The sequence below is a fragment of the Triturus cristatus genome, chromosome 5_1 (assembly GCF_964204655.1).
Source record: "Triturus cristatus chromosome 5_1, aTriCri1.1, whole genome shotgun sequence".
Taxonomy (NCBI): domain Eukaryota; kingdom Metazoa; phylum Chordata; class Amphibia; order Caudata; family Salamandridae; genus Triturus; species Triturus cristatus.
In genome coordinates, this window is record NC_140587.1 from 959,652,162 (window position 1) to 959,724,250 (window position 72,089).

The 72,089-nt window shown below is 43.0% G+C and overlaps 1 pseudogene; it reads left to right on the forward strand.

Annotated features, from left to right (window-relative positions):
- Nucleotides 1–27,257: 27,257 nt before the first annotated feature.
- On the forward strand, nt 27,258–35,406 carry LOC146832727 (uncharacterized; annotated as a pseudogene).
- Nucleotides 35,407–72,089: the final 36,683 nt, after the last annotated feature.

A 72,089-nucleotide genomic window follows, 5' to 3' on the forward strand; every position in this document is an offset into this window, starting at 1 on the left:
GGAAATCCGCAACATTCTATTTTGAATAACTTTGGCGCCGGTCGACGAATCCTCGCGAAATTTTCAAAATAGGTGGGGCGTTGAGCTCCGCTCCTACCCTGAAAGTCTCGGGGGGATTCGTGAAGCGGGGGCTGAGATAAAAGGGGGGTCCCAAAACGCGTCTTTCCCATGCATTTTTCCATAGGACCTTTAGACAGAGCTACAGCCCGAACGGCTGAACAGAATTTAATGAAATTTGGCAGAGAGGTAGTCCTCAGGTCAAGGAAGTGCCTTTTGTAGGTTTGGTGTAAATCTGTTCAGTAGATTCTGAGAAAATATATATATTTTATTTACAGAATACAAGTCAATACTATGGTACAAAAATAGTTTTGAATATCCAAAGAGAAGTCAGTTAACCATTGCCGGGTCAAATGCCAAATCCAAAGAATCACAAAAGTGCAATGCATCAATACAAAAGTGCTTTTTTCCTCCTCCCCAAACTGATGACCACCAAGACATATATGTATGTATGTATATAGATATATCTTCCGCCAATATGAGTCATGCAGAATCATGCATAGCATAAACAAGGTCGCCCTCCCAAGCCACGCGTAGCTAGCACTGTACGGGTCTAGTCCTTCTGCTGTGGTAAGGCTCTGTAGAACCATCTAGTGAGCTTTCCCCATGTACCCATAGTATGGAGGAGTCAAAAAACTTTGTGTGTGGATGGCAGCACATGCTGTATGTAAATCAACAGATCAATATATCGCTCAATGCATTCATATGTTAGAAATTGCCCAGGTGGGAAGTCATACTCGGTCACTAAGGTGGAAAAGGTCATCAGTTTCCCATTGTGGAAGTGCTCTCCCACTGTAGAAATGCCACCCACATGCCAAGCATGCAACTGCCCCTGTTGTAACCACCTGTTGTGGTTGGGAGACCCACTAGGAGAATAGTCTGGTTGTATTCTGTTATTTTCCTGCTCTAGCCAAACACGCCATGGCTACACGGAATAAGACCTTAGATGGGAAAGAAGCACGTGTGGAAGGCTATAGAGCATAATGTAACAGCCCATTTCAGAGGTCACTCTTGATCAGCTCCGTTTCATGAAGAGAGTAGCCGCTAGGCGGTGGGCCACCCATTCTAAAGCTGCCATTTAGTAATAATGTTCAAAATCATGGAGACCCAGCCCCCTATCTCTACAGGGAGTTTCAATGAGGCAAGCACAACTCGGCGGTGACTAGTAACCCAGAGCAGATTCACCAGATACGTATCAAGTTTTCAAAAAAAGGAGCACAATATAAAAAAGGGAGATTGACAAAGTAGTAAAGGAGGTGAGGGAGGACCTCTATCTTTGCCAAGGCCACCCTCCCAATCACCGATAGAGTTAGGGACTCCCAGAAAGCCATCTGGGACCGGAGTGTTGGAGTCACTTTGCCCAAATTATCAACAAGCAGCAAGTTATATATTTGGATCGTGAGGTATCAAAATGTTTCAAATGACAAGTGGGGGCAAGTGGTGGCAATAAAGGTAGCTGACAAGATTGCTGCAGCGGGAGCATGCAGGACTTAGCCCAGTTGAGCTGTAGGAAAGGAAGAGGTAGACTCCCCCTTAATATGCCACAAGCGAGGGAGATTATGTGAGGTATTATGACCTGGAATAAAGCCTGCCTGGTTGCAATGTATGAGGCGAGGTAGTTGCGGAAGCATCCAACAGCAAGTTTCTCGGTAAGTATCTTATAATCATTGTTAAAGATGGAGAGTGGCGATAGGAGCACAGATCCGTTGGATCCTTATGATCTTTTAACAACATGGTGATGAGCGCATTGTTGAGGGAAGAAGGAGACAGCCAGAATTATAACTGGCTTGAAACAAAAATTGTAACTTGGGTGCTAGAGTTTTGGTAACTTGAATAGATAATTTGGTGGGCGAGCCATAGACCCCTGCACCTATACATGTGGTAAGTCCTTCAGGCAGGAGCCAATCTCCTGGCTTGTGATTGGCACATCCAAAGCCAGCTGAGCTTTGGCAAAGACGGAGAAGAGGAATCTCAGATAATAAGTCCGTAAGAGTGATGGGAGACCAATGAAGGGGGTGCACAGAGCAATCTGTTGTAGTCATGGGAAGCTGTATTGTTGAGTATGGGCAATTTCCCCAGGCCGTAGATGGATAATTAAATGGAGTTGGATCACTTTAGCGAGGTGAAAACAGCTGCACTGGTAAGCAACTGGATTTTTCGCTTTCATTATGGGTTCTCGCAATTTATGCGGCATTGTCATGTCAGCGCAGCAGGTTGAGTTTATCTTAGAGATCAAGGTGCACCGCCTAAAAGTATCCATTGTCCACGGTTTTGCAACCACTGCCCATTAAGCCCCTGCTAAGGTAATCTTTGCTCCTGAACATCCCTTGCAGAACCCTGGGCACCATAACCATGGTCTTGATACAAATCCCTCTGGTAGACACTTTAAATGCTTCCCTGAGAACGAAGTCCCTGTATGACCTCGGAAAAAGGAATCAATTTGTTGAGTTGTGTCTGACGGAAGACTGCGTCCTCCAGCATCGTAACCAAGAGCAGTCATGTAGGGATTGGAGGGGGGCACCCCTAGACAACTTCATAACTAAAGAATTATGGTCAGAGAGCAGTTGGGGATGGTAAATTATAGAGGGTACTGCCACGTGTATAGATGCTGAACAAACAAAGCAATCTAGGTGAGAATGCAATTTATGAACCGGAGAGTAAAAAGAAAATTTACGGCATGTCGGATGTTTAATTTGCCAAGTGTCAGCCAGGGACCAATGAGTTAGCGAGCTGTGAAAATAATCAGCATTCAACAACACAGGAGATTGATGGAGTGATGTCGGCGATCGATCTAAAGATACATTGTACTAGAGTCCCCCACAATGAACCAAGGCACATCCGGCCAGTCAGCCAATGCAGTGGTAACCCAGGATCAAAAGAATAAATTATCTAAGTGTGGGACATAAACCACTAAGGTTTAGTGGACGCCCATTAAGGGCCCCTCCCACGAGCAGGAACTGGCCGTCGGTGTCCACATATGCTCTGTGTACCCTAAATGACATCCCGGCCCTAATCCTGACCGCCACTCCCTGGGAGTAGGCCAAGTTACCCTCCATTTGGACTGCATTTAGCCACCCCGACACCCACCAAGTGCGCCTCCTTGAGAAGAGCGACATGCACCCCCCAGCGGAGCAAGGGAGCATGGAATTTAAAACACTTACACACAAAGTTTATTCCCAATATACTCCAAGTGATGAAACTATAGGTGTTAACAGGCATGATGTGAGAAGGAATAGAGAGATGTTGGTGCCTTCCAGAAGACAGGCACTACTTAAAACATGAGCGTTCCCAGGTAGAGGAAAAACCTGACAGGCAGAAAGGTGAATGATTTAATCGTAACCATCTAAAGCCCAAGTCAATGTGAAAAGCATCAATAGGACTGTTAACTTTTCATCCGTCCATCAACATATCAAATAAAAGAAAGAAAAGCAGAAGGGCACCAACAGGGGCATTGGAGGGAAAGAGCACAAAACTATCATAACTCCCCAGCTAGCATGCTAACAGATCAGGTAGAGGGATGCAGCAGTAGTACCAGGGTACCCCCGGCCCCACAAACGAGGCCATAGGATAAGTCATAGTGAGACTGAAGATCCCACCAATGATCAATAGTTCAGAGAAGGCATAACACTGAATACAATGTAAACTCAACAGTACAGATGGCAATGGACTGAGGAATAAAGTCTTGGTGATCAGACACAGGTGAGGCCATGCAGAGTGCAAGTCTAAGCTAGATCCTCAATAGATTGAGCTGTGAAAACTGGGGGGGGGGGAGATGGGTAGGGGCATTGGCGCTTGAGCTTTCAGATGGCTAGTCATCTTTAAAGACAGTTGAGTCAGATGTAAGCAGCCGTGGCATTAACAAAAGCCTTTGAAGGGATGCTGCAACAGCCTTATGCTGCGACCGCCTGCATTGTCCCCCTATTTGGAGCGTTTGCAGTACACACGGCATACAGTGTACGTTATGTGAGTCATCCTTGGCATTGATGAGGGAGGTTGTGGGGGGCAGCTATGGGAGCGCTTGGCTTCACCAAGACCCAGGCCTCCTCCGGTTGCAAAACAAAAAAAGTGAAGGCGCTGGCCATCAGAAATTCACAGCCTAGCAGGGAAGTGAAGAGCACATTGGAGACCTGCCTTATGCAGCCGCGTTTGACCTGAAGGAAGGAAGCCCGCTGGTGCTGGACAGCCGGAGTATAATCGAGAAATAGTATAACCTCACCACTTTCGTACTAGACATTACCTTTATCTCTAGCTCCGATCAGAACAGATTCACGGTCATGGTCATTCAAAAGCCTAACCACCATTGGCCGTGGTGGCGCCCCAGGAGGGGTATGCCGGGCAGGTTGTGTGCACGCTTCATCACAAAATAGGGTGAGAGCATAGTGGGGGTAATGTTCTGCTTTATTCAATGTTCCAGAAATATCACTTGGTAGCACCCTCCGCAGTCTCAAGCAGGCCAATCATACGAATGGTGTTGTGGTATGAGCAGCCCTCAGCATCATCAAGTTTATGTTCAGCACTAATACTTGTATTGGTGACATGGATCAGTTCACTAAGGGTGACTATGAACACTTCACCAAAAGCAGGTCTGCCAGGGATAGACATACTGCGGGGGGGGGGGCGAGGGGAGGTTTTGGTTAGGTGGGGCTAGTATCTCTGTGGTTCTAAACGCAAGGATAGATGTTGTGCTGAGGTGCTGGGACAGGTGGGGCCAGCCAGTACCGCAGCGGTACCAAACCCATCTATTCAGAAACCGATTGTTAGTCTTGCTTAAGGTAAAGGTTTTTCTAACTACATTGTAACTGACCCTAGGCAACCAAATGAAGCTGTATCTAAAACTACTACCCTCCCGACCTTAGACCTGCCACCCGATTCTGTCCCCTATGTTGTCACATTGATAGGAGTTTCATGGCAGCCGATGACAAGGTTGAATCATAGTGGGAACTCAAGAATAAATTAATCCAATGTTTCACACATGTAAATACACTGTACAGGAACATTATCATGATCCGACGGTTGGGTTGGGTGGGAAGAGAGGCGAAGACTATTGAGGGTGACTGTGTCGTTGTTAATTTTCATAACCCTTACTTTGCGGACAGGATCTTGCAGGCCTGTGCTAATAGAGAAATTGCACCTAATTCAATTACAGCAGTTCCTCTTTGTTACTTCCATAGGCCCACTGGGGCTGTAGTTCCCCCTCTGAACACCTGGAGGCAGATCAATGGCTAGAAGGGATGACGGGCAAGAAGATTCACTTCCTGTAGCCAGTTAGATTTCCCTGTTAGGACACCGACTGATTGGAGGGATGGAAACCAATTTGGGTCTTTTTCTAAACTTGACGGCCAGGATTGACTGGGGATAGGAAGAGGGAAGCCAGCAACTAAGATAGAGCAGCTTACCTGTAACTATTTAGTGGCCCCAATGCATGTGGAACCGTTGTTGTCTATAGAAAAGCCCGTAGAGACTCCAGGGAGTGCGCCAAAGGATAGTAGTAAGATGGGTTGTGACAACTGTAATACACAGTGGGTGAGGCTTCTCTCATGGAACATTGCAAGCTTTAAGAAGAAGATAGACCTACCCGACTGGCATAAGATGATCTCCTGTTTCCAGCTTATTTGTTTACAGGAAACATGGGAGAGGGCGGTATTGGCCATATATGGCTATATGGTATTCCATTCCCCTGCTCAACCATTTTCTGCTGGTAGGGCAAAGGGGAGGTTTATCCACCTAGATATTGAATTAATTCCTCAGGAGAGTAGTGGAATTCATCAGTGATTCTTCTTTTTCCCATTTTTTGGTTTGTGAGGTGGGTGGGACATGGAACCTACTCATAATTACATTTTATAACAACCGCTTTGACAGTCAGAGATTACAAGTGGTTACTGACCTGGACCTAGCCACCTAGACTGCTATTTCTGCTCACTTCATCCTCTTGAGAATTAATTTGGTATAGGAGATTTTAATGTGCACTACTGCCCTTTTAATGCTAAACCAAACTGCAGGATATTGGATTCTCGGGCGGAACACCTAGCCCACTTTATTCTCTACGATTAAGGCTGGACCTTGAATAACCTAATGATTAAGTTTAGCCTTCAGATATAGAAAGAGCATGGGGATGACGAGGGGGGCTTAACACCCACGTTCATGAGAAATGCCTACACCTCAACTAATGATTATATTTTGTTCTCAAAAGTTTTATTTACCTCCATGAAGGACTTCAATACTTATTTCTCGGGGTACAGGGATCATGCAGCCCTAATGGGTAGGGTGCGCTTAGAGGGTAAGGCTAAAACCCTGCATAAAACAGGTTTTAAGCAACTTCTGGCCACAAAAACTCCATTAAATTGGAGAAGGTGAACCATGCGACTTTTCTCCCTTCTGTCCTTCGTCAGACTGTGGCAGAGGTGAAAGTCTGCTTAAACCCTTTGGAAGAAGTGCCGCAGATTATTACGGCTTATTCTGTTATCGTCACTCATCTTAAGCAGTCTTTGATTTGTACCATGTAGTCTTTGATTTGTAACAACCCGGCATCCAGTATTTATACAAGGGGCTGGTTTGGATCCAATTGCACTAAAGTTAGGGTTCAGTTGCGCAAAGCTTTGAAGAAGAGGCCCAGAGAGACCAGACTAATTAAGATTGCAGATGCTGAGTTTAAACAGGTCCTCGCAGACAGAGAGAAAGCCATTAAAGAGGCGGCTTGGGAGGCACTGGTTCAGTCTAGTGCTCTAAAAGACTGTAGGTCATTCTGGAGTGTGATCAATTACCCTTATTTTCGAGAATGCGCTGACTTCTCGACGGAAGTATACATAGCTGAAGAATGATGGATTGATTATTTCTCTGCTATATATGCAAACCAGACTATGTTCTGTGCACAGACTGGCCCTGGGGGTCGTAACTTCCAGAATAACCCTCTATAATTCAAACTAGGCAAAGTGGAAAGGGCACTGGTAGAAAGTTGTAAAGGAGAGGCTCTAGGCCCAGATAGGGTCCCTGTTGATCTGTTCTGCGATCGGCGAGAACTATGGGCCCGCTACTCACTAATGTTTGTAATGCAATTGCTAGGAGCCGTCGTGGAAGAGTTCAGTTATAATTCCAATTTTTAAAAAAGGTGACAAAGCTCTACCAAAAACTGTGGGCCCATCTCACTTTTAGACTCAACCATAAAGTATATGGGGTGCATATTACTGCAAAAACTGACAAATGCAAATGATAAACTGCCAGATACCCAATATGGTTTAAATATGGCACAGTCGATTGTTGGAATTTGAGTTTACTAATTGGAAAATACTCAGTGGCAAAAAAGGGTGTAATGTTGTTCTTATTTATGGACCTCTCTGCATTGTTCGATTGCATTTCACACTCTAAACTTTAGTCAACATGGAGGAGTTAGGTATGGAGGATGGTAATATTGCCTCTATTATACAGTTTTATAGTGACTCCAATGCCTGTGTCCAATTTGGCAGGTAAATGCACAGATAGTTTTAAGATTTAAACGGGGGTTAGGCAGGGGTGTGTTTTAGCCCCATTTTATTTTCTTCGTACACTAATTGTGTGAAACATTTTTAAAGATGCGAATGAGAGATAAGACATTCATGGGTCTTGAGCTAGTCATACCAATAATGTGATCAAGCTATTCAGCTCAGTGAACAATAAACCGGGTACTAAGTGCATCCCCCTGTAAAGACAGCAAGGCAATATGACCATCTTGATCATTGCCACTTGGCCCACTAAGGACAATGGCAACATGTTCCAACCAATTATAAATCTTTGTATACCTTCAATACCTCTATCACTGTGCCAATGTTACAGTAATATTACAGTAATGTTGTCATAATGCTTGTGTCTGATATGGGGACACGCATTTTGGGCAATTTGAGGTCCGTAACGTTCATCTGCTGCCTGCCCTGTGGTTTGTTTCTGCATCCCTGCTGAGGTGGGACTCTGTCCCCCAGCATCCATCCCAGTCAAAGAAGGAGGGGCCAGGTGCTGATGACACTTAAGCGCCAAGGGGCTCCTGCAGCGTGGTAAACGTATATTGGGCGGTTTGAGGCCCACAGTGCTCATCTGCGGCCTGCCAGGTCCTCCTGTGGCCCTGCTGGAGTGGGACTTGGTCCCCCAGCATCCAGCCCGGTAAAAGAAGGAGGGGCCAGGTGCTGATGCTACTTAAGGGCCAAGGGGCTCCTGCAGCACGGGATGCACGCGGGCTAGCCCGGGCAAAGCACGGGCCAAAGGCAAGCCCATCTGCGCCCATCAGCAGCCGGAGGCTGGGCCACCCCTTTTGGACTGTAAGATAACAGAGACCAGCATTTAGTGCACAAGCATACACACGGATTCCAACGGTTCCAATGGGTAAAAGGAAGCTAAGTACAGGCAGCCCTGGTGGAGGCACAATTACCACCATTGACACCTTTCTGGTGAAGGCGGCGAGTGTTATGACAAAGGAAATGTAATTGACTGAAAGTACAGTTTCCGTGGAAACATTTAGAAGCGACCATGGTCTGACCCTCCCAAGATGACATTGTGGTGGAGGATAGCCAGTTGCCTGGGTTATCATTGCCTTCTGATACACATTTAGTGGTCATCAAGGACCGCCCTGATGTAGATAATAAACTCCCAGTAGAACCTCCGGTTAAAAAGAAGAGGGGTGTGGGGGTAAGAGAGCGAAGTCAAGCTCAAAGGGGATGGCTGCTACTTTGGATACGGGTGATGATCCTAAAGTTAAACTGGCCTTAGACATGATGTTACCTAATCTTGAGGCTTTATTAAAAGGTTTGTTGGCACCTCTATGATTGTATCTTGAGGGGATTGAGGCTAAGTTATTTAAGCATTTCTACCCGAGTTCTGTTGCTGTTAAGGGGTCACCCATGATATGGATCTATCTGATGTATCTAAGGGGCCGGATGGTTCTGCTGATCGTTTGTGCTGATGGTGCTGTTTTTCTGGGCGTAACGGGCCCTCTGCCCGCAGGTTCGTGGAAGCGACAGAATGGCCCAGCCATATTGTGCCTGGGACGCAACATGCTCTGCTATCACTGCAAGGGATTGGGATGGAGCCCACTGTGCAGCCCATGTTAAAAGAGTAAATGGGAAGGAGGTTACCCAGCAGTGCAGGGGTAAAGAAAATAACATATCTGTTCTTAATAGGTCACCTATATCACGGGTGGCCGATGCCACTCTATTACGAATATGTGACGTTACAACGCGATCAAAGTGATCGCGGAACGTTACATCGCAGTTTTTACAATGCAAGTCGTTACAACGACTTGCGTTGGAGGGCGCTGGACTTAGGAATAGTCTGATTTACTATTCCAACACCAGTCTACGTACAGTAGGGAAGGTGTTGGAATAGTAAATCATATTATTCCTATGGTTAGAGCGCCATCCAGCGCAAGTCGTTGTAACGACTTGCGTTGTATTACCAGCGATGTAAAGGCATTACGATGCAATGCCCACGTGGTAATGGATGTTTCCCCTCTATTACATCTCCTCCCCAAACCTACACCATTAGTTGGCGCCTTAACCGGGAGTTCCTCCCATTAAACAAGGTGTGAGGGAAACAACAGCAGACCTCATGTGCAAGGTAAACAAGAATTTGCAATGCAATAGGTCTCGCATTTACGCGAGTTTAAGCTATCGGCATTGTAAATTACAATGTGTTTTATTTATGTTTCAAAAACCAAAACATAAATAAAAAGTATTTTCATTTACAATGCCAATAGCTCATACTCACGTAAATGCGAGACCTATTGCATTGCAAATGCTTTTTTTTAATTTGTCATTGGTCATCCGTGGATGTTTATTTCTTCAGATTCCACTAATTCTAAACCAATAATGCTTTCTATTTGCCCCAATAAAAACATATTTTCCTATGATGTGCAATAAAACTAAAAAGGGTTTCTACATCTGTTATGAGTACATTTGTTTGCCAGGAAGCACCCATTCAGTTATATTAAAATGATAAACAACTGTACATTTTTGTAATTAAATGTTTTATTGCAAACCCATGCCCACCATTTTACGTGTATGCCAATAACCTGATGCCATCCTGTCCCGGTGGTGCTATTAGATTTGAAAAGGTGTGTGCCGTTATGCTCCATTTCTTTTCCAGGCCTTCGGTGCCGTTTTGAGACGGGAATCCCTCACAGCTCCCTGTAAAGGGTGACGATATATAATACCCTGGTCGAGAAGTGGGCGTTAATCTCTCTGCTGTACGCCACTCCTTGGGGAGCGCCATCCTGTTCCTTCCACGGAGAACGCAATAAACATTTGTTTCAGCCCTGCTTTCAGTGGGTGTAAATTGTTTTAATACCTTTGATAAAAGCTGTCTCTCTTGTGCAACTAAAAATACAAACAGAAGCATCAGTTTGTGACCAACAGACAGAATTGTTCTAATTCAAAAACAAAACAGGCGGAGGAGGAGCCTAGCCCTTGACCAAGATGGCCGCGTGAGCTTTGAGCTCCCGGGACCCACGCGCCCTCCGTCGATTATCCTGTCTTAAATCCTGTTTTATATGCACGGCATCTTGCAGATGACTCATTGCTGAGGCGATTGATGCTGCCCGGGTTCGGATCGCCCACCGGGAACCGGTGTTGTGCACGGCGGAAGATTGAGGCCTATCTCCGAGGGATGCCAGGGGCTGGCGTTGGCAGGATGCCCGGCCTCTAATTGAACAACAGCGGCCTGGCGAGGTGTGAACTGGCGGACGGAGAACGCCGTACTTTCACTTTCACTTTCTCGCCCTTTGTTTGCCTTGGCCCGGGAGTGCCTTCTGATACTTTACTATCCTCTGGACGCCTTGCGCCCTACTCTGACTGGTTATTGCAGATCTGGCTTCTCCTGTTCCCTCTGACTGAGAGAGGGTCGTCTTTTTGCACCGGATTGCTCGGTGCCAGACATGTCGGGTAAAGCAGAGGTGGATAGGCTGAAACCCAAAGCTACCAGGCGGGGAGCCTATATTCAATCCAATAATATGGATCGCTATGCCCAGCAGAAGGGATCGCCTGGTGGATCGGGCCAGTCGCTGGACGTACAGAAGACTGCCTCATCCCCGACCTCGGAGCTCTCGTTGCAGGATGTCATGGGTGCGCTCGAGGGGATGCAGGCCTCGATTGGGAGACAGTTCGATGCCCTGGCGCACAAAGTGGATACCATCTTGGTGGATGTCAACCTGATCCGCGCGGATTTGGGCAAAACTAACGAGCGGGTTAAAAGCCTTGATCTCAAGACCACAGGCCTCGCTGATGATGTCTCGGAACTTCAGACCGAAGTTCGTAAGCTGCGGGCCGAGAACGACCTCTCCGCCCGTAGGCTTGAGGACTTTGAGGGCCGGGCCAGGCGCAACAACGTGCGCATCATTGGGATCCCGGAATCCTCGGACGAGATCTCCGCAGATCTGCTCGTGGAGGACTTGGTGCTTAACCATCTGAAGCCTAAGGGCCTTAGGAAGTTTTTTGCAGTCGAGCGGGCTCACAGAGTTCCTGGCGGGAGGCCCAGGGCGGGAGCCCCTCCGAGACCGATTGTCGCCCGGCTTTTTCACTTCCGAGATCGGGACGCTATCCTGCAAGCATCGCGGGTGACGGGCCCGGTCCCTTTTCAGAACGCATCAGTGAGTTTCTATCCTGACTTCACCCAGCTGGTGCAAAAGCAAAGGCAGAGTTTCCTGGGGGTGAAGAGACGTCTGCGGGAGAGGGACCTGAAATATGCCATGCTTTTCCCTGCCAGATTACGTGTGGTGTATGAGGACCGAACTTTCTTCTTTGAGTCGCCTGCTATGGCCGGAGAACGGCTGGACGCTTTGCCCCGACGACGGACTGGCGAGGATGCTGCCACAGACGTGGAGGGTGGCCGGGATGGGCAGGGTTGATGCCTTTGGAGCCGGACTGACTTGCTTTGGTTCCAGACAATGACTTGAGCTGATTGCAGTAAATACGGAGGGTTGCGGGAGGAAGATGGGAGCTCTTTCCTCCTTCAGGGTACTTTTTGTAGTTTTGGGTTCTGGTAGGGCGACAGGCACACTGCAAGTTGGGGGGGCTTTGTAAGCTGCAGCAGGGGTGCAGGGTGGGGGGGAGAGTTGGGATTTTGGGGTTGTTGTTGGGGGGTTTGTTTTTGCAAGGCGTAGTAATGGTTGTCAGGGTTGTTCAATGGTGGCTCTTCGGGTGTGGGGTGGGCCTCTTTGTGTGTGGGGATGGGGGGTAGGGGCTTAAATGTTATTAGCTGGAATGTTAATGGCTTGGGAGATCGTATTAAGCGGGGGATAGTCTTGCAGTTCTTGAAACGGTCTTTGCCGGATGTGGCCCTACTGCAGGAGACACACCTTATAGGTAATACTTGTTATGCTCTCAATAGAAAAGGTTACAAATTCATAGCTCACTCGGGATTCTCCTCCGGCTCCAGGGGTGTGGGCATCCTTGTTAGAGCTTCACTACCTTTCGAGGTGGACTCCACCATTGTTGATGATAGGGGGAGGTTTGTGGCGGTGGCGGGGAGGTGGGAGGGAAGGACGTTGGTTTTGGTTTCGGTTTATGTCCCTCCTGCCCTGCAGGCCTCCACGTTTGCAGATCTGGGTAGGGCCTTGTTGGACCTCCCGGAGGGTATGCTAGTGGTGGGGGGAGACTTTAATGCTGTCGGCTCTGGGTTGCTGGATAGGTACCCGCCCAGGGACACCGGGGGGGCTCAGAAGTGGCTTCCAGACTTTATAGACACACTCGGCTTGGTAGACTGCTGGAGGCTCCGGCACCCCACACAGAGCCAATATACCTTCCACTCCGGGGCGCATGGTAGTCTCTCTCGGATTGATTACCTGCTCACTCTGGCTGCGCACGCCTCATTGGTATCTGAGGCTAGGCATATGGCGCGGGGCATATCTGATCATTCGCCAGTGTGGGTCCGGCTGGATGTCGGCCGCGAGGGAGGGGGCAGGGTTGCTCCTATTAACCCCTGGTACTTTCGTGATCCCAAGATGCGCAGTGCGCTGTTGAAGACAGTTGATCATTATTTTAAGGACAATCAGGGTTCCGTTGACTCGGCCGTGTCGTTGTGGGAAGCATTTAAGACCGTGTTGAGAGGAGAGGCCCTCTCCTTGGTGGTGGCCGCCAAGCGACGGAGAGATGGCGAGGTTATGCAGGTTGAGGATGAGATCGCGGCTTTAGAGGTGGCCCTGGAGGGGGAGGTTACAGCGGCCTCACTGCATGATCTGAGCTTGAAGCAAGCGGAATATAAGGACCTGGTGACGAATGCCGCCAAGACCCTCAGTAGGGAACAGCAGGGTCGCTTGTACGATGTTGGCGATAAGGCCGGGAAACTCCTAGCTTGGCTGGACAAAAAAGAACGTGTTAATAGAGTGGTGCCGGAGCTGACGAGAGAGGGGGGAGAGGTGGTTGTTGATCCCGAGGGTATAGTACAGTGTTTTTTCGGATTATTTCCGTATGGTTTACGCCTCAGTTTCGGATAGGCCGACTGAGGATTCGCGTGACCTGCTGCGTGACATCGCTCTGCCCTGCCTTTCTGACGTAGATAGAGATGACCTCGATGGAGATATAACGGTTGATGAGGTGGCGGGTGCTATCCGCGCGCTGAACTCGGGCAAGGCCTCAGGCCCTAATGGTTTGCCGATTGACTTGTATAAGCTGTTCCCGGATAGGGTTGCCACTCACCTGCGCGCCATGTTCGTGGAGGCGCGGGGGAGTGGGTCCCTCCCGTTGGACCAGCGACTGGCGACGATTGTTGTGATACATAAGGATGGTAAACCCCGGGACAAGTGTGCCTCCTATCGGCCAATATCACTCCTAAATGCTGAGCCGAAAATTCTGGCTAAAATTCTGGCTAAAATTCTGGCGGGCCGCTTGGTCAGGGTGCTTGGAGACTTGATTCACCCGGATCAATCGGGTTTTATCCCGCACCGTAACACTGCGTTAAACCTTAGGCGTCTTCATGGAGTGATTGCCAGGGCGAGCACGCTGCGAGAACCAGCTATTGTGGCGTCTCTTGATGCCACGATGGCTTTTGATACGGTGGAATGGGCATATCTGTGGGCTGTGCTTGCCAAGTTCGGCTTTGGCCCTGGTTTTGTGAGCTGGGTGAGGTTGCTTTATGAGGCTCCCCTTGCGAGTGTTGTGGTAAACGGGCGGGTGTCGACTCCGTTCCAGCTTGGGAGGGGCACCCGGCAGGGTTGCCCCCTGTCGCCTTTGTTGTTCGCCCTCGAGCCGCTGGCGGCGTGGATACGCTGGCACCCGGATATACGTGGACTTAGATGGTCGCCCGAGCACGAGGACCGTATTTCGCTCTATGCCGATGACATCCTGTTATATCTCGCCTCGCCTAAGAACTCGCTTATAGTGGTTTGTGACGTTCTCACATCTTTTGGTAGGAACTCGGGTCTCGTCATCAATTGGAGTAAATCATATCTGTATGTTCTGAGCGGCGATGTTCCGCCTGTCCCGTGAACTTCTTCGATCCAGATCGCCCAGCAGGGCTTCGTGTACCTGGGGATTTTTATCTCCACTGATTCCACTTTGCGGTATGAGCGGAACCTGCTCCCCCCCCTGGCGCGTTTGCGGCGGGATGTTGCGGGCTGGCGGAGGATGCCGCTCTCCCTCGTCGGGCGCGCCGCCTTGTTCAAAATGATGTCTCTTCCCCGGTTCCTCTACGCCTTGCAGAATACTCTTGATTGGGTACCGGCCAGTTACTTTCGGGAGGTCGAAAGCCTCCAACGATCGTTGCTGTGGGATGGGCGGCCGTGCATAGCGATTGCTAAGTTGACGCTTCCGTGGTACGACGGGGGTATTGCGCTTCCGGACATTCGACGCTATTACTGGGCCACCCAGTTGAGCGCGATTAATCATGGTTTCTATGGTCCGGGTCTAAGCCCCGGCTACGCCATGGACCGATGGTTGTTGCGCGGCGGTAATTATCACAGAGCGTTGTACTCGCGGTCGCTGGACTCGTCCCTCACAGGGCCCACTGGGGTGGCGGTGCGGGTGTGGAAGTTGGCGACTGACTCGCTGGGCTGGAAGGATAGGCTCACCCTTGCTACCCCGTTGTTTGAATCTGAAAAATTGGGGAAGCTTTGGCATACGAAAGGTTTTGAGAAATGGGACTTGATCGGTATCTCCAGGGTTGGAGATTTGCTGATTCAGGGGAGGGTGAAGTCCTTTGAAGAGCTGCAGAAGGAGTATGAGTTGGGGAAATCCGAGTTCTTCCGCTATGTTCAGGTGCGTCATGCCCTGCGGTCAGTCCTCGTAGAAGGTGAGAAGGTGCCTGAGTCCTCTCCATTGGAGGACCGGATCCTCGATGGCCATATGCCAGAGAGTACGATCTCTCTCATCTATAAGAAATTGATTAATGTTCGGGCGGACCTGCTATTGGGGCTGCGGGACCAGTGGACTAGGGACGGACTTGAGCTGGATGACGAGGACTGGCAGTCTGCGGTTTCCTCTCCTAAGGAGGTCGCGATCCCATCGCGTCTGAGGCTGGTGCAGCTCAAAATACTCCACAGAGTCTATGTTACGGGGCCAAGGCTGGTTCATATGGGATTTTCTGAGGAGGGCTTATGTAGGAGGGGCTGTGGTATGGTGGGTACCTTCATGCATATCATTTGGGAATGTGGCGTCATCATGGAATTTTGGAGGAGAGTCCATGCGGTAATGGGGGAGGTGACGGGCATTGCTATGCAGCCGGAGGCGCGGTGTTGTCTCCTGAATGTTTGGGGGCCTACTGATCACGATGAGGCACAGACCCTGTGGGTGACTCTGGGCAACATGGTGGCTAAGCGAGACATCGCGCGCCTGTGGGGATCTGCGGGACCCCCCACATTGACTGCGTGGAAGGAAAACATGGACTGGAGTATGCTCAGGGAAAAGACGGTATACTGCGCTAGAGGGCGCCCTCGGAAGTGGCATGCCATTTGGGGGCGGTGGAACCAATATAGGGGGGGCATATGTCTTGCCCCTGATCTGGATCCCCCCGAGGAACAGCTCTCTCCTTAGCATTCTTTCCAGCTCTGTATATATATCTGATTGTTAATTGACTTCTTGGGCCTCTGCTTTTCCCCCTTTTTTCCTCTTATCACAGCACTGTGACTGATAGACGAGGGGGGTCCGGTCTCCCCTGAGGGGCAATCACCAGTGGTATTCAGTGTTTTTCGCCTTGCTTGGGTTTGGTGTGTGTTTGTGTTTATTTAAAATAGAACCTTTTTGCTTCTCCTTTTATGCACTGTGGACGCTTCTTTGTTCTGCTCTCCTGAAGCTGCCGAACCTCCGGGTTGTCGGCTGAATAGCTGTGTCCCTGTTTTTAAAGAATAAAGGTTTTAAAAAAAAAAAAAAAAAAAAAAAACAGGCTTCTGAGTAGGGCCTCAATGACCAAATGTTGGCACACACAAGCGGGTGAGTTGGCATACTGGTCAGGGCACGGCTTGAATTGTCCAATTCCTGACCCCTTTGTGACAAACCTGTGTGCCATGGTAAAGTACAGCACTATTTTGTGAAATTCCTTTTTTGGCCTTGTGCTTATTCTGAGGTGAAAGGTCCCCAATGAATGTCTTGGTGCATTTGTTGCATAATTATTCACCGTAGTTACTGCTTCGGATAATCAAGAATTGTTATTTTTCCCCTGAAAAAGAGTAAAAGTTCTAGAAACACAAATTGGGACCCCACTCTTGTCACTCTCTTTTTCCTGTTCGCTTTCTACTATTATGGGTCCACCCTTAAAAGCACATGGTAGTTATACCCTACGCTCGACTCTCAATGCCTGGTCCAACATTTTACAGATACTAGCTTATTGAATTGAGAGGTCGTCTAAGTGACATTTAATACTTTGACCAATCTACAAGAAACACATAAAACCCAAGAAAAGGAAATCGGGTAAGCTTGTGTAAAGAAGAGACGAAGAAAAAACAAGCAATGACTAGAATGGGGAGGAGTGGTGGACACGGGGACGAAACGAGATGCGGGAGCTGCTGGTGTGCGCGCGCGGTTGCCACCCCAAGACATGTGTTTTCAATTATCGTGCACGCAGCAGTGCACGATAATTGAAACCACATGGCGGCTGTGCGGGTAACTGACACCAATAGGCCATGGGCGGAGCAATGCACCCGCCTTTGGCTAATTGCGTGCTATCTTTGTTAAAAAGACGCACGCAAAAGTCAATAGCGTGGGCCAAAACAAAAAGCACACGCACGAGCGTGTGCGATTCTTAGGTTAGTTTTGAAAGCCCCTACATGAAGTCTTCGCCAGAACAGCGCATGCGTGCTGTTACAGTCTCGACCTAAAAAGGGAAAAGGGTTTTCCAAATATTCTAAAAAAGACAGGAGGTATATAAAAAGGCCGCTTATGAACAAAGGAGGAACACATCCCCTTTTCTGTGATTATTATAAACGATCACATTGTGTTTTTTACAGAATGTGACAAGAGGGAGACATTCCCATTCCTATCCCGGTTTTCGACAAAAATATGAAACTCAAGTAAGCTGAGTGTATGTTGAGGAGAGATCATAAAGTATAGGATGCGCAAGAAGCTTGTGCATGTACACTAAGAGGAGATCATGCCACAGTGGGTCATGGCATGAGAAGAGTGCTGAAAATCAAATGATTTGTTGACGAGAATGAGAGATCATGGATGAGGGAGCAGCTCCTTGTTTAAGAAAATGCTTTCAAAAGAAATTGTTTTCTTTCAGGTTGTTCCTGAGGAGAGTAGCAAGACTAGTAAGTAGGCAACTGTGTAATTGCATACCCTCACACCCACCTGAGGATACAAGGTCTTTGTGGTAGGGGGTGCAAATTTTGCACATATTCCTGGGATCCCAGTTCTGATAAAGGCCACTGACCCCACGGGGCACTTTGGAGGCCGAAACATGTGATACAAAATACACAAGAGACAGGGGTTCACGGATACTAAAGATCCAAGAAAACCCTGATTAGACATTTTTTAATCCTGCCAGGTGAGGTCCGAAATAAAGATTTGGTGGACACTCCCCGAGGTGGAGTTAGAATATTTTTTGTGTTGTGAGTATTCTATATCCAGATGGGGCAGAAGAAATACTGTTGGCCCCTCCAACATTTCAACAATCCCCCCAAAATGATGAAGCATGACACAATTGTGTGTGTGAGGGCAGTATTAGAAAACTAAAGGAAATCTTACACGGGGAGAACTGAGCAGCTCTTATAGAAGCACTATGACTAAATTTCGCCTTCCTTTCCATTGTGTGGATAAGTGTTGGCATTAGGGAGGACGAAGGGAACTAAAGTATGTCTCCCCCCCACTTTGGGTGTGTGTGTATGCATTATAAATTTCCTCAAATTTGTTACATTTTGCTAACATGTGTACATATTTACATTCTGGACCCACTTTCTGTAATGCAAGCTAAGCTCACTGCATTTCAGCAGAGTGCTCATCCTAATAGAAAAGGCTTTGCATTAATCATGCATACAACTTTGAACAACCAGTACTTAAAGATACGAAACCTACCTTAGTGGACGACATTATCTCTGAGATCCATACTGTGGTACTGTAAACTGGCAGTGATAGGGTTTGTCCTGCAGGATTTAAGCCTAACTGTCCAAAGCACAAAATAAACATGAACATTTGCAGTCCTTGACCCCAGACAAGATATGGGCAATGGGCTGTAGGTAATTCACACTCCTCGGTTTTCAAACTGGAATGTGACTCACTGGTTCTCTCTCCTTTATTGTTCTACATTTTCCTAATGTTGGTTCTGGCCTTTAATATGCTGTCCGGAAATCAGCATAATATAAACAAGCATTGGCAAACATTAAGTGTCACCCTAGCTGGCAGACTTGGCTTTGTCGAGGCTTCTTTTGAGATGATATTTTTCAAACTTTAATTTTAGAAAAATTGTCAGGTCCTCACCAAGCTAAAAGAAAGTGTCTAAAAGCAAGATATTTTTGGGTTTCAAAAAGCACACACTGAAATAGTAGTCCCTGGCACTGAAGGGAATGACTTCCAGTGGGGATGCGCTCCATGTTAGTCAGTGGCTGATGCGGGCTGACATGGTCTTATGCTGTAGTGTGAGGAAGAAAAATGTGAATGACTATAAAAGACCAATGGGTGAAGAGGGCTATTCCGTATCAGTATATTATAAATATAATTTTAGCAAAATCACAAAGGTTTGAACTAATGCCAGACCTAACAACAATAGAGAAGACCTAAATTTCAAGCTCCAGTTAATAAAAACAATAACTCACAAAATATGTGTTCAACATTGGACTTGTGGATAGGTTTCACATGAGTTTTGCAAGAGCAAACAAACTAGGCAGAGTCTTGATATCACTTTAAACAAATATTCAAGGTTAGACCAAAAACAAGACAGTAGCATGTGACTTTGAAGACACACAGTGATATATCTGGTACTAAGTACCATTACTGTGTGAAACTAATGTTGAAGGTGTGATGGGGGGAAGGCCGCCAATGCCACCTTCTGCATGCTCCTCACAACAGGTGTTCACGTTTTCGAAGGCCAGACCCCAGGGTTGCTTTTCTTAACTTTAATTCCAATATTTATTTTTAATCGAGGCAACCTAAAGTGAAGGGTAGCTGAAGCAAGAGAAATGACACAAATGGGTGGTTAAAGGAAAGGAAAGAAAGTGAGAGAAGAGAAGAGAACGGGGAAGGAGAGCGCAAATGGAATAAGGATGTGGTATCAGAACGCAAAGTGGGCAGGGCACGCGGATAAGGAACTGGCAAGATCGAATTTAAGGATAATAAGACACGAAAAGAAACGAAACTAGCAGATCCAACATGTTCAAAATGCAGCCATTACAATACCAGCAAAGCAGACTCGGGCACCAACCAAGCTCTCTGCTATCAAGGCTGTTTGGCAGCCCGGTCACAAGAAAGACCAGCAAACTTAACCAACCAAGTGTTACTATAGTACCGCCGGTACGAGGAGGGTCTTCGCACACAGGCCACCTTCGCTGCGCTCAACTAACGTGTGTGAAACGTGAACGCTGCTCAACATCAAGTGATGTCTACCGCTTCTGAAAATTATATTTCTCGCTCTCCCCGGGTGCAAAGTGTCTCCACCTCTGTGGTAAGAGAATTTAGACAAGAAAGGATCGTCTGTCTGCTGTCGCTCGCATTTAAAGCAGGAGGAACAAGGAAGTTAACCGCGGGGCGCAGGCCACAGCTTGCAGTGCATGTGCGCGCGCAGTAGTAATCACGCCATATGGCGCCTCTGCTCAAGCGCGCGCAGTTGCACTGCAAGCTGTGGCCGGCGGTAGCATTTTTTGAAGCCCTAAAATTGCTATTATAAGACCTTAGTGAATGGCCACCTCTTCTCTCCTCACACTATCATGGTGAGAAGCGCTAGCTAAGTAGAACGTAAGGGAAATAACATTGAGGGGGATTGCATTATTTATAATGAATCTAAGGCATCCCTGATTTGCAAAAGACCTTGTTCAGAGAAGCTTTACTATGCAGGACAAGGCCACAGGGATCAGGGTATTTCCCCTGCAGTATTCTTATCCTCCCCTCCATTCCCACGCAGTTGGTAAAGGCCGGCCCGCTCCAATATCTCAAGTCATGGCACGGGGAGAGGCTCCAAGAATGGAAATACCACTCAAAAATAGGTTTGTGCCTTTGTGTGGACTGTATGATACTGATTGACTGAGTCCGCAACAAGTTGGACCCTCTAGCCCCAAGTCCCAGGGTATGCTGGGTGAATATACTGCCCTTATCAAGCCCATGTGTAAACAGATTTCCCCATTAAAAGTTATGACCTGGAATAATACTGGGCTATAATCCAAAAGGGATGATGCAAGGTGGCTGCAAATGTTTTGCCGAAATCACATTGTGGTTATGCAGGAAACATGGGACACTGAAAATTCCTTTTATATAGATGGCTTTTCCTCCTACATTGAAGCTGCGTACCCCTCGCCCGTGGGGCTTGTAAAGGATGGCCTTCTTGTCTTACGCTCCCTCAAGATTCCCTGTACTCCTGCATTGTTGGTAACACATTTTCCTAATCTGCTGGCAGTAGAGTTGGTATTCAAGAGCAATCCATCCTCGTTGATGATGAATTTGTATAATTCTTTTGACAGGGGTGTATCATTAGAACGCATCTCTGCTTTAAAGTGTTTTCTGGAAAGTTATGGGGAGAAAAGGCCCTAGTACTATCAGGTAATAATTCTTGGTGAGGTTGTGGCTTATCAAAAGGGCCGTTTGATGTAAGCCCCTTGGTAATACACTTTGAACACTCAGAGCAAGGTCACATTTTTGGAGGATATTTTGGCAGGCAGTAACCTGTACTGTATGGGGCAGACAGGGGAAGGCAAAGTCATTCCCTCATTCACTGGAAGGGCTTGTCAGTCCCCTATTGATTTGATTTTTATATCTGCACCCCTGGTTTCCTAGTCAGGTCTCCAAGGGCATCCTGGAATAATTTCAGTGATCATAATGGCATAGTGTTGGAACTGGACTGAGTATTAGACGTGGATGGTAATGCAAGAACTGGTCTCCTTAATAGTGACATTAGCACCAAAGATGAGGCATGGAGATTGAAGTGGGGCAAGGTGAGCCCTGAGGAATTCCTAGAAAACCTTTATACAGTGAATGTGGTGGACATTGCCCTTTAGAAAGTGGCATGCAGGATGAGGTGCTCCTTAATGCCTTTAATGGATTATGTGAGTAGATCTTGAATTTTCTGTCCCAAGGTAGGCATAGTAACAAGGGCTGGGTGGTAAACTCCACTCTACCGGCGGAGTTCAGAGTTTTTAGTTCAACAAAAACTCAGCGCTCTACCACGTGGCGGAGTTTAACGGCGCTCAGCTCACCTGCTTTAGAAATTAGGAGCTGGACTCCGAGTCCCTAACTTCACAGGCATGCAACGGACCAATTACAACCATATCAGGCCGCATCTCGGGCCAATCACAAGTGACCTTGTTTCAGAGTTAGAAGATGGCGGCAATGGGGTTGCTCTTCCTTTTGTTTGGAGGTGGCAGACATTGTCCCGGAACTCCCCAGAGGAGAACGGGCTCAGAAGGATGAGGGTGGGCAGCAGTGAAGTCATCCAAGAGCCACGGAAAGTTGTTGGGGTGCTAGCATGACACCAATACAAGCAGCCTCTGTATGGCGTCAGCATGGCTAAGTCAGGGGCGTTAGTTTAGTTTCACGCCAAAGGTTTAGTCAGAGCAGCCTTTCTGTCACGTATACAAAATGGATGATACTTTCTGGTGAATAGTTAATAAAACCTACTCTGGTGCATGGGCGCATGCCCTGGCTGGTAGCTCGAGTGCACATGTAGTGTACCCGCTTAGAGCCCGAGAGGAGCGCAAACTATCAGAGAGCCGGAGCAGCACTTACAGCAGAGGCAGCACTGCAGCAGCAGTAAGAGGCAGCTTGCGGGAAACTCTTCAGCAGCACCGCTGATGGCATCCAAGGGGAGCCATTCTAGTCCTACTGACAGCAGGAGAACCACATTCTCCTTCCCCACAGCCCAGGCTCCGCACAGCCCCGGAGCCTTCAGCCACAGTTTGGCCAGACCATGCTCACCCAAAGTGGCCAGGGAAGATGCCACTTGTGATAGCTTCTTCCACTGCCCCAGCAGTCAGCATCGAGGATGCGAGCAGAGATTCCCAGGTGAGTTATTCTACTAATTTATCTTCTGTGCACAGGCCCCCAGTGTTTGCTTGGTAGTGTAGTCAAACATGCTGTCAAGCACTATGTTCACTGCAAGAGTAGTGAGCAGCTGCACTACTGCTGTTTGGGGAAGGTGGACAGCCTGACACTCACGCTACTGCACTGTCGATTAGTGGTCGTTGGCGGAGTTGCGCGTGGATACCAGTAACATAAAAGCAGTGGATGCGACAAGTTAGTATCCACGCTCATTAGTAGGCCTTGTACAGATGCTGCTTGTAATTTTAGCCACAAAAATAACAAACTGAGCTCATATTCTTAGCTGATTATTGTTCTGCCTCTTTTTCATTGGACCTCTAATCTTGTAAACTGTGGATCACGATGGGGTGAGCCGAAGTGCGTTAAATCGTCTGGAGCTAAGCCAGGGCTGGAAGGGGATGTCTCTGGGACACCCCGTTAGGCAGATTACGTTTATTCCTGGAGCTCTCAGTGGCGCGACCATCCACTTTCTGTGCCCCTGCATGGAAAATGCCTAACAGGACCTCACAAGCATTATACTTGGACTGGAGCCGGTAACTTCGCCTTCTCACGGACTTCCATGGAATTTGGTGTACTGTTCGGTAACTCTGTGAAATTCTGCATAGTGAAACCCTCCGAGCTCCGCCCAGGTCTAATAGTAACAGAAAGGATGACAAGCGGTTTGACTAACTATTCCAGGACACACTGAAATCTGATGGTTGCCCTGAAGCAAAGGCGCAAGGACAAGGATAAGATTAGGGCCTGTAGGAAAGCATATAAATTGGTAACTTACTTGCAGAAAAAAGAAATCAAGGAGCAAGCCTGTCAGACATTATTGCAGCTCAGTATTTTAGCTAATAGTGCCAAATTCTGGTATATTGCAAACAGACAATTTTTCTTGGGCTCTGAAAACTCAAGGGTGGACTTCAACATTGCTCCTGATAGGTGTGTAATTCATTTCGAGGGAATGAATAGCAGGGAAGGTGAGAAGGATTGTGATACCCCATGGAAGCCAGTGGGTGACATCTTACCCCTGACGTTTGGTGTAGAAGAAGCGTATAATACTATCTCTGCCACGGCTGGGGGCAAAGTGCCCGGCCTTTATAAAGCTGATCCCCAAACGTGGACAAAGTTACTGATTCACGTTTTTAATCCGTCTTGTAAATCTGGCTTCCCTCTCCTTGTCCAAATCAATTATCTTACCCATCTTTAAAAAAGGGGCAAGGGATGATCCGTAATGTTATCGCCCCATCTCCCTCTTAGATTTGGCCGCAAAAATCATGGGGAGGGTTGTCCTGGAGCGACTAATCTCTTTGTTTGATAACATTGGTGCATATCTGAGTTACAATATGACTTGAAGCGGGGAGAGGGGTGCTGGACCAGTGCATTAACCTGCAGCTGATTGTGGTTAAATACACAATAGCTATGGGGGGCTACCTACATATGGCTTTTATGGATCTTACCTCGGCCTTCGACCAGGTAAACAGATCCAGGCTTTGGCCCCTTCTCATGAATCTGAGCGCAGATGCCGAGTTAGTAGCCTTCCTATATAGTCTGCATTCCAACCTCTATGCCACGGTGAAGTATGATGATGGCGGTAGCTTGTCTGTCTCCTGGGAGGTATTGTATTTTTTACATATATTTATTAGCAAATTTGGTTTTAATGACTTGTCGACTTTATATGGTTTTGAATTAACAAATAAAGAATTATTGACTGACTGACTGGCTTTTCTCTGCTGTAGCTTACCTAACTTTAGGAGTGTCATGTCGTCCACTTAAGACAAGAACTTCAAAAGGAACAAACATGCGGACCTGTTTCCCAACTCATCCAGTTTCACCAGTAATCTCAGAGTAGACAGAGGCAGCTCTGCCAGACAGCCCAATGTGTCACTGACATACCAGGACACCTAATCGGTGATGTCACCCAATTTGATACCCAACTTAAGCATTTTGTTCCTCACTGTACTCAACCAGGGCTTATGAACAGCGCAAACAGAAGTGGCAACAAGGGACTGTTGTGTGCCTTGGAAGAGACTCCAGCTCTCTTAGAGACTGCCCCTGTTTTTCACCCTTCCTGAAATGTGCGTAGAGCAGTTTAACCCATTCAGTGAAGTGAGGGCTGAAGTTATATTGTTCCCCCACTTCAACCAGGAAATCACATCTGATTGAACCACACACTTTCTCTAAGTCGACAGATGCTACTATATAGTCCAATTCACTCACCTTGAGGAAATGTTGCACGAGCCAGCATACGTAGGAAACTCAAAAGGTTCTACCTGGCACGATCTCTGATAGGTTACTGTGGAACAATTGTGCCATGACCATTGCTAGCCTTCTCACTATCGCCTTGCAGATAATCTTTAGATCTGAATTGATTATGAACAGAAGCCTGTAGGAGTTGCGATCCCTGCTTCTGTGCCAAGTCTCAACACCAATACTATAAGTTGCTCATGCATGGTGGGTGGGAGTGTCCTCTTTGCACAGGCTGTGCCCAGGCTTCCAGCTGTTTGTTGAACCATATGTCAGAGGTGGACCTGTAAAACTCAGTTGGTAGTCTATCCAAGCTCTGTGTCTTACCACTTTTCGTGCATTCCAATGTACTGTTCAGATTATCTTTCATCACTGGTGCCTCAAGCTCATCCCTTGCCTCAGCTTTCAAACCTAGACAATCTAGCCATGCGTACATAACCCACTATCTGGGTATGTTGTTTCTTACGTTCCTGTCCTTAGAGTGTGTTTAAATAATCTTGGAAAACCCCATTAATGCATCCCTGTGTAGGCATTGCATGAAGTTTACATAGGGGTATCTAATACTTATCTGTTCTGTTATTTCATGTACCTAGATCACATTTAGTATCAGCAATGTCTGGGATTGAGTGACTCTTTGGATCCCAATTTGTTTGTCTGGATTATCTCATTTTCCAATACATCTGTTCCTGCCTTCAGTTATGCACTCACTCCTAACACTTTAATCAAAAACACTTTTCTTATCACCATTTTATGCGAACTTTGTTGAGGATTTGCTATTTTCTTAGAAGAATAGTTGTTTATTTATGTGCCCAGGCCAGGTTTCTGAGTTTTCTATCTCTCATTCCCTCCTTCCATTTCTCCCTGTTGCTTTCTGTGTTTTTCTGTCTCCCTTGCTCCTCAACGTCATTCTGCATCATAAAAATTTTGGGATTCCTTTCTCTTTGGGATTCAATGATGTGCCACCTTGTCATTGGGCTAAGCATGAGGCCGTTTTGAGGGCTCCACTTATAATACGCATTATTTATTGCACACATCTAATTCCCCTTCCTGGAGTATCTGTTTTTTACAGATGCAATATAGAGGCCATAGAATATTCAATGGTTGTTAAACAGTGCTACCTGGGACTGGCTTCTGACAATCCTGGGTGGGCTCTACATTGTGCATCCTGGCTTTCAACAGTGCTTTTAAGGACTGTTCTTATGTTGTTCTAGTTTGCTTTAATACTGACCATACAACATGTTTTACTGTGTAACAGTAAGTATAATCTCCTCACCACAGCCTCATGTCCTTGTAGTCACTAGATGACCATTAGTCAAACGAGCAGGTTTACCATCAATCCACTTTGCCTTCATTGCTTTGGTATGGTAGAAGAGAAAGAAGACTGTGATGAAGGGAGAAAAGGGTTGGGGGTAGGTAAAGGAGATTAAGTTTGTAAAGCATGTTCCAGTACCCAACTCAGCAGCGAGGACATCCTGTGAGTCCAGAGAAATGGAGCTCTAGACAATCTCGCATCAGCGACTTGATGTATTGCTTGTACTGATACGTATTGGCCAAAACTAAAAAGCCTTACAAAGCTGCACTGTGGGAGCCTTGTGTTGTTTATAATGGTAGGATTATGTGATAAAGAACATCCAGTTGAAAGGAAAGTCCACCTTGTTGTGTGCATTATACAGCCCTGTATCTTTCAACTATTTCATGACCTGGTTAAATGCCTTTTACTATCATAGATTACTTGCATCTATACTAACTTCTTTTGCATTGTTCCCCCACATGAAAGATGCTAATGCTGGAGAACCAGAGTTACAGGTAAGTAATTATTTTCCTTCCTTAGTATCTCCTGTTTTGCTACTCAGTCACAGACACCTAGCACTGAAAGTGTGGTTTTATTGCCTGCAAATAACTGTGTCTTGTTCTACAATTTTTTCCACCAGCCATATATCGAAGAAAGCAACATTATAAGTAATAAATATGTCACTTGGGTGGCATTCGATGTGATCGATGTTTTATATCCAGCAGCTGCAATGAATGAAAAACAGATAATAAAAAAGGATGATGCATTATGCAATCCACAGCTGCTGATATTCAGAAGTGATATCTCAAAGCGGAGTACCAACTTCACAGCAAAGTCAATTCAAAATGCTGATTCTGTAAGCCCGCAAGACCATGATGATGTTTCCCACAGAAATCTTGCCATAAGAACAGAAAATCTAATTTGAACGTCCAGCTCCCAACCAGACCCAACAGTGCTGCAGAAATTATATTCTCACCTAAAAAAGGGCCAGCAATATGCAAACTGCTAGGTATAGCTAATGAATTTGGTAATGAATACTATAGCCGCCATTCACTTGAATAATAGAAGATGTTTTATTTAAACGTATTCAGAGAATAATTACAGATTTGGGACGTTTGCTTTGTTCAATGCCCTATTTGTTGCAGGTTACAAGCACCATTTCCCTCATGCTCCCAGTTCTGAGCTTAACGTTATGGCATGCATTCAAACACTAAAATATGAATCAAAATCAGAAATTGGACACATAGCAGAAATAACTGTTAACAATATACTTCAAAAAGTACACTCTATCATGATACCAGAAATACAAGAGAAGGAGTCTTCTGTAGGAAGTCATTGCAGTGATAGTAAAAGACATCACAGTGAAACATGCTCCTCACAAATTTCCAGTATTTTTGACTTTTATGAAAATTATTTTCAGTTATGTTCAGTGGTCAGCCCCGATTCCAAGAAAGTGAACCTAAATGACAAGACAAGAACTTCCACCACAATGACAGGCCATCCTTTCCAGAACACAAATGTGCGTTCAATTTCAGCAGCAGATGAGCTTATTTAACTGGTTCGTGGTAAATTCAAGCTGTCTGTTTCCTCTAGACTAGAACTAATGGCAGCACCAAGGTCAAGCACCGTGCACAAATGTGAATCATCTGCTAGCTGTAACAGAAGAGCTGAAGTATTGTGCACAGGAGACCTATTATCATTTGGCCAAAACCAATTTGGTACCATGCCAGCAGTAAAATAGAAAATTCTATCTAAAATAAACTTCACTAACCCATTGCTAGTTTTCCCTATTTTTTGTTTTGTAGAAAATAATTTAGGAAAATTGTGGAACGTTTTCATGTTTGCACATCCGTTCCGGAGCTGTATTCAAAATCTGCATTAAATGCCATCTTGAATGTCACTGAGAAGGAGCTCCAAAAAGAGGATGTTGTAGATGTTCCAGGAGCAGATGCTGCATTTGAAATAATTAGTTACCTCATAGAATGTTTGCATTATGAAAATAAAGGAGGTTTCTGTTCTAATAAAGAATTCAAACCAATGGACCTCTTCAATCTTTTACCAAGATGTCATTCTTACCTTGGATCATTGAGTTCCGCAATGGCTAACATGACGGCAGCCACTGAGTTACACCCATCACATAAAAAGATAGATGACCTGGGGAATTCTCCTTTAGTCACAGATCAGCTAAGCTTTTGTGCCATAAATGCAAACAATAAAATGCAGTCACACACCTATGACAATTTGGCCCAGTTAAAGTACTACAAGAACACATTTTCCCCTCAGCAAACAACATTATGAATGCTTGTACTGTCAAAAACGAGTGCATTAGAGGAAGAATGAACAACCTTTTTGAAAGCAAAAAAGATTAACCTCAAGTTACAAATAACAAGGCATTTGATGATAGAAAAGTACCTGCTGATAACATTGTGAATTCTAATAGAGAAGGTGTCTCCCATGCTAACACCATCAATGGAATGGGGAATATAAATGAGAGAGTAGTAAAAGCAATTATGCAGATGCCTTATGAAGCAGGTACAGATTTGAGACCTGGATGCAAATCAAATGCTTTAAATAGAAGTGCAGGGGAGAAATCAACACCTGAACAAATTCTTGCTTTTCCCCAACAAAACAATGTATAAAATGATTCTAAAAAAAAATAAGTGGTAGAATTTGATCACATGAAAAAGAGCAAAAGTGGGCTGACCATTGTCAGTGACAATAATAGCAATGCAATTCCATCTGAATTTGGAGACAGCAGAGCAACAGATTCTATAGACAAATCTTTTGGACTTCAAGCTCAGGGTGTAAGGGCAGAGCATAGCACAAGAGAGAACACTGCCATGGCTAACTTTGACAGTAATTTAGGTCAAGCGCATTGGTGAACTTTGCACACCACAAGCCATTAGCTACCATATCAAATGGGATTTTGTATGTGTCTAAGAAGAGACCATCAGATCTCCCAGAGGAAAATCATTTGTTAGGCTTACACATGATTGTTACAAGAAAAAATGAAGGCAAACTCCTTAAATTCATGGTCTCTAATCAATTCTGAACATCTTGTTGAGCTGAAATTAGCAACAAAGCAATATTCTATGAACAACGGAAGCACCAAACCTGCCAGAGACTTCGATTCAAGCCAGTCAACAAATGCTATTTTGGCTGCAGAAGAACCCTTTTTCGGCAATAACAAATGTACAATTTCTTATCATTCACCAGCAAATGACATGGATGTTTTAAATGAAAACATTGAAAATGATTTGTTTGAACAAACATTTCACATTATTTCAGAATGTGCTGAAGAATCACAAGGTGATGCAATGTATTCAATTCGATCCAAACAATTGCCCAACACCTGTCACCCCAATTAATCTCAGTTCATACATGAACAAGCAGAAACTCTACCATGCAATGCTTTAGGAAATAAGCTGGGAAAAGCTAGAACCTCCAAATATCTTTCAGATACAGTTTCTGCAAAATTAACAACAAAACTTTTAGAAAGATGTTTATCAACAATGAAGGTTGAATCAAATGTGTCTTCTGTTGGTGAAGAAATTTCTGAGAGCCTTATCAAGTCATTGAATGATGTGTTTCAGTATGTAAAAGAGACAAAACGTACTCCTCCTACGCCTGCTAGTAATTCAGTTTCTACTTTATCCGAGCAATCTGCATCACAATGGTGTACAGCTCCTAATTCCTCCAATTAAAGAAATACAGAAGGCACATTGAAATCAAAACCACTTGTAGACATGGCGAAGACATGGCAAAGGCAACACAGATGGTACTACAAGACAGAAGCAACCATGCAGAAAAAGAAAAATCAAATCAGATCAAGCAGAAAAATAAATGCTATTCTGGTATTCCTTTGCAGAGAGAGGTTTATGGCACTGGAAATGATATAGTCATGTGGGATCAAATGAAACAAAACCTTTTGCCAGAGGCAGTTATAAAACTGGCACTTGTTGAGGTAAACAAAATAATATATATTTGACAAGTATAAAGATAAAGAAAACATTTTTGAAAAGAACTTTGAGATTCCCAACTCCTTTTTTAGGGTCAATATTTGAAGATGCTGTAAAATGTGTGTTTCACGATGCTAGCAATCATATGAATAATGAAAAATCCAAAACGTGCACAAATAAGAAAAATAAGGAACATCAAATGAAAGGAGATTTTTATAACAACACTTCAGGACCCCTGTCAATTAATATGAATAATATAACTCCTGGTTCACTATTACTGTCCATGAATAAAAATAAATTCATGACATTCATCTCTCTGTGATGAAGCTTCTGTCAGAGAAAGCAGTTGACATCCTAAAAGACCAGCAGAATAAATTAGACTTGAAATGGCTCTCTGGAGAAATTGTTGGTATTGCCATTTAAACACAAATGACAGGTTTATGCAGAGATGTTTCGCTTCCATCTACATTACCCCTATGTTTCAAAGAAGCTGGCTCAAGTAAATCATGTCAAAATACAAGCAGTAGCTGTGCGTGGGGCCCCTTTCATTTGTTAAAGAGTGTCATTCAGAAGAGTGCAATGTAACAACCGTGAACTGCTTTCCTTCAGCAACACTAAAGACAAACACACCTTTCCTCCAACAGCAGAGGTTGAATCAACGAAGGAGAATGATAACAGTCAAGGGACTTTTGAAGGTGATGCAAATGACCTAAAGTTTTAATGAATCTAGTGAGAACTCAATGGATCAGGGCCAAACCACTTTTCTTGATTATGAAAAAGTCAGTGGAACCAAACTAGGTGATATTGTTATTCAACTTGTGAATATTATCTTTCCTTCAAGACCAAGCAATTACCAAAATACAGGTGAAAATGTGATGAAGATGGAAAGAAATGCAGTCCTGCTGGTGGACCAACTACTCAGGGAATTAAAAGAATATTGGGATTCAATAGATAAAACATTTGAGCAGTTTGTATATTCAAGAGCAAAAGTTCAAAATGTGGTGCAATCAGTGTACAATGGAAATTACAAAGAAGGGGAGTTCCCACATGCATTACAAAATGAATTAAAGACAGAGAATTCACTTATTGTTCATAACCTTGCCAATTCAATTATATTAGAATTGATTAATGAACGTCCAGGGTCAGTTGTTTCTTCGGAGTCATTGTCTTGCTCTGAGGATATTTCCTTTTCCGAAGAGTTTTGTGAAAAATAATTGAAAAGTGCCCCCCTGTGTGGAACTGATTCATCTTATAGGGTTTACTCAGCATCTCTCCTGGAAAATATTCTTTGCAATCTTTTAATTAGGATACTAACAATGTCTGATGTCCCTACTTACATCAGGAAATAATAACCTAAAGGAAGACAAATGCCGGGAGATGATGGCAAAATTATTTTTTTCTATAGAGTTATACCTTAAAAGGCAACACCTTTCTGTGATGAAGCTTCTGTCAGAGAAAGCAGTTGACATCCTAAAAGACCAGCAGAATAAATTAGACTTGAAATGGCTCCCTGGAGAAATTGTTGGCATTGCCATTGAAACACTAACGACAGGTTTATACAGAGATGTTTCACTTCCATCTACATTACCTCTATGTTTCAAAGAAGCTGGCTCAAGTAAATCATGTCAAAAATACAAGCATTAGCCTGTGCGTGGGGCCCCTTACAGTTGTTAGAGTGTCATTCAGAAGAGAGCAATGTAACAACCGTGAACTGCTTTCCTTCAACAACACTAAAGACAAACACACCTGTTCCTCCACCAATAGCAGAGGTTGAATCAATGAAGAAGGATGATAACAGTCAAGGGACTTTTGAAAGTGATGCAAATGACCCAAAGTGTGATAATGAATCTAGGGCCAAACCACTTTTCTTGATTATGAAAAAGTCAGTGGAACCAAACTAGATGTTATTGTTATTCAACTTCTGAATATTATCTTTCCATCAAGACCTAGCAGTTCCCAAAATACAGGTGAAAAGGTGTTGAAGATGGAAATAAATGCAGTACTGCTGGTAGACCAACTGCCCAGGGAATTAAAAGAAGAATATTGGGATTCAATAGATAAAACATTTGAACAGTTTGTATTTTCAAGAGCAGAAGTCCAAAATGTGGTGCAATCAGTGTACAACAAAAGTTACAAAGAAGTGGAGTTTCCACATGCATTACAAAATGAATTAGAAACAGAGAATTCAATTATTGTTCATAACCTTGCCAATTCAATTATATTAGAATTGATTTATGAACGTCCAGGGCCAGTTGTTTCTTTGGAGTCATCATCTTGCTCTGAGGACATTTCCCTTTCCCAAGAGTTTTGTGAAGAAGAATTGAAAAGTGCCCTCCTGTGTGGAACTGATTAATCTTATAAGGTTTACTCTGCATCTCTCCTGCAAAATATTATTTGCAATCTTTTAATTAGGATACTAACAATGTCTGATTTCCCTACTTATATCAGGAATAACAACATAAAAGAAGACAAATGTCGGTAGATGATGGCAAAATTATTGTTTTCTATAGAGTTATACCTTAAAAGGCAACAAGTAATTATTGTAAAAATTACTGATGAAATTGCATTCCCAATAATAGGGGACAATGTCATTGAAAATATAGCCGACTCTGTTTACCATTGTATGTTTCAAGAATATGGATCTCACAGAGAGTTTTATGTAAACATAACTGAGGGCTACCAGTTGTTTGCTGACTTAACCTATTTTTTTTCTTCAAGAAATGTCCAAACTTGATTTGGAATGCGATATTTTTGAAGAAGTGGCACAAATCTCTCAAACAACAATAAATACTTCTGTCGGTATGCAAGAATTTTTCAAATAACATAAGCAAAGTCAAAAAACACAACCAGACTTTATTAAAGTCATATCTTGCTATGCTGTTAAATCTCATTCTCAAACATATAGACTCTCAGATTTGCCTTCGATTTCACAGCCCCAGCATACATTCTGAAAGCCTAAGTAATTCATTAGAAGTTATTGTTCAAATGAGTGAAGCAATTAGAAACAAAGTAATTAGCAGCATCGGAAACAAAACCTCATGGAACAATTTTAATTCAAATTACTTCCGTTGCATATTTGACGGTGATTATCTTCTTACAATTGCTTCCGTATTGGCTGCGAACATCATGCAGTTATATAATGCACAAAGAGTACAGAAAAAAGCATATTGTGCCAGAAGTCAACAATATTTGGATGTAGTCGTCGATCTGATAATTTCTCAATTGAGCCGTCATCTCCAGCTCATGGTTTCTGGCCAGGTAGGTTTTTAAATCTGAAGGTGTGAAAAGAAATTCAATTATGAGCTAGCAATGTAATTTATTTTAAGATCACATTCATTTTAGTTGTATCCTCTTTTGTAAAATTTGAACACGTATGTTTTGTTTTTCTTGCATATTAAGAGGCTGTCATGCTGTCTGAATATCTAACAGCTGCTCTTAGAACATAGTTATATTTGCATTTATTTATTTTCACAAAGAGCAGTTTTGTTTGATAACTGGTAAGTTACTTTCCTGGTAAAATTCCTGGTGCAATTTATTTCTACAGTCCTTTGATTGATCGTGAAAACCCGATTTACAGATGGATCTTCTAACACCAGATATTAAACCGTAAGGATCAAGTCTAGCAAAACAAATCTTGTCAGTGCTTGTCTGTTTTAGCTCTCTACCTCATCTATTCACACTTAACAAATGCTTGCAATAGCTTACTCTCAAAATTTACATCATGCCTATTCACCCATGACACCATTAAGAGATCTTTCATGTATTTTCAATGTACAAGTACATCTTGATGCTTCTATCACACTTTCAAAATGAAAGCATTTGTCTCTGATTCTTTATAATATTTCTATAATTAGTAAATGCATATATTGATGCTTAGTTGCAATTGCATTTATACAGCTCTTACTACTCCAGATGAAGTGTTGAAACACTTTTTGATGAGTAGCATGCTACTCTGCAACCCAAGGTCTAGAGGTTAGTTGTTACTGTTGCTAATTAGGATCAGTCATTTACTCTCAGGAAATTATTACATGTATATACTCCCAATTCTTTGTGGTAGATTAAATTAGTAGGAGTTATGTGTGATCGTTAGTGGGACCTATGTGCGTTTGTTCGTGCAAATGGTAAACTTGGGAAGGTTAGGTATTTTTAGATTGAAGGGATAGGTTTTAAAGAGAGAGAACTTGTGATGAATGAAATAAAGTGTGAGCCATTTGCAGAAATACAACACCAGAGGTTAAGGCAGCCAGGCATGTAACTGAGAGAACACCACATTAAGAAACAATTAGCATGCACAGTATGGCATGTAAAGAGAGAGTAACTCTGTAGAATTTAAAATAGAGGAATCAATGGAGCATTGTAAGACAAGGTCAACTTTTCAAGCAGGGGGTTTATTAGGAGTATATTTAGATATCATGCAGTCTGTGGGTGGGACGATGTGGAAATAAACAACATTAAGTTGTGTAAAGGGAAGATTTCTTAAGTCTGCAAGTGCAACTGTGCAGGTCATTTAAACATTAGGAGCCCATGCCTATTGTACGCCAAGCCTAAGGCAGCCATTTTAACTCAAGGGGGAGTATTACAAGCATGGTACAGGCTCAGTATACCTCTAATAAGAAGGGGGACCCCTGAAATAGGATAAGGCAGGTACAACAGGGGAACTAACAAGGAACCTATACGAAGGAAAGTAACCTGCCAACCACTATATGATAAAACAAGGCCCAGAGCAGGGTCCAAAAGGATAGATGCTCAAGACCAAAAGGCAAACCAGGACAAGGGGCAACTCAGAAAAAGTGTGTCACAGAGTTTATTGAATCATTTTTTATTTTTTTTGTTTTTTTGAATTGATTTACTTGAAGTTATACATGGATATACACACACAATTTTTTTTACTTTAGACGTATTGATAAATTACACCCGACAAAGTTGAAAGTGAGGAACCTAGCAAGTTTCACATATAAAACAGATATTCATCCCACACACTCCCTCAAAACAACACAGTCATACTACTACACATTCAACAGCAACATCAAACCTCGAGTCATATCAGTACACATAAAATAAAAACAATGAGTAATTGAAGGGAAATTCTGTAATTCAAATTCCCTAGAGGGAATTTCAGCAGCCCAATAGGCTAAAGAACACCGGTAAATACGATCTCGAGAGCCCAATGGGCTTACAAACGCCAACGCGCGTTTCGGTGTCACGACCAGATGGGGGCTACACCTTCATCAGGGCGAGGAAGGGCATGTGAGGTGGGACGAGCACACCTGGGAATAAAAAGCTGTATAAGTACATACAAATATAAATACACATTCAGTTGCCCACAAAATATACGCATGGGGTGATAGTTACAGAATAGGCATTTCATATGCGGAGTATCACTAGGCTTTATGTTGCATTTAATAGTCATGTGGAAATCCGCAAAGGGGGCCTGCATTGATCGGCTCAATTGTCACATAGGTTTGCCATCGGTCAGGAGAAGGGGATATAACATTAAGCAAGATAAAAATTAAAATTAGGAATATTGTGCAAGGACAGGGAAGTGAAGCAGATCAAGAAACAATAAAAGATATAAATGCGTATTAAGGTAATACAATCATATATGTTCATGAACATATATCCAGGCATAAAAGATAAAGAAATATAGGAAAAGGTCCTCACCAGAGACAAAACAGTTGAGAAAAGTGCGCGATACAAAGCGCCGGATGCGCATCAAAGGGTGAACCATTAAGAGCTGAAAGGGACAAACATATAACTCAGCCTAGCAACCTTACAGCCCACATAGGGGAAACGAAAATAATTAAGGACCACATTACGTGGGAAGGCATAAGAGAGTGCTCAACAAAATAAGATAAGATAAAATAAAATAAAAAGGCCAAGGGATACCTCTCAAAAAATGGCTTTCAGCAGCAGTAGAGGTTCTCAAAAGATGAACAGGGTTCCAGTAATTAGAAAGCGCCTGGGATATTGATGCTTCTAAGAAATGGCGGGAACAAAGGCAAAAATAGAAAGTTAGGTCCCACCAATCATTAGGATCCGGCTAGGATGGCCAAAGATGCATTTAAGATGTAACAAGACCACCCACCCGTAATCGGACTAAGCAACGGTCTCCAAATGCAAATACAGATGCAGGCGTGGAGAGGTATCGTCGCCGGGAAATCCGAACAAACGGGGGTTTATTGTCCTCAAAGAAGACGAAGGGGAAACAAATTCCTCCCAGCCGGAGGTACGAGGTGCACAGCGTCAATGCGTACGGGTCAACGAGACGGTCAAAGCAGAATCTAGGAAGGCAAAAAAGGTGGGGGGAGGGTAAGGAGGGAGGGATAGTTATCAGCACAAACGTCCGTATATTAGGCAGGGATGGGGGTGAGGCATAAGATAAAAGACGGGGAGGTTCAAGGCCACTTACCAGCTTGGACAGCGTGTACACGGAGCGAATAACTCGCTACTTCGCGGCAGATGACGTGCTTCCATGGATGGAGGATCGGCGGAAGAACGGGCGCGTCTTATGCCGGAGCCGGATGAGAGCTGGCCAATGAGAGGCCAGAGCTCAGAGACGCAAGGGTACACAGAAAATAACAAAAGAGGACTGGTTAGGAAAACGAAAAAAGGATAACATGGCGGCCATGTTGGGCAAGTGGGTCAGGACGATAGCAGCAACAAGGTGTCAAGCTAATCGCTGTCTACGTAAGGAAAAAAAGGGGGGGGGGGTTGGATATAAAACAAGGTTGAACAAAAAAACGGTAAAAACTCACAAAAGGAAAACTAAAAAGAGATGGGAAACTAGGGAGGATAAGGGGTGCATAATGAGGAGTAGGAAAATACGAATGACAGAAGTAGCTCAGTGATAGGAGAAGATAGAGATAACAATGAGGGAGAACAACAGGAGAGGGGGAAAGGGGGGGGATGTTCTTGAGATATTCAAGAATGCGAGCAGAAGCGGACGTTAGCCCATGGGGTTAAATAATGGCATTCTCCCATGGGCAGTGTTCGTTTAAGCCCTTATTCACTGCATTAAGCAGGTAAATCCAGAAAACCTCTCTGTTCTTGCGAATCTGCTCGGGATCTTTTCCGGGAAATGTCACAGTTCTCTCCAGTATGGACCACTTCAGATCCTGTTCAGTGTGGTTATTTTCGAGCCAGTGTGTGACCAGGGGGGCAGATGTTTTCTTGGTCCTGATATTAGACTTATGTTCCCCAATCCTGGTCCTACACTCCCGTCCAGTTTCTCCAACATAGACTAGGCGGCATGGGCACAGGATCACATACACAATGTTGGAAGTTCGACAGTTTGTCATTATGGATAATGAAATCTGACGTTCCGGGAGGTCAATGGTGTCTCCGGTGAGGGCATTGGGACAGGCCTGACAGTTGCCACATCGGTGGTTGCCTAAAATAGGTCCAGCGCCGATGATGGCTTTTTGATGGAGAGGACGGGGTTCCTGTAGTTTGCCCTTGACCAAATGGTTCTTAAGGTTTTTATTCCTTTTGAACGCAAAGATAGGCTTTGGAAGGATTTGATCTTCATTAACCGTGTTCAGTAGATGCCAACATGAGTTTATAGTCTGTCTCACTTTGTGATCAATGTTGGAGTGTTTAGTCACACAGACTAGTTTGTCAGCGGTTTGCGTTTCCTTGGGGAGAAACATGGAGTCTCGGTTGAAATATCTCGCCCTTTTGAGGGAGTCCTTTATGAGTTTCTGAGGATAGCCTCGATGTATAAGTTTTCTTTTTAGTACATCGGCTTGTTCAAGGAAATCCTTGATGTTGGAACAATTTCTTCGGATTCGGAGAAACTGGCTGAATGGGATACTATCCCTTTGACAGCGGGGATGAAAGCTGCCGTACTGTAGCAAGGTGTTCCTAGCAGTAGGTTTAGTAAAAAGGGATACGTAGAGTTGGTTCTGGTTATGTCTAATCCAAACATCAAGAAACTCTAGTTGGAAGTTGCTGGAATGGGCCGTGAACTTGAGGTTGATATCGGCCGCATTGATCCTTAATAGGAAAACATCCAAAGATATTTGGTCACCCTCCCAAATGAAAAAGATATCGTCAATGAATCTAACCCATGAACGTACATTCTCATAAAAGGGGGCCATCTCGTTATGGATGTTCCTGTTCTCAAACTGTCCCATATAGAGGCAAGCAATGCTAGGGGCACAAGAGGCCCCCATGCTAACTCCTTGTATCTGTTGGAAGAAGCAATGGTTGAATTCAAAATAGTTTTCATACAGTACTATTTTGAGACATTCGATGATGAAGGGTGCGTTGGTGATCTCAGGTTTAGACGCCAGAATCTCTTGAATGACCAGGAGGGCACTCTCCTGGGGGATGTTAGTATATAGGGATTCGAGGTCCAGGGCGACCAACATTTCCCTATTGGCAAAAAAAGGGGTCCCCTCAATTCTAGAGATGAAATGGCCGGTATCTTTCACGAAGGACTCCAGTTTGTAGACCAAAGGTTGGAGGAACCGGTCAATATATTTAGAGAGGGGTTCTGTGGCTGATCCGATAGTCGAGACAATGGGTCTCAGAGGGGGGTCCAGAGTGTTTTTGTGGGTTTTGGGAACCCCATAAATGATAGGCATGCGGGTATAGCTCGGTGTTAAAAACTCCGCTTCCTTGGGACAAATATACCCTTTGTCAACGGCTTCCTCCACCAAGGTGAGAATACGTCTTTTCAAGGTGGGTTCAGGGTTTTTACCGATTTGCTTATAGTGTCTATCAGCAGCCAGCAAGGTGTTCATTTTGTTAATGTATGTGGGCGTGTCAAATATCACAATACCGCCACCCTTGTCACAGGGTTTGATGGTCAAATTTTGGTTGGATTTAAGGGCTAGCAAGGTGTTGTTTTCCACAGTAGAAAGGTTGCTAGGGGGTTTGGGTATGTATTTGATGATTCTGCAGATCTTTTTGGTTACGACCTTCTCGAAGATACTGACCTCCGGGCCAACTGTTTCCAACGAGGGGGTGAAGCTAGATGGAGGCTTAAGACCAGACAAATTTCCGTCCATTTCAAGGGAAGGTCTCTTCAGAAAATACTTCTTTAGCCTAATCTTGCGGAAGAAAAGATAGAGATCCTTCAAGAGTTCGAATTTACTAAAGTTGTTGGTGGGGACAAAAGACAAGCCCCTTGATAGCAAGGTCAGCGCTTCAGGGCCCACATTGGTGGTGGACAGATTAAAGACCGGGATACTCCTTATGTTTTCCAGTACTGTTGTTGACGTGTCTGGATGTACATTTGTTGCTGGGTTTGATCCTGACGGTAATTCCTTTGATGTGAATTTCGCGCCCTGGGGCGGAAATTTCCCCTGCGGCTGCCTAAAAAACGATTGGGCATGGTTGATCTTTCAAATGTATCTTGTCTATGCTGGTAATTGGGGTCGTAGTTACTAGGGCTCTCACCCTCTGAGTCAGTGGTGTCTGAGAAGGTGATGACTCTTCTATTGCCCCATCTGGGGGTGTCGCTGCCAGGGGTAGGGCCTTCTGAGGAGTTATAGAAGTTCGTGGTTAGGTAGGGGTATGCGCGTTCTTGTGTGAATGCGCGGATGTCTTTCCTGAGCTTATCTGTTTTTCTCTTTACGAGATAATCAGTGAAGGCTCAGTATACTGCACATGGGGAGGTGGAGCAGACTCCTTCTTTAAGGAGAAGTCTCCCGCGCACCCAACAAGCAAAGTAGATCAAACAAGCAGGCCAGCTGATACACAGAAGACCTTCAAGACACCATACAACACTGTAAACAACTAGAAAGGAAATGGATAGCCAGCCACAACACCGCCAACAAAACCACCTACAATGCTACACTCAGATGCTTTCACCAGAAAATATGACAAACCAATAAAAAAAAAAAGTACTAGTGGACCGCATCAACGGAAGCTCAGACAGCTGCAAGGAGATTTTCTCAATCGTCAAGGACTTCACTTCTCCCTCTGCTGCTATCAATAGAATCACTTCCGCCCAAGATCTCTGTGCCAACCTATCCAACTTCCTACACAGCAAAAATTGGAAATGCCTATAGCAACTTTGCATACCAACCCAACTCCAGAGAACTCAACCCAAACCAACCCAACACCAGTCAAGATGGCAACCTGACAGAATGAACCCTCACCAGAAACAAAACAGTAGCAATCATGCAGACCATTCACTCAGGGGCCCTAATGGACTCAACTGAGCAACTTCCATCCCATCTCTCTGCTGTCTTATCCAGCCAAAGTGATTGAGAACACCATCAACAAGCGGTTCACAAACCACCCTGAGCTCCACCAGCTTCTACACAACACGGAATCAGGATTTTGAAAGAACCACAGCACTGAAAGAGCACTCATCACAGTCATCGACAACATTCAAACCATCCTAGACTGAAGAGAAACAGCGGCCACTAAACTGCTTCACGTCTCTGCGGCCTTCGACACTGTCTCCCACAAATCCTTCATAAGAAGACTCCATGAGATTGGCATACAAGGATTAGCACTGAAATGGATCTGCTTCTTCCTCACAGGAAGAACCCAAAGAGTTAGATTGCCACTTTACACATCAGAGACCAAGAACCTTATATGCGAAGTCCCACAGGGATCGTCCCTCAGCCCCACCCTCTTCAACATATACATGACATTGCTCAGCAACATCATCCAAACACAAGACATCGCCATCATCTCCCACGCCCATGAAACAAACTCATCCTCTCTCTGATGGACAAGAAAATCAACACCAGAACCAAGTTGTTAAAACTGCATGACCATGGTAGCAGACTGGATGAGAACCAACTACCTGACGCTCAACTCTGACAAAATGGAAGTACTGGCATTCGACAACAAGACCTCCCCATTGGACTTCATCTGGTGGCCAATGGACCCAGGACCAAGTCCCACAGACCACACAAGATATCTAGGGTTCATCCTAGATGACAAGCTTAACATGATGGCACAAGTCAATGCAGTTAGCACCTCCTGCTTTCACATCCTACGCATGCAGCAAAAGATCTTAAATTGGTTGCCACAGAACACCATACAGACCATCACACAAGCAGTCTTCACCAGCAGGCTAGACTACAGCAACACTCTCTATACTGGAATCTCCAAACAACTCCTACACAGACTCCAGAACGCCACTGCAAGACTCATACTTAAACTCCCATGCTACACCCACATCATACTGCACCTCAAGAAGCTTCACTGGCTCCCCATTCACAAGTACAGCCAATTCAAACATCTCACACACACATACAAAGCCAGACGCAACATAGAACCAGAATACTTAACAGTCACATACACCTATGCTGTGCCTCACTCTCACTCACACCTACTCCTCGCATCTGCAAAAGCAGAGCAAGAGGTCGCTCTTACTTCTACATTGCACATAAAACTTGGAATGGCCTCCCTCAATGCATCAGAGCCTCCTGCTCTTTTTTTTAGTTCTGCAAGAAGCTGAAGACCGGGCTCTTCAATTAAACACCGAGGGGACAACACCCCTGCCCAATTGCATGGATACCCTCATGGGTGATTAGTGCACTATACAAATCAACATAACATAACACAACATCTAATGATCTTTCCTTGCTATTCTATCATCACTGGAGTAAAAGGTTGTTTCACTCACTGAAAATGAGTATTTGACACTGGCCAACCTGCACTGAGATTTATACTCCATGTCACCAAATCCCAATCTAGGTAATTACTACAGCAGAGGATCTGCAAACACGAACAGTACCTATTGCTAGTGTTTGTTATATGTATTTTTTGTATATGGCCTGCGTAGTACTCACATTGTGCGTATGAGTTACCCAGAGTAATATTTGACTGTGTGTTCCATTTGAAAACCCCTGTCATGTTCTTGCACAACATGGTGGTGAGGTTGTTTTCCCAGACATCGGAAGTGTATTGTTGACATCCCCCAAGCTGGATTGAGGAGAACTAGACACTGAAGGGGGGGACCGAGAAGGCAGGTCTCCTTGAATATGAAAATAAACTGTTGAAAAATGGCCCTCTCTGAAGGGTCACCCCCAAAAATTTGCTTTCCTCCTCCTCTTTTTTTACCTTGTTTTTGTTGGCTGTAGGCTGTGAGCACTTTATCACTGCTAACCTAACCGGTGCTAAAGTGCATGGGTTCTCTTCTCAAAACATGGTGTAATTGGTTTACAACTGTTTGGTATAGTTCCTTTACTTGTAAGGGATTATAAAGTGGTATACCATATACCCAGGCCCTGTGAATTAAATGCTACCAGTGGGTCTGCAGCACTGATTGTGCCACCCACACAAATAGCCTTTCAAACCTGTCCCAGGTCTGCCATTGCAGGGCCTGTTTTTGCAGTTTACTGCCACTTTGACTTGACATTTAAAACGACTTCCCAAACCTTAAACTCCTCTTTTATTATACATACGTCACGCCTAAGGTAGATCCTAGGTAACCATATGAACAGGGTGCTGTGTATCTAAAAGGTAGGACATGTACATTTTAGTTTTACATGTCCTGGTAGCGACAAACATCTAAATTAAATTTTCAATACTGTGAGGCCTACTCCTCTCATAGACTAGCTTTGGAAATTCCTTAAAACACTCTAAAGATGTCATTCCTGATTAGAAAGGGGTAGCTGTATCAGGTTTCATTTCTTTGGAATGCTAATGATAAATCCTCTTATTGCAATTATCATCAAAAACAACAACTCAATGACTAGGAAAGAGTAGAACCTTCTTTATTGCAGTCATCCACTCTTCAAACTGCCAACGATCATCCATGAACATTCTACGGTAAACTCCTTATGGGAAATGGGCAGGGGGAAGTGGGGAACGGGTCAAACCAAATATAAAGACTGTAAGGAGTGTATCCAACTCAATAAAATAATACACCCAAATATAGGTAGATTACAACACCTCTTTACTATCAATGTTAGATTTAACATTACTGTTTTAGAAATGCCACTTTTAGAAAGTGGACATTTCTCTGCATGTATTGCTCTGTGTGCCTGACAGCTGGTTTTCAATACATGTCTGGGGTGGGTGACAGCTACATTTTGTACATTCCCTTTAGACAGCCACAACACTGGAAGGATAGGTGTGTCTGAGTACCCATCTACGTACATCTGCACTCTGATGACCTTGCCCTGGGCAGGATGGAAGGGGGGGGGCTAACACTTCACTTGAATACGCTGTGTCTTGTCCGTACACAAATGAATGATTACCCCCCCCCCCCCCCACAGGTAGCTTGGCAGACAGGACTGGGTTGAAAGGTACTCTTGTGCTCTTCAAAGAGCTGCTTTAGAGTCACCCCCACATCAAAGACAGTTTTGGGTATAAGTACTGGGTCTCTGATCCCCTAACATCAGACACTACTGGACTTGTAACTGAAACTCTGCCAGAAGAACTGCTGTGCTGCTTAAAGGGTTCAATTGGACTCCTGATCTGGAAGGCCTGATTTTTCGTTTCCTGCCCTGTTGCCTGCTGCTCTCTGACTCTGCTGAAGGAGAGCTGTACTCTGCCTTCACTCCATGTGATCTCTCTAAGGGCTTGCTGGCTTGCCTCCTGTTGCTTGAGACTCAGGGATATTAAAGTCTCTACCCCTGCTCCTGTGCCTGGCTTACTGGAAATGGCCCAGATGCTTGCAACACAGATTTCAGCCCATCTCCTCTCTGCACATGGCAGAATTGGCGTATCGACCCAGTTGTAGGAGTAAAATCGGTGCATCGCCTCGGAAGCAGAGTTTTGCCTCCAGAGATCGACGCATCGACCAGCATATCGCCTCCGCTGAATCTTGAAGAGATCAATGCACCCTACTGACTGTGCAGCAGAATCTGGCATATCGTTCGACACCTCTCATCTCTGGGACCCGTCTTCGGAACTGACTCATCACATTCACTGCGTGGAGAAGATCGTAGCACCCTGCGTCTGCAGGACGCACCAGCGACACATCTCATTGTTTGCGACCAGAAAAGGACTTTTTTGTTCACCGGGACCTGTTTGGCTCCATTAGTCGGCCGGCACTCCATCATAGTTGGCCTGAACTTTGACTTTGCCCGGGTCCAGCATGACCTAAAGTAACCTTTTAGTGCTACTTGCTTGTAAGCGCTTTACCATTATTTGCTTGCTGTGTGTATGCCCAGAAGTGAAAACTGTAAGAAAAACTATACTTAAGAGGAATTTTAACGCACGGACTTGCAGGCAAGCCCTGATAAAGTGTCTACACTCTGACGATATAACATTGAACTCAGCTTTTGTGAAGTTTTTTAGTAAGAACTGGAACAAAATTAGACCAGCAAAATTAAATTTACATGTACTGTATGATGTATATAAATATGTAAATAGTATTATGAAATTGATATTATAAAATGTAATCTACTTAAAAATATTGCTTCATTTATTCATGTTTTTACTACTTATCGGTTTCTTTTTTTTTAACGGGACTTTTATAGCCGAGTGATTGTTATCATACTGTAAGATTTTAATTAAACAAACAATAAAGAATAAATGAAAATGTTTGTAAGCCCTTTACTGCTTTTATTACTTTAAAATTCAATATCTCAACCTCTAAATCTGGACTTTTGTTGTTTTGGTTTTGATTTGTTTATAATTCATATACCTGTGTGGAGTCTTTTTGTGGTGTATTCATTGTGTGTGTGTGAGTGTGTTGCACAACTACTTTTCACATTGCCTCTTTAGATAAGCTCTGTGCCAAGCTACCAGAAGGTAAGAACAGTTTATCTTTAGGTGTTTTTCTAGCTTACCCTGACTAGAGGGGTGGTTCCTGCCTGGCCTGGGTGCATACTTCAGCCAAACATTTCTAAAATAGACCTTGTGCAGAGATGATCTACTGATAAGCCTTCCTGAATCAGTTGGTAGATGGAGGGAGTGAAGGGTGGGAATTTAGTTCCTGATGTCAGAGTGTGATGGGTCCTTTAAGAGGGGATCAGTCTTTCTTCTTTACCAGATCACTGTCAGAGTATCTATTGAGCCAGGTGCAGATTGCTTGCACATCTTTCTGCCCCTGTTGTGGGTGTTCCATGCTAGAAAATAATAAGTTGTGAGGAGCATTATGCTACACAAAAGCTTGGTTTGGATAACAACCTGGATAGGACAAATGAAAGAACCCCCCCAAACAGTTCTGTGTATCTAAATAATAATCATGTTTATCTATTCACTGTTTAAACTATACATTTTTCTGACATATAAATGAATGTTTATAACCACACATGCTCTCAGAAGTCACACCATTGTGCTAAATTTGGAACAGACTTGCCGTGCTTCATGCAGGACAACAAAATATGACAACCTGCACAGAATAGACTACCAAAGCTACCAAACTGGTGCTAAGAATGACACGTTGAAGCATTACCCAGCAAAGATTTCAACAACCCATTTTTACTCTGCAGTGAACACCCTTAATTTTCCAAAACAGACTTTCCATTCTGTAAAATGTGTGGCATTCCGGTAATCCTCACCTCTGAATCCAGGGTCACAGGGACCTGGTAGCATGGTGGAGGCAGGAACAGAATCCTCCCCTTTCAGAGAATACCCTCATAGATGCAGAGCTCCTTATGGGTGGCATCCAATTGTACTACAGTTTTGCCTGGCATACCTGGGTTATTAATTCTATGGAGTCAATAGCAATGCACTAGTGTATTATAAAGACAACAGACGAGTGTCTATCCTATCATGACAATGACCTCATACTGGCAGACTCCTTGGGAATGGGTGGGTACCAGTGCTCCTTGCAGAGGAAGAGAGCTATGGTTCACTGTATGCATGTATTTATTTATGTATGTATGTAAGTATGCGGTATATGTGTAGCACAAACATAGCCAAAGGCAGCACAGCATTATACAGGTTCAAACTCAAGGATACAATCAAGAAGTAATTTGAGGGGTAATCGATTAGAGCACTGGTCCTATATCATCATGGTGTGTTCTTTAAAGAGGCATGTCTTCAATTATTTCCTGAACCTGGTGCAAGGGTGAGGCAGTCCCAACAAATACGGGGATATTAATCCAGATCATGGGTGCCTAGATGGAAAAGGCTTTTTGATTTTCTTTTTACACTGCTTTGTATCCAGTCTGTTGGTGTATTAGCTGCAAGAACATTGCGCCCTACACAGGGATCAATCCCGATCTCTCTATTAGTGAATTCCCATGATGTTGTATTCATGTTGAGCATTGCCAAAGATCCAAAATGATTATTGCCCTCTTGTCAGTGTAAAATTAGTTGCTTCCCTAGTTCTTCAGAAATACTTGGAACAGCCCTTTTAAAGTCATTCTTTGATTTTTTATGGACTGTGTTAATTTGATGTGAGCTTGCTATATCCAGCTTAACTTCATTGATGTAATCCCAAACTAATGAATATGAACAAACATGCAGATACCAAGCTCCTTGTGATGCGCTGAGTGTATCTGCAGCCCATAACTGGGCTGCTCTGACACTTTCCTCAACACACAGTTCTCCATTGTTGCTAAGTATACAAGAGTAGCACAGATTTATGTTGCACACATATGCCCTATTCTTTAAGAATTATACTAGGCGTAACTGTATGACCGATAAACAAAATGCTTCTTTCATCCTGTCACAGTTTGGGCAGTTTTATGATGTGTACTAAATCAGTTGTTGAGGATTTCAGCATAGTAATCTCTCTCATCAATAGGAGTATAATTTTTCTGGCCATTCAGAATCCTCTGGAGCACATTGTTAAAATATTATGACTTCGCATTTATTTATTTGAAGTTTTTATAGAGCGCGAACTTGACCCTTTAGAGTATCAGAGCGCTTTACAGAAATCAGCAATAATACACAACATACTTGAGGGGGGGCTGGGTACACAAGGGATAAATGACAAACAATTAAATTTACATTTGCATTTCACAAGACAATGTAGGTCCCTGGGTACATGGAGGGATGCCCGGAGGTTCGGGGTGGATAGTGTCAAGGTACTCCAGGGGGATGCATTAGCCAGAAGTAAGGCAAGGTCTCTGGGTGAGTAGGAGGCAAATATTAGGTGAGGAATTTGCCCATTAGGAAGGTTTTGGCATCCTTTTTGAAGCGAGCCAGAGAAGGGGTTCTTCTGATGGCGGGTGGGAGTGAGTTCCATATTCTCGGTGCGGCCCCAGAAAAGGCCCGATTGTAAGTTTTCTTTTTCCGAAAACATGCAGGTCGGAGCAAGAGGTCTCTGGAGGATCATGTGTTTCTGGTTCCTCCAGGTAACATGAGTTTCTGGGCAAGATATGCAGGGGAGTTTGACTATAGTGCCTTGTGCGTGATACATGCCAACTTGAGTTGGTTTCTGGCCTGTAGAGGAAGCCAATTCAGAGCTTTCAGGTGAGGAGTAATATGGTCGAATTTCCATGAACCTGTTAATAGTCAAGCTTTTAAGGGTGCCAGGGAGATCTTGGGTAGTCCCGAGAGGGTACAGCAGCCATATTCAAGTCTAGAGATGACTAGAGACTGGGCTGCCATTTTTAGGTCGGAGTATCAAGGAAGGGTTTCAGTTTTCTTAGGTAGCTCAGGTGGAATCTGGCTGATTTGGCCATCGAATTGATGTGGTCCCGCATACTCAAGTTGCAGTCCAGGGTTATTCCAAGCGATTTGGCCGAGTCCACGATGGTTGGAGGGCCGTTTAAGGCTGTGATGGACTTAATCTAAACCTGAGTCTCAGGGTTTATATTGGGTGGGGAAATTAGAAGAAACTCTGTCTTCTTTGCGTTCAGTTTGAGTTGATTGGAGGAGAGCCATTGGACAGTCAGTTTCAAGGCTTCATTCAGGGAAAGAATTTCCTCGAGGGAGGAGATTTTGATGTAGATCTGGGTGTCGTCAGCGTACATATGGTAGGAGACATTTGAAGTTTGAAATACTTAGGCAAGCGGTTCGAGGTAAAGGTTGAAGAGGGTAGGTGACAGGGTTGATCCTTGGGGGACTCCAACCGTGACCGGAGAAGTAGCAGACAGGTTACCGTTAATTAGGAATCTCTGAGATCGGTTATGGAGGAAGGACCTAAACCAATCCAGAACAGAGCCATCCAATCCCATCCTGAGTTTGAGGCGTTCGAGTAGTTTTTCATGGTTGACCGTGTCGAAGGCCGAGGATAGATCAAGGAGGATAAGGAGACAGGTTTTGCCTTGGTCAAGGGCTTGAAGGGCATCATCCACGATGTGGGGAATGGTGTTTTCCGTGCTCTGCCCAGGCCTGAAACTGGACTGGAAGTCATCTAGAAGGTGGAAGTTGGTGATGTGTTGGCTCAGCTGCTGTTGCACACACTTCTCCAGAACTTTGGCTAAGGGTGGGATATTAGAAATAGGTCTAAAATTGTCAGGGGAGGCAGGGTCAAGCACCGTTTTTTTAAAGATTGTTAGGACTTGGCCGGCTTTCAGAGACTCGGATATCGATCCTTGAAGCAGGGAGGCGTTAAATTATTGCAGTTCAGCTAGGGATGATGGATTGGGTGGTGGCAGCTAGGCAGTTGGAGGGGAGTGGGTCATTAAAGTGGTTGTTTGGGTGTAAGGTGGATAGGATTTTCGCGATAGCATGTTCATCATAGATTTTGAAGTCTGTCCAGTGTGCTTGGTTTTTAGGAGAGGCCTGAGAAGGCGGATCGGAGAGAGGAGGCAGATCTGGAAGGGGTTGAGAGTAGTTGGCTGATCTGAGCTCATTGCCTAAGGCTGTGATTTTGTCAGAGAAAAAGGAGGAGAATTCCTCAGATGATATCAGTGACTTGGGGGTTCCTTTCGATGTTTTGGCCAGTCTGTTGGATTGGCGTTTGAAGAGTGTGCAGGGTCTGTTATTGGCGTTTCCTAGTTCAGACCTGAATAATTATTTTTCTGAGTTGAGGATGTTCCTGTTGTAGCCATTTCTGGCCTGGCGGAGAAGTTTTAAATGCGCGGCTGAGGGGTGCTGTCTCCAGATTCTTTCTGACTGCCGGAGGGACTTCCTCTCGCTGTTGAGTGACCCATTGAATCAGTGGTTTCTGTCTTTGATTTGTGTTCTTTTTATTTTACTGGGGCAAGGTCATCAAGGAGGTTAGTTATAGTCGCAGAGTAATAATCATTGAGGTCACTGACCATTGTGATATGGGGGGGGGGGGGGGTGCAGATTTGCAACGGGCTGCCAGTTCCCTGGGAACAAGGCTCTTGGTGTCTCTAACCCAGCGTTTAGGGATCGCCTGTTGCGGTGACCTAGTCTTGTGGATGCTAGGTAATAAGAAAGTGATAGCGTGGTGGTCCGACCAGTCACAAGGGTCTGTAGCGATAAGCTTGAATGTTGATTCTTTAGCGATGATCCAGTCAAGAGTGGAGTCTTTTCGAGTGTGTACGGATTGAGCAGGCTTGGGTTAGGGCTTGGTCGGCGAGGAAGTCTTTGATGGCATTGACATGAGGATCTTTGGGGTCATTCCAATGCATGTTAAAGTCACCAAGGAAAATGTCTTTAGAGTTGGAGGAAGCATTGGCTGTAATTTCCATGAGTTGGTCGGTGAAGGCGTCATTCGTTCCTGGGGGGTGGTAAAAGATGTGCAGATTGCACAGTTGGTTGGTGTTGTTGCATTTGGAAATTGCGAGGTATTCACAGGAGTCTGTGGTGTCTGCCAGGAGTCCTGTTATTGAAGCCTCACTGAATGTTAAGAATCAGCTGCAACACATCATTGTACTTTGTGAATACTGTATTATGAGTCATTCACAGTGGCAAACCAGGCTATTAATTTGGGCACTCAGCAAAGGCCATCTTTGCTTCATACAAGTGCCTCAGGTTTTAACAATTGTGGATCAGGGTGGGAAAGCCAGGTCTTCAAGCTGCATCTGTAGCTAAGATTGCCCTTCCTCTTATTGAATTTGACTGGTATTAAAACATTCTGTCTTCAAGCGGCACACACATTGCTCATCTACTCTGTTGAGCATGAGCACAAATTAGGACTCTAATAATTATAAGCTAATGGCTTAAAGAGACCGTAGTAAAAATATAGCAATAGATGGGTTGAAGGATTCCCAACCTATTTGCATCTTGGAATTGTGGCCGTATTAAGTCTAGATAGAGATCATTGCAGAAGTCCATACATGAAATTAAAGAGTTGACAACTGTCATCTATGAATCAGAAAAGAAATAATTTCCTACAGGGTATAGACAGAAAATACGAAGCTCTTGATAACTTCAGTAATGTGGAGGGAAATTAAAATTCTGGGATCAGTGAATATTCAAAGGTCGTGGTTCTAGTCACAGTGGAAAGGCATGTGCAAACCAAATCAAGTAAAGATTAGGTCATCAATATATTTAAGGCAGATTGTAGAACATCTCAAGTTTAGGTGTGTTGTGCTTAAGTATGTTCAATCAATTGTTTTCTAGAATACAATTGTAATCTTAAATGTCTTGAAACTGGGAGCCACCTCCTTCCTTCTATTTGGGGAAACACAGGAACCTCTGATAAGTTCTGCTAACTAAGTTGGCACACACAAAAAATGTTTGGCGCACGGAGAAACTGAGATGCACTTAAAAAGTAAGGTATTTAGCACAAGACTTCAAGGAAGTCAACGTCACTTTTTTGACTGCGGTCAATCATAGAACATTCATTACTAAATAAAGAAAGAAAAGACTAAAAAACACTTCCAATCCTACTTCCCTACAGAAAGAGCAACCCACAAAAAGTGGTATTTTTTAATAAAATGTTTTATAGTTTATCATAATAGACACTGACACGTTATTATGAAAAATATTCCTAAGCACAAACAAAAAAATACATTAACTATACTGTTTATCAAAATGACCAACTATTCATAGTTCACCAAAATATGCTAAATAATTGACGTACTTATTAAACCAATTAAAAATTAATTAATCCATGAACAGATGGAAAAGACATACATTTTAGAACACTCAAACCCTACTAGTCTACAAACCCAACAATTTACTAAAGAAAAATAATTGTAATATTTCATGATACATAAAATGCACAATTACACTGCAAAATACTCATGAACTAAAACTATATATTTAATAAATTAACAAATACTGAAAACTTTACATATAAACATTAATGAATTCATTTATATCATTTATACTCTAAATATTTACATATTAACTTTAGAATGCAGAATAGAACCAGTGACATCTTTCAACATACATCCAATTATATACAACATAAGTATTTAGCATAAATGAAAAGAAATTACACTTGGTCTACCCATCAATATCTTTTGGAAATTGTCCAGTCCTTGGGTTTTATTTCATAATTAAAGATTTCCAGTAACTCTAGAACTCATAAGTTAATGTCAGGTGGAATAGAGTCTTCCAATGTCGAGCAAGCATTAAACGTGCTACAAAGATAGCTAAAAATATAAAAGATACATCAGTGGCTTTGCTGAAGCTTATTTATTTACTGGGTATTGTAAATCAAATGGAGACCAGGTGGCAATATAAGTATAAAAAGTCCTGTCCTAGTAGATTTGAATGTTAGGATCGGTAGCAAACATATGTACATGGTGCACCTTTAGAATTCTAAATCTAGGGCAACTTGGTCTTCCATTACTGAGCCATTTGGCTATGTTGGCCAGTATGACATATAAAAATAAAAGAAGTTACAATAATAATTGAGTCTGAATCTGCCTGAGTTAATAACAGAGTAGCTCATGGAGACTGATTGGGAGATTGTTTTTGGTGTAATATCTTCTTACAGCCAATTACACCACTTTACTGGCAACTTGGTAAAATGGTCATCTGCTGATTCATTCAATATATGATAGTACCTTGACATTTTCTGTGGCTCTTCCACTAGTAACAAGGAACATATTTTCGGCAACTCATCTGGGGCTGATAATTGACTGATTTCATTTAGCAATTACCTAATTTGCTGATTTTGAAAAAACGTTCTTCACATTTAATTTATCCTTAAATTGGATAAAGGCTTTGAGGTTACCCTTGGGAAATCTTTGGCCACAGAACTGTATATTTGCATACAATGATGTATGTAAAATGGGGATAGGTAGCAGAGTGTTAATCCAGATGGGTGTATATCTGTGATTTTTAGGTAAATATTTAATGCACCTAGAGATACCCGACCAAGCTTTAATAAGAGCTACTAATACCTTAAACTGGATGTGTTTGGGGTGATATTCGTGATTGGCCAACGGAATAATGGCAAAGCTAGTGGCATTTGCAGTACAGTTTCAATTAATTGTGATGTCTTCGTCTGGTCTTTGATAAGCTTCTTTAATCAGTTACACAGTGCTGCGTGTAGTAGAACTGAAAGTTAGGAAGGCCTGATTCTCCTGTAAATGCAAGTAATTGTAAGAATTTTAGCATGTGTGTTGGTCTTTTGTGTCCCTATATAAAGGATGTAATCACGGCATCAACAGTCCTAAAGACTGACATTGGCTGGTAAATTAGAAGAACTCTGAACATATACATTAGACTGGTAAATATTAAAATTTTAATTACATTTTACCGACCTAAATGGATAGGAAGAGTCTTTCCCACTTATGGAGCAAATGCAGTAATTCTTTAAGAATTCATTTATAGTTAGAAGACTCACTCAAATCCCTCAGTAAGCCAAACTCAGAAATATTTTAGTCAGGGGAACCAAGTACTGCTTATATGCATTGAGATGACCTATATTCCGAATCTCTGTTTTATTTCAATTTAATGTATACCCAGAAATTACTCCAAATGAGGAAGCCTCTCGCCTGTAGAGCTCTTCCTGGGCCAAGGTCAACTATTAAGGCATCATCAGCATAGGCTAAGAGCTTGACTTCTATTGCAGGACATCAGATAGGTAATACTTTAGGATGGGTAAGTAGAAGCCTCAAAAAAGGTTTCGCTTATAGAGTGAACAGACATGGAAAGGATAGCCTTGCCCTATACCTCGGCTAATTTTAAAGGAATTTAAGCACAGACATTGGTACTAATAATATCTACTAGATCTTGAAATAGAGTGTGAGTCTACTTAATAATAAACTCATAAAACTCAAAGGGTTGCGTGGTTTACCCAAAAGATGCCATTTGACCCGATCAAATGACTTCACAGCATCAAAGTCCATTAACAAGATGGGTAGGTAGCTATAGTGTTTTGCCCCAACCAAATAAAATGGCTGATAAATTACAATAAGGAGTGTTATGCCTGCTTGGAATAAATCCATGATGCCAATCTGTATCTACATCATCACTATCCTGATTAGTTCTGTGTTTAATAATTGGGTATCAGTTTAATAATATGATCATAGAATAGATATAGGTCAGCATGATTCTATGATTGAAGGAGACTTAGGGCCTGATTTAGATTTTGGCAGACAGGTTACTTCTTCACAATGGTGACGGATTTCCCATTCACCGAAATATAAATCCAAAAGGATATTATGGGATTTATATTTCAGCGGCTAAGATATCTGTCACCGTTTTGACAGAGTAACCCATCTGCTGAAATCTAAATCACGCCCTTACTCTTTTCACAAAAACCATCATGCAAGCATTCTTCCAGGTTTCTGAGGATGGGCCACCAGACCTTATTTCTTGAACCATCTGGAGGAAATTATGTCCACTTTCTGATAGTAGGATTTTGTATAGCTCACTTGGTAATACATCTTTGCCTAGATGGATTGCATTTAGACTATCTCTAATGTTCTTGAAAAGTTGCTGCATGAATCTTGTTGTTGTGTTAACTTAAACAAGTTTCTTTGCTGTATAAAGGTAATAATTGCAATGTGAATTATATAATTACTATTGAATTAGTGTAAAGCTCAGAATGCAATTGGGCAAAAGCAGACACTATCCCAGCAGATGTAGTTTGATGTTCCCGTCTCTAGCATTCATTTCTAAGTTAGTTCATGAGGTGATATGTTGCAGTGTTTGAGCAGCAAAGAATGATTCAATTCTGTCTCCTTGTTCAAATTGCAGATATCTTGTGTTCTGCAGTCGCTAATACATAGTGCTTTAATCTTTCATATTATATATAGAATTTCAAACCATATTCCAACATGTAGAGGAGTGTTTAGCAATTATTAACTGAGCATGGGTATATTCCATTTCCATTAGCCTAGCCCATAACTGTAATCCACCCACTGAGAAAGCTTGGCTTCCTTGTAGAATATTTATTAGTGAAGCCACAGATACTGGCTTTCATAGTATTCCATACAATACTAGCTCTGGCTCTATTCAAATTTATAGTTAGAAATTCTTAGGCAAAGAATCTTAGTTCTTGATTTTATATCTTATCCTGCAATTAAGCTTTGGGGAAGGCTCATCCTAGTTTTTGCATGTGATTGTCATTTACATTTATGATCATGGGGGTGGGCTAATATTATACCCGTAATGAATTAAAATTATCTGTCACACATGCAGCCAATATTCTACTAACCAGAAAATAGACATTTCTAAAGTACTGAGAGAGTGCATTGGAAAATACAGTATGTGCCCTAACTTCCGACTTTTTCCATCTCTATGGATCAAAAGTCCAAATTTTATAATGAAAAGTAGATAATTTGTTTTGCTCTGGTCATTCGAGAGCATCCTGTTGTGTTTATCCTTTTTTTAATGGGACAGAGAATGCAGTTAAAATCGTTTACTATTATAAATGTATCTGAGAGCGTTTGTAGTATATCATTAATTTCCATAAGGATTGCTAGTTTACCTTCATTATGACCATGTACTGAAGAAATATGCAGTAAATTAGGTTCTATTTTACACTCAACTATAACACATTACCGAATGGGCTTTTTGTAAATAATTTGATAACAGCATTATATATGAGAATATCGGTACCTATAGGAGAAGTGATGAGCTGTCAAAAAATATCCTTGCATAAATTCTTGCATACGATTCCCTGTTCTTCACTGCCACCCATCTTTATTGGAGACATAGTATATTGGGCATGAGAGTACCTAATATCCATTTAATCCTACTTTGTTTAAGCTGTGAAGTAATTCCCTTAACATTCACAGAAGTAATTTGTATTGGACATACATCAATGAACAGTGTTTTTTTCTGTGTTACCGGGTTCTATTATCTTTTGCCTATTTTCCTATTACTTTCTATCCTGCCTCTCCACCATCTCTTGCATAGTTCCCCTTTCTGTGGTCACCTAACATGCTTTTGGATCTCTGCAATATCTCAACTCTCCCTCTCTTGGGCCTGTCTCAGACGGTTGAGGAGCCACACCTTCCTTCTTCCCTGTGGATGCATTTGGGAGTATCCTTTGAAGCCATTCTCAAGACCTCTCCCCACCAAATTTCAACACGTGGAAGTCCTGAATCAATTATTCTTTTCCATTCTAAGACAGTTGCACTCAGGATTGCATAATTACCTCCTCCCAATATCAGTACACTTATGGAATTCTAAAATCCAGATACGTAAATCCCACTGGCATTTAGACATCTCCCACGCCAGATCTGGAAATAAAGAAAAGGCAAATCATTTTTTGGCAGTAAACCGTCTTCTCTGCATTGAAATAATAAGAATTGTTTCTTTGATATTATAATCCTGAAAGTAGGTGGAGATAGTTCTGGACTTGCCCCCAGGTTATGGTATCATTGTGGGTATCCTGTGAGCTTTAGCTATGAATAGATACATATTGGACAACTATAAAGAACTCTTTCTACTCGACTTTTGTCTAACAAATCCCTGACCATTATGTCATTTGTGTCTCGTTCAAGTCCGTCGGGCACTCTAATTATCCTCAAGTTTGATCATCGAGATTTTTTAATAGGTCCTCGCATTTTCGAGGAAATGTTTTAACCTGTATTGCATACTTGATTTCCACTGTGTTGACGCATTCCTCCATCTTGTATACTCTGAGAACAGTATCCAGATGAACCTGTGTGAAACACCCCAATCTGTCATCTAATACATCTGCTTATTTGCTTAGCGCTTCCATCTTAGAGTCTTGTTTAATTTCAATGATTATCTTTGTTTCCCTTAATCTGTTTTTGATTATGGCCTGAGTGGTGTGCGCAGATAAAAGTGATGTCTGGGAGCACCATGAGTCATCCAAGTCTTCACAGTCTGTCTAAACTGTCTACAAAGTGCAAAAGAGGCCATTATTATGCGTGTTTTATATAGTGCATAATAATGCTAGAGAGATTAAATAAACTGACAAGGATGGGGCTCAGGATATGATAAAAGGAACCATGAGATAATACAGCTGAAGTTCAAATGCCTTCTAATATTGATGTTATGACACTAGAACACCACACACTTGAACACCTCTTTTCAGTACCCCCTCTTCTAGGCTCCTATAGAGAAATTTCTGGGGCACTGAGGTAATTTGTTCAGCACTTGAATATAAGGGACGCTCTTGCACTGCGCTGGAAGAGGTTAATGCCAATTCCAGGTCCTAAAGACTTTCTAGTTGTGGAGAGCCTCTATTGAGGTTAGATGCTAAGGTCATAAGGAGTTTATTTTTAGTTTGGGCTCAAGGGTGATTACTGCCTCTCTCTTGCAGCCCCTTCCGAGGCCCTACTAATTGTTCAAAAAGGTCCTCAATTTATTGGACCCTTTATTGGCTTTTGGCTATCATCATTCATGAAAAAAGTTCTGCCTCTGAAGGCTTAGCAGTTGGGAGCTTCTCTGATATGTATAATTTATGAAAAAGTATCCTCTTTGTATCTGTACTAGCGACTCAGCAGATAGCTCCCTGATTGATGATCAGACTGGTGATACAAGTGTGTGCCCCTGCTTGTTAATTCCTCAATGCTTCCAGTCACCACTAATTGGTTCCTGAGCTTTTTTATGCCTTTAGAGATAACCACTTCTGGGTGCAACACCCTGTTTGAATGTTCTAATATTTAGGGTGCTGGCTTGGGGTGTATAGTTCACAAACGGGTTTTAACAGTGTGATTAAGTTACATAGCGCAGTCTGCAAACCTTTGGTTGGTGTATGCTAAGCTATGTTACTTTCTGAGCCCTATTTGTGTAACATTGGAAGAGGGCGGCTTCAAGCAGCTGGGATGTAACAATGTACTAACGGATTCAAGTGCAATATATTTACATGCAACACAGTAGAGAGAAGAGAATGCTTACTAGAACTTAGTCGGTGTGGATGGTGATGGATTATTACCACACAATGCAATCAAAGTTACTTGCTCGTGTTGCCATCACAAGTACACTGAGGAAAAAACGTAATAAGCTAATTAACCAACTAATAAATAAACGAATCCAAAAAATATATATTTTAAAACACTTCGCACCTTACTACCCTACAAACTCAGCAACCCGCCCACAAATTTACAAAATAATTAAAATAAAATGCTTTAAATATATTACCAAAAAGAACAAATGACGAGTGGAATGCTGAAGAAATCACACATTCACAGATCTGGGTTCGATACATTGTTTTTTATGCTCACCATGCAACCCCAGTTTGGACCCAGCCATATACAAACAGTCAGGACCCTACTCCCCATGGCAACAGTCCAGCCCAAACTGCCAGGACAGGTTAGGTCCTCCCTGGACCAGAAACAGGCATCCTGAGACAAGTTTTGTGGTATCACCTCTCGTCTACCAGTCTAGCTTGAACCCAGTGGCACAGTGACCATGGGACCAACTACTGGGCATACCGTTCTCACTAAGGGTGACAAAATAAAAAAGAACAAATGATGGACGGAAAACTGAACAAATCAAACACTCACTCCAGTCACAGATCTGGATTAAATCCATCGTTTTTTTCTTCGTCACGCCAACCCAGTTTGGTCCCAGCCATATGCAAATCCATTCTGACCCTGCTCCCGATGGGAATATTTCAGCCCGAACTGCAAGGCCAGGTCCTCCCTGGACCGGAAACAAGCGTCATGCGACTGATTTGCATATGGCTTGGCCTAAACTAGAATGGCATGACGAGCGAAAAAACTATGGATTTAACCTGCATTCAAGATAGTCTGACTGATGAGGGGTGATACCCGGAAACCGGTCCTGGGATGCTTGTTTTTGGTCCAAGGAGTACGGGCTGAACTGTTCACATGGGGAGCAGAATGAAGAATGATTTGCATATGGCAGGGTCTGAACTGTACTAGCATGACAAGCAAAAAAATGATGGATTGAAGCCAGATCTGTGACTGGGGGTGTATGATTTTTTCAATATTTCGTCCATCATCTGTTCTTTTTCAATTAAATATATTACCAAGCAAAATAATAAAATATGCTAAAAATCAATGTCAGATATTTAAAAAGAAAATATTCATATCATACAGAACACTACAAAGAAGCACAAATAGATATTATATAAAAAATATTAAACAACACGATATTAAATATATTGCTGTTTTTAAAAAGGATAACCATATTCTTGCATTCAGTATTATGTCCCATGATATTCTGGATGTCACAGTAGTGAGAGGAGCACTTTCAATGTCACACAGATCTTTTGATATAAGAAATTGACTCAGGGGTCTACCCACACTGAGAAAGAAAGCATTGCTTTGTATATGCCCTAAGCATTTGTGACATCAGCTACACACATTCCTCATTAACTGTTTTGAGAAACACTTTCTGGTACAACTTCTGTGTGGGAGGATAGGCACAGGTTAGCAATAGGAGAATACTGTGGTATTGGAACACATCAGGATCTACAAAATCTACAAACATGCTTTATTTGTGACTACCATGCTTAAACGAAGAGTTTTACAGTCAAAAGGATGCATACAAGACCAAATTGAGGCACATCAATTGATGGTGTAAACCTGAGTACTAGGGCTAATACCAGTAGCCTATGCCTGATTGTAGTACATTTCTATATTGAACTGCATTCTTTGATCTCAGGTTTTCTATGTTTGAATCCATCTATTTACCTGTTCATAGCACTACTTTTTCTCTTTATGTTATTTGTCTCCTATTCCCCTCACATTTCTTAATATTTGTTTCCATTCATCCGTTCATCCATCCATTCAAATTCTCTTTCTCTATTTAATCACCATCTCTGGCTTACTTATATCTCTAATTCATTTCTGCATAATTATCACATTTTACTTTTGACTTAAAGTTCACAGGTCCATCCTCCTACTGTCTGCCCATTTTATTCTTCTTCAGTCTATATCTTCCACTTAGGTTTTTTATTTTTATTTCCATTTCAGCTTTATGATTGCCGTCTCTATTTCATTCTAGGGCATTTTCCTGGTTTCTTTCTGCTATATTTCCCTGCTTATTGCACATAAAATTTCCCTTTTGTTTCCTGTCTTTCATCTCTCTGAATAACACTTTTATACTTCTCTTTCCCAAATATCTATGTTCTTACACCCATTCTCTAAATCTGTCCTGCTGTCTGCTTCCTCTATTGATGGTAAAGAAAACCTGTATTGTAGTTATTCACTTTATGTTTTCAGTCATTCTCTATTCTATTTCCACCCTTCCTCTGGTTAAACCTCCATAATGTTTTTCACTCAATATTTTTTTAGGATCTCTCTGTGCCACCTGACGGAACGGTACTCCATCTCAATGGTGATGGAGTACCCTTTACAACAAACTGAAGGTTCGCCATGTGACTTACAGATGAGACGTCCCTAAATTTGCCAGTGACAGACTACTCTGTCTTCATCACTGACATGCTCCTCTGACGGCTGACACAGTTAGGGCTATTAGAGGTTAGGCCATTTGACCATGCGCCCAATTTAGATTAGGCATTCAAATGGCCATTTTCCACTGTCCATCACTGCTGGGTAAAACCTGATGGTAAGTGGCAATGAAAACTGCAAAATGACCACAAAACCCTGGGAGACAACTCTCATGGTTTGGAGGTCATTTGTTTTTATAGCTCAAAAACAAAATTCTGATTTGAGTTTTTTTTTTTTTTAAATACAAAAACATGTTGAAAGTATCATCATGTTGTAGGAGGTGTATGTCACACTTTTAATATATTGACAGGAACCACCATGATATCTCTTCTTGCAAATGTGAAGAGATGCCCCCTGGGCATGGTGGACATCTTTACATTTGGCAGGCGGATGATCCTCAGTATTGTGGGAGTAAAGTACTCCACCATACCAATGGTTTATCCTAAATCTGAATAACTCTAAATTAGGTCCTATGTCTCATCTGTATGGGCCTGATTTAAAGTTTTATGGATGAAAGTTAAACATTCAGTATGGTGGAGTACTTTGCTCCCACCATACCGGGGATGCTTCAACTGCCAGATTTAGAGATGTCCACCGCCCCAGCGGACATCTCTTAACATTGACAGAAATCGTCGTCACGTCAATCGGGAAGACCTTCCCTTGTGGCAGAGTAGCCTCTCTGCCAAATTCTAAATCAAGCACTTTGTTTAATACCATTCCCTTTTATTTATCCCTCATTTGTTTCCTGAAAATCATGGAGTCACTACTTCCCTAGGCAAGCTTGATACTTCTTATTGTGCATGTGGCTGGCATCTTACTCTATCAAGCAATTGTTTCTGTAGCTGGGACAAGAGTAAAGAAGTACTTATACTGTCACCATTGTCTCATTATTGTGGATACTGCAATGACTCTTTGTGATCCAAACGCAACAGCTAAGCATTAATGATTATTGTCATTTGAGTCTGAGAGGGTTCGGGATTTTCATTGCTAAATTGAGCAACATCTCTTGCCGGACCCCTTCATTCCACTGACATTATCATGGTCAGCTGTTTATGCTACACACACATTTTTACCAAGCTTAAACACGGTGTTGCAAATAATCTGCAGTCACGTGGGAGTTCAGTCATTAGATGGCAGTGACACCTCTAAATACACCTGAGCCATAAGGACATCATGTTTATTAATATTTTTCCCATAGGTGCAAATTCCAGAACTGAACCGGCCAAGGGGCTCGACCCTGGATAAGCCTCACAATAAGTCTTAAAGGAAGATACACACTGGTATAAAACAGCCTGGAGAAAATTCTGGAGAAACCAGAGACTTCCCCTTAGACATCATCCAGAAACAGTAAAGACTGGAGTAACTAAGGTAGGAATGGTTTAGTTTTCATTGAGTTGCGTTTCAGTCCTCCATTAAATATGAACCTTAATCAAGATTCAGGGATGATCCCACAATCCACTTCTTCACTCCCATAAAGAACATAGTTTGACAACAGAAAGTGTTATGGAAGGAGGAAGTCCAAGTGTGTGAGAAGGGGTAGGTATTGCACGAGGTCACACTCTACCAAATATTTAGTTTTTTAGGAATATTTTAGATTAATAACTTTAAAGATTTTTGGAGGTGTCAGAATCAGAAATTATATAGTCATTTTTGGAGGTGAACTGGACACAAAGAACTTTGAGAAATCATGTATAACAGCCATTTCACCTTGAGAGACTCGATAGATTAGGAAAAAATTATATTTTCCTTTCACCGAATGATTGGGATTGGCTTGCTATTCTTTTCCCTGCTTGTGATTATTAATGGCCATCCCCTGAAGAAGTAGGAAACATTTCTTGCATAAACAACCCTTCCTCCCCATGATGGAAGAAATCTGAGATTTTTTGCATTTAGGCAGGTCCTAAGTCACTGCTAAAAAGAACTGTAGCACTTGACACTGACAGGCATGATAGCATATTGGAGGAGTCAGCAGTGTGCATCTTCAAAGTAGAAGAGTTCGTTTTCCAGCCTTTGTAGGGTCAGCATATCTAGCTGCATTGTCTTGCTTTTCTCTCACTTTTCCTTTAAATAAGATTTGTGAAAGAGTTTTTATTATTGTCTCAATCAGGCGACTACATCACAATTGGCCCACACAGGCTGCAGAAGGGTGTCAAATTTCTTTCTGCTCTATTTAAAAAAAAGTTTAATATTCATATTTTGTGAAAAATGCCTCATACAGATTGGACAATTATCTTACAAGAAAAAACTTTGGAAAAAAGAAAATCAATCTTCATTGGAGAGACTTTATTTAGCTTAAATCTCCAACCTGCAAAGGGCCATGGCCTTGTCTTACCAGGATGGATTATAGATGTCACTAAGAGGTTTAATTTCCTTCTTATGTGAGTCAGTCAGACCGCCAAGCACATCAATACCTAATCTATATTTCTCACTGTAAGATTCTTGAACTGTTAGGTAGCCCCTTTGCTCATTATGCTCATTATTTTAGCATAATATTGTGCTTTTTCAAACTTTATTTGTAGGTAAATGGTTAAAACAAAATCGCAATTGCGGTTCTAAAACAATTTAAGAACATTTTGCTTACATAGTTGCTACACGTGGATCTGGTTTCACATGTAAATTGCACTGTCATTTTTAGTGTTGCTGTTTGTGTATACATGATGTACTAGTTCTTATTTTGAACATCCATAACAAATCTTTGTGATGCATGCACGAACAGAATTGGGGATGTGAAGTAAAACAAGCACCAGCAGGTCTTTATAAACATTCGAGGTTCCAGGACCTTATTTGTGAAAGAGTCATGCTTTATCAAATTTAAACTACAAAGATGGCAAGGGCAGGCATGCGGGAATAACAATAAATCACTGTTACCTGTCTAGTTTGTTACAGTATTGATGCTACTTAAGATGTATGAATTAACGTTTATGGGGATTTTTCCCCCCCCAAAAAGTTACTTTACTGTAATGAAGTCTAAAATTCTACTCATGTATCAATCAATCACTCCATTAATAACTTTATTTGATTATTAATAATAATGAATGTATCTATACAAACAAATCTAATTAAACATTAAAATCACAATCCTTAACACAAAAATCAATCAGAGATAGAAATCAGTATGGTAATTAGCCAAGCACGGACCTTTGAAACTTAGAACAGTGAAAACATTAAAGACTTACGGTGGCAAAGAGGCAATTTTTTTTTAAAAAAAGAGACTTTGCTGGAGGGTGCGAGGAGCCTGGACTTCAGGGCCCATATTGCAGTTGGGGACAGTGTGATGGTGGAGGAGTGCTGCTGTGCTACAAAGCACGTGAATTCCGCCTGAGGCATGGGATAAACACATGGAGGGGCTTATTTCCAAGCCCCCCTGCGCTCCCGGTGCATCTCCTATAATATGGAAAAAAGTGACATACATGCGGCGCAAAGGCAGGGACATCTTAAGGATGTCGGGGGCCCTGGGCCAAACGTATTTTGGGGGACATTGTTTGTAACCGTTTTGAATTTATGAAACGGTTCCAACTCTTTCATGCCCTCTTTGGCCAGGTCACGGACAGTGTACAAGCACACTCGTTCAGATTTGAAATGTGTTTACATCTAATATTCAGGGATAGTAACATGTGATTTGATTATCATAATACAGCAGCTTCTCACTAATATTATTGCAAATAATGTTTGTGATCCTCTGCCATTTCTCATATGTGAGGTCCTGTTTTGATTTAAGTTAAACAGTTTTTATGGTTGTGGCATGGTGGTGCAAACAAACATTTCTGTGCCAAATGTCTGTACTGGACTTCAATACATCAACCACATTAAAAATAAAGGAAAAATGTATGTAAAAAAATCTGTTAAGAATTATTCAAGGTCTTCAGGGCAAGAACACAGCCGGCCCTATCTGGGGGCCCCCTAAAATGCTGGGGGCCAGGGCCCACTTTACACATGCCTTAAAACACCTCTGCGCAAAGGGTTTGTAAATAAGCCCCTGAGACTTTACTGGAAGGCACAAGAAGTCTGTCTGGACTTCAGGGTCCATAGTGAAGTTGGGAGCCAACTGGTGCTGTAAAAAGCACCAATTACTCCCGCTTCTTTAGCACACAAAATGCAGCCAGGTGCAGTTTGCTGGAGTAAGATCCGTGCTGTGCTAAAAAGTGTGTAAATTCCTCCTGCAACGCGGGATAAACACTGAGACTTTGCAGAGAAGGAGGCAAGGAGTCTTCACTTAAGGGTCCACAATGCAACTAGGGGCCATTTGTAGGAGTAGGAGAACTGCTGTGCTACAAAGTGTGGCATTTCATCCCACAGAGCAGGATAAACACTGAGACCTCGCTGGAGGGCACGCGGAGCCTGGGCATCAGCGTTCATAGTACAGCTAGGGGCCATTTGGAGGAGGAGGAGCCCCACTGCACTACAAAGTGTACAAAATCCTCCAACAGCAAGGGACGTGCCTGGGCTCTGCCATGGCAGGGCCACGGCCACGGCACAGACCTGATCAAGACAGGTCGGTCTTTGCCCATCGTTCCCCAGAAGAGGGTGCGCTAAGCCATCCAGTTTGGCTCTAAAATAAACAATAGGATTTTATCATTGGAGTCTACAATTAAAGATATTTGAATCCATTACCACTCTTTTTATCTACCTAATACATGTAATTAAAATACAGTTATTTTTATTTTCCATCTACACCAACAGGCGCTTTTTGGACTCCTAGATAAACATGGGGAAGAGAAAAAGACTGTGGTAAAAGGCTGTAACTGAACCCAAAAGCTCTATAATAGATAAGTTTCTGGTGAGGGCAGTTAGAGTGCTCGGCAAAGAAGTTGATCTAGCTGAAAGGAGCTTGTCCTTAGATACCTATGCTGTACCATCAAACTCAGCTGTAGATACAAGCACCACTGAGTTACAGGAAAATATGGAAAATGGTGATGCTATTATTACTTGTTTGTGGGAATCTTCACCACTAGAATAATCACATACATAATGGAGGGCCATCATCAAAATTAAAGAGGTAGGCAAAATGCTCTATCCAAAATAAAGAAGACCCTTCTAAGAAATGCACAACTTACAACTTTGGTTGGTAGCACCGATATCTTACCCCAGACCTTTATCGGGATCATTAACAATATCAGCTGGGACCCCTTAGTGTATAAAATTACAACTGTGTTCAAAATATATATTACACCACTGATTAGAAAATAGACTTCCTGGAAATTTAACTGGCTAAAGTACTTATCTATTGCCATGTATCCCACACCACATTGTCACCTGAGGTGCCACTCCCTGCAGTGCTGGCCACAGACTGGCAAGTGGTGCCAGAGTTAAATATATATATCCGGTAGCCAGGGCGGGATCTACTAATACTGGAGAAATGCCACCAGCCAAAGCCGTGCCAGGAGCTTATGTACACTGTACAACCGACAGAAACAATAGGAGGAACAACCATACCCCTACTAAGTCGGCTCTCCTGTAAACATAGAGCCCTAAATCTGCCTTACTCTGGTTGCATCTCCCTCCTCCCAAAAGCAGCCTGAAAGTAGCTGTCATGGCGAAAATTCCATCGTTATCATTGTCTGCAACACGAGTTAAAAAATAAGGTCTGCCATTTGCTTGTTAAATATATTGACTTCGCAATTTGATTTTTGGATCCCCGGAATCATCACAGAGCTTAATCCCTAACAATTCACAGAGCACTTGCAAAGAGGGCTGGATCAGGCTATTACCTTTGGGTCTTTATTTACATGGCATCTGCAATGTGGCCCTCCACCCTCTAATTCTGCTACTTTGCTTAAGCAACCCAAAGCTAACAGAACCAGTATTTGTTTTACAACAGACCCATGGAATAAATTAGGTACCCGACCAATGGACAAAGAACAACAAATGCCTGGACAAATCAGTCTCTTCAGGGGTTGCAAGCAGTAGGTTATCTGTAAAGTTAGCCTGTTGGAACATCCCAGGCATTATGACCAATCAGGGGAAGGAGGACTGGCTATTTTCCAAGAAACCCAAGTCTATTGATAATAATATCTTGATGACTATCAGAGGTTTTATGTCCTGGCAATTCACTTCACTTCTGGTACAGCTACAGGTGGCCTTATAACTTTGCTTAGAGTATCTTTGGAGTATGTAACCATACCAATACTCATCGCAGACTCAAGAATCCAGATCCTATGGGTAGTCTTCTCTGATAGATTTTCTTTTTATTGTTAACTGTTATAATTCATTTAGTCCAAATAATAAAGATTATAACATTGATACTCTGTTTCTAGTTTTGCAATGTCTTTTCAATAGGTCGCTTTCTGTACTTAAGTGTTTTAATGTTATTGTTGGGGAGCATTTTAATGCCAAAGTAGGCTCAGCTATTACTCTGCTCAATCCCTTCCAAATTAACCAAAATGAATTTGTTTTTCACAAGGCTGAGCATAGGAGGGAAAGCTGTACACATATTAATTAAAATTTGGTATTGATAACACTGCCAAAGTAGTGGGTGACATCAATGACCAACTCCCAACCTTCATCGGTTAGTGCAGGGGTACCATCATCGACTACGTTTTTATTTTACAGTCTATCTGTGAATTTGATTTGTTCTGGGGCACCACGGAATATTGTTATATTGATCATAACTAGGGCTCCCGGTTTTATGGTATTTATTTTTTTGACATTTCCGTCTTTATTTATCCATATTTATTTTTTGCTAATTTTATCTGTATTTACCCATATTTATTTTGGGTTTTGTGGAAAAGTGAAGCTAAAATTAGTATATGTCCACGTTTATTTAACCAATAAATATGCACTCATGCTTAAATGCCTGACAGATTTCAGTGATATGAACACCCGCAGAAGATAAATCAATGCACATATATGAAAATATGCACATCTCAGTATCAACCTTGTGCATATCTACTGGTGTTAAAGCCTCTATACTAAGATTCTTTTCTTTTTTACCCCCTCACCTATCAATTCACACAGCTATTTGCCTGGCAGTCATGGCAGACAGTATTTGAAATTACTCAAAAAGCAACCCAATTTCCATTTTTATCCACATTTAAAAATAAATACAGCCAAGAAAATAAATGTTTTCTGTCTGTATTTATCAGTAAAAATCAGTAAAAACGGAAAACAGGGAGCCTTAATCATAACCCAATCAGGCTGACTCACGGCTTACCAGCTAAAGTGAAAAGTCCATTATGCAAAGGAACTGTTGTTCTAAGCACTGCTGATGGAGGGTTAATGCTCAGGTGGAATTGATTAAGGAATACCTATTATCAAGAAATCACTCAAGTCCCTAGTTGTTGACGCCTTTGATATCTTAAACCACCAAAGAAAAACGTTACTATTCAGCCCTACTAGAAAAGATACCAATTCTCATCAGGATAATTCAACAAACATTGTAGGGAGTCTAATCGGCGACTGTGGGTGGGTTTTAGCTGTTCTAATGAGGTTCAAATACAAATTATCAATTAAAATCAGGACAGCAGCAATTGAAGAGGATACATGGGAAACATGGGTGATTCCACCATATCCAAAGATACCAGGGGCTTCTGGAAAATCATTAATGGGCTTAAATTGACTGATTGTTAGATGTATGGTCTAGTGACAAACATAACCATCGACTTGTGGGTCGAAAACTTTAAAACTATCTACTCCTTCACTGGGGGAGGGGTAAATTATCTGTCTGAAGATCACCCACCCTTCCTTTTAGACATTAGGTTTGAGCTTCATAAGGTGTGCGAGGCAGTTAAATAGAGCCCCGCGCAAGGCCCCCAATCCAGATGGGGTCCCTGTGGAACTATTTAAAAAATACATCAAGTTCTGGGTGCCTGTTATAACTAATGTTCTAAATTGTACTGTAAATTACAAGTTTCCCAGCTCCTGGTAAACTGCAGTTATACTTGCCATCTACAAAAAAGAGTAGCACACAGGCTCACCGGTGTTATAGACATATTTTGCTGCTAGACTATGTCAAAATAGTAGGGCTGCATTGTTTTACAAAGGATTTAAGAGTAGGCAGAACAGACAAAGGCCATATCTCCAGTCCAATACAGCTTTACAGAGGGGCTAAATCCTCAGTAGCAGTGCCACAACCTACGCCACATTACTAGTATATAGTAAGGATCAAGCCGGACCGGGCCCAAGTAATTCTTGTTCCTCAAGACTGGGTAAAGAGAGTCTAGTATTCAGAGCTTCGGAAATGAGCATCAACCCTCCGATCAGGCTGCCACTTTGGGGTTATCATCTGTCGCCGAAGCCGGTTCTCCACCCGAACCTGTCAACTCTCCGCCTCCATGTGTGAAGATTGAGCGGTGGCAGTTGATGGCGTTTGACCTTCCTACCGAAGAATGCAACTTTATTTTGTCAGCCAGGCGGCCCTCCACTAAGACTGTATACGAATACCGTTGACAAAAGTTTGTATCATATTGTACAGAAAGGTCTATTGAACCTCTTTCTACTATTGTTTTTATTCTTACCCTTGCCCAGGAGGGCTCTGCTTGGGATACTTTTAAGGGTTATCTTTCTGCTCTATCCGCTTTTTTGCGGCTGCCAGACCAACCCTCTTTCTGTAAGTCTCCAGTTGTAAATAGGTTCTTGAAAGGGCTGGATCACTTGTTTCGATCCACGCACTTTGTTATGCCACCTTAATTTGGTCCTCACTTTTCTTGTGTGCTCCCTTAGAGCCTTTGCACAACTGTCTCCTCCGGCTGCTTACCATCAAGACAGCCTTTCTGGCGGCAATAACATCTGCCCGGAGGGTGAATGAGTTGCTGGCGCTTTCATGTAAGCTCCCCTACATGATAACTTCTGCAGATAGAGTGGTGCTTTGCACCCGTGCTTCTTTTCTTCCAAAGGTGGTGACCCTATTCCATCTGGGTCAATCTATCATGCTGCCCACCGTTTTTGCTCCCTCACATCCCTCTAAGGAAGAGGAGCATCTCAAAAAGACCGTTGTTGTTCTATCTTGACTGAACAAAAGAGTTCTAGGTCAATGACCAACTCTTTGAGGGGTAAGTGGGAGCTAAGAAAGGTCGGAAAATGCAGGGAAAGACCATTCCTAGCTTAGTCATTCTCTGCATAAAGATATGATATGCTTTGACTAAGAAGCAGCCTCCTGAGGAATTAAGAGCCCATTCCACCAGGGGAAAGGCTGCAACTATGGCCTTGACTTGGGGTGTCCTAGTCCTGGACATCTGTCAGGCAGCAATGTGGGCGTCTTTGCACAAGTTTACTAAGCACTACTGACTGGACTGTCAGGTCCACAAAGACAGTCAGGTCCACAAAGACAGGCATTTTGCCAATTTGGTTCTGAAGGACTTTCTAGTGTGAGGAATTTGTCTGCAGCCCACCGCCAGGTGGTAATGGCTTGGGTATCTATTCTAAGGGAATGAGTCTGCAGCTAGAAGTCTCTATCAGATGAACAAGTTACTTACCTTAGGTAATGCATTATCTAATAGAAACAATATCTAGATGCAGATTCCTTACAGACCCGCCCATGCCTCCCCGCTCTGCGGACTTGTTAGGGTTAGGGTTACTCCCTTTCTCAGGGCCCTAGTTTTGGCACACACGTACATAAGTCACTTCATGGCTCTGTGCTTCTGGCATGGAAAAGTGAAAACTACTAACGTACGCGTCCCTGGGTGGCACCTATATAGGTGACCGCGATGTCATAACCAATGCTAAAGACGCCAATTATGTCACACGGAGCCGAATGGAGCCACCCGACGGTGCGCGCAGTGGGTTTTGCTCGAGCAAACGTTTCCCGATCTAGCCTGATGCCTGGAAAATTCTAAGGTAAGGAATCTGCAACTAGATATTGTCTCTACCAGATAATGTGTTACCAAAGTTAAGTAACTTGTTCTTTAGGCTGATTTTAGCATTAATCAATATTTTGTTTGGATTAGTGAAAATGGAGGGTCTGCCGAACTGTTTGGCTATGGTCATTATGCATGTGATCCACAAGATTTCTCAAATCAGGATGACAGTCCTATATAATGCCCATGTTCACAGAAGTATGTTGGTTTACCCACATGAAGTACCATAATAAAAGGGGTCCCAATCAAATTTGATGTAAACTACACCGAGTTCCTCATGGGTAGCAAACATTCAACTGCTGTGGGGGAGACCCATAAGACGCTGAATAACATGATTCGGGCAATTCACTTCAGAATATCCCCAAATACTGCCACTGTAAGTCAGCACAGGGATGATCTTACTAATGTAAATTGCCTTCATGGGAATAATCGGTTTATTGCCTGTGTTGCCCACCAAGTAAAGAAAGCCTATTGATTTTGTAAAATGTTGCTTCTTATTTGTGCAGTGATTTCCTCATGCACTTATCAACTTTGTAAGATCAAGAAAATCATGAAATATTTTACCTCGGAAGCCATTCTTCAGATAATAATGGCATTAGTGATGTCTCGCATTGCCTATGCAAACTCCCTTTACTTAGTACTACCAAAAGGACTGAAGCAGAGGCTACAGACAGTACAGAACCAGGCAGCTAGGCTGGTCTGGTGTTAACCAATACATTGCCATACTAAGCGCCTGATAAGTAAGTTGTACTGGCACCCAGTTACCTAGCGAACCATTTTTGAAACTGGCGGTGTTATTTTTAAATCACTCTATGAAAAAAAGCCCAACCTCTGTTTCCTCCAGAGTTCAAAGCTACATTCCAAAACACAATCTCAGATCAGCAAACCGTTAGCGGCCTCTAAGTTTAAAAAGAAGAGATTGGGTGGCGGCAGATTTGCCATGAACACCCCACATATTTGGAACACTTTTCTTTCTGACATAAGAACTACAACTGTTTGTCTCAGAATTAGGACACCTCTAAAAACCTGGCTCTTCAAACAAGCTTATGGTTAGACTCAACCTTGATGTCCCCCCCCCCCCTTTTGTTACTCAGCACTATGAAACTTTTTTGGTTTAGGCAAGCTTTACAAATGCTGTGTAACATAACATAGCATAACATTTGATTAACAGGGGTCCCACATGCATGCAGAACCAAATATCTCTCCCATGTAAGGGAAATGATAAACCCTCACTAAGGAGTGCCCTTTGATGGAATACCGCCAGGTCTTCAAGTTTTTACTTCCATATTACCATATAATACGTTTTACTGAGGTTTGCATCAAGATTAAACTTTTCTATGAAGCAAACAAAAGCATCAATTCATTCTTCAGGCTGTTTGGAATTTGTAACAAAACATAAGGATCCACCTCAAAGGAGGTTCACAGGAGTGTGTTTCCTATCTTGGTAGGACGCACCCAGTGTTTGCTTAAATACCCCTCACACACCAAAAGGGCCCTTGGAGTCATGCTTCATCATAGGGGTCTTCCCACTGCGGGATGGGGCGTGCTACGACCAGTGACTACGCGGGAGCACTGATATTACAGTACTATATGTGGTGAATGGGTAGTGAGAGGAAGGATCAGGAGTGAATGCGAAAAAGTGAATTAAAAAGGACCTGGCCTCGTGGACTTCAGAAACTTTAATAGGTCGTGGATGCTGGTGCTGTTAAAAAGGTGGTTCGGAGATGTCCTGCGTGTAATGTGCTAATACTCCTGATCAAGTCAACATATTTCGAAGCATCAAGGCTTCTTCATCAGGACTGAGAATGATCCCTTTAATACTCACTATGTTGCTATCAATATGTGATGAATTAGTGTGCTATATACAGAATAGTGAAAAAAGATGCAAAATATCATGCACTTTATACAGTACCCAATCAGTATTTCTAAAATGTAAGTTAGGATATGTAGGAGACAATGCTCCATGAGCCTCTTGAATGGGTAGGAAGGGTGTTGCCGCTGTATTGTAGTAATCAACACTGCCTCGCTCAAGATAACGCCGGAGCTACCGGACAAAATAATGCCACACTCTACAGGATATGGTCATATTTTTGGGGAGTTGGCCTGCTCCCATTGGTCAGCAGTGACCTACTCCTTGACCCAGAGAACTGGGAATAAGTATCTGAGAGGGGCAGAGCCTCTCAGATCTGCTGCTTGAAACTTACTGAAGCAAGACATTACCAAGCTGAGAAGATTGCTGTGCAAAGATTTCTAGGGCCTGACCTCTGAAGATTGCACCATCTGAAACTACAGCCCTGTGTATTATCTTGCTGAAAAAGAACTAAAGAGTGGACTCCCTGAAAACTACAGGTTAACAGAGCTCATCTGGAACATCACCTCCTAAATCCGCACCTTGGAGAACCACCAGTGGATATGTAAGGGGTTTGTACCAGTGGATTGTGGGAACTGAAGTCCTCAACTTTCAAGGACCATCTTGGAGCTTCCAGACCCTTGGAGTGAGTTTGAGACACTTTGGGACCCCTTGAGGAACTTCAGGAAGAAGTTCAAGAAGTTTGGAGAACTTTGGAGCAACTTTGAAAATAAAAAGCTCCATAGAGGGACCGACTCAACCTGGCCAGCCAGGCTGCCTGCCTTCAACCGCGAGCCGGCTAAGCCATACA